This window comes from Phyllostomus hastatus, unplaced genomic scaffold (genome assembly GCF_019186645.2).
Source record: "Phyllostomus hastatus isolate PE091 unplaced genomic scaffold, TTU_PhHast_1.1 phas_contig_29, whole genome shotgun sequence".
In the NCBI taxonomy this organism is placed as follows: domain Eukaryota; kingdom Metazoa; phylum Chordata; class Mammalia; order Chiroptera; family Phyllostomidae; genus Phyllostomus; species Phyllostomus hastatus.
The window spans coordinates 867,406-939,494 of record NW_025333835.1 but is presented as its reverse complement, the minus strand read 5'-3'; the positions used below and the strand labels follow the sequence as shown (position 1 = coordinate 939,494).

Genomic DNA, 72,089 nt, shown 5'->3' with positions numbered 1-72,089 from the left:
TAGGCCACACTGCTAAAACAAGGAGTCAAAGCAGCTCTGCTTAGTACACAGAAGCAAATACAGGGAGGCTGCCAAAATGAGGAGAAAAAGAAATGTGGCCCAAATGAAAGAATGGAACAAACCTCCAGAAAAAGAACTAAGCAAAGTGAAGATGAGCAATCAATCAGATGAAGAGTTCAAAACATTGGTTATTTGGATGTTCAAGGAATTCACTGGGTACTTCAACAGCCAAAAGATAGAGAGAGAGAGAGACTCAGGCAGAAATGAAGGTTACACTGTGGATGATACTGGCCAGCAGTATCCATCTTGGCTGTGGATGTTCAGGTGTTTTGTCCATTTTTAATTGTATTGTTTGTTTTTTTAAATAGGACTTATGACCATCCCTCTTTTGCAGATGAAGTCCAGAAAGGTTCAGTGATTTTCCCATCTCACACAGTCAATAAGAGATGGAATCTGGATTTGAAACAAGACCTATCTGATGGCACAGACTGTGCTTGGATGCCTCACCCATGGCCTCCTTGTCTGGTTAAGAATCAGTCTGCAGAATATGCACCTTACTAGGGCAAGCCCTCTGACTGGAAACTTAAGAGAAAAATCAGAATAAAGCTGAAAATGTTAGGATCCATAGTTTAGAATATGCCCAGCACAGACATTGCCCTCCCCTGATAACCTAGGCTCACTTCTTTGAGATCTCAGCTCTCCTTCTGGCAATAGGGTTTGACAACTGAAACTTGATTAGGACAAAGATGCCATAGATCAGAGGTTAGCTGGTAGGGGAAGTGAATGGAGAGTAAACTCATGATATCAGAGTGTCATGTTACACCCTCACAGTGTTCTTTTTTTAAAAAATTTTTAAATTTGATGCCATTATTTAAATCTCAGGAGACTTCACATAAAATACAGATTTCTGTCTTCTTGACAAGCCATGTGGGACCTACATTCCTGAACATTCCCAGGAGTTGGGTGGTTGTACTCCATAACTCACTGGACCTCCCAGGCTCCTCTTGGAATCTGTGGCCTTAACTGCTACTTAAAGTCATGTCCTCATCATGGAGTTGAGGCCTGCAAGATTTCTGATGAAGAAATAGCAGACTTGAGTTTCACTCTGTTATGATGAAAAGGCCAAAATTGGCACTTTAAAAATTATTGTCTTCTAATACTAAAACTGTATTTACAGACAGTTATGCTTCCGAGAGCATCAGGCTGTGCAAACATCACTTCTAGAATGCTCCCAACAGAACTTTGGGTAAGTGAGAAGGTGACTTGGATGGAAGATTATGCAATTTAAAGAAACAGGCATAAAGGTAAAGTGGTGTGCTCCAGGCAGGGCAGGTATCAGCCAGAGGGATATGATGTGAGTTCAAAAAACAAATATTTGCTGACCCTACATGAACCAGACAGTGAAGCAGGTACATTAGCAAGCCAGTCTTTGCCCTGTGGAGTATCTGCCTCCTGGATATTTTGCTTAATTCCTTATTCCTTAGCTGCAAAAGAGAAGAAGGTAAAGATAGCTGGTTCTTAGTGAGCCAGCAAGACAAGGTCCACCTTGGTCACTTCTTGCATATCCACCCATGTCTAGTGCTCTCCCTTTTTACAAAAAGCTCTGAGCCTTGGCAATCCTTCTTCTATTGCATCTTGTCCAGCAGGCAAGGGCCTCTCTAATCCTCTGGTCTTAGCCCAGAGACCCCTCCACTCTGTAAATCAATTACTGTATCATTTTATAATACTTTTCTTCCCCCAACCCCTTTTCCACTGTACTGGTCTCTCCATGAGAGTAGAGAGCATGTTTACAGCCAGAAAATATAAACACAATCAATTTTTGTATATTAACCTTGTATCCTGCAACCCTGACAAACTATGTATAAGTTCTGGGAGGTTTCTGTTTTTATTTTTGGTGGATTCCATAGTTTTTCTACATAGATGATCATGTCATCTCTCACAGAGAGTTTTATTTCTTCCTTTCCAACCAGTATGCCTTTTTTTATTGTCTTACTGAACTTGTTAGGACTTCTAGTATGATGTTGAATTGGAATAGTGAAAACCTATAGGCTTACTTTGTTATTGATCAGGGGAAAGCATACAGATTTAACACTAAGTGTAGTTTAAATGTGTAATTTTAGCTGTAGGTTTTGATTTGATTTTAGTTTTGTAGATGCCATTTTTCTAGTGAAGAAAGTTCTAATATAGAACACAGTCATAAAGACCCAACAAAGATGTTTTAGATTAAATCTAATATATGATTAGAGAATTAAAAAACAGGTTAAACTAAGAATAGAAAGGAACTTAAGTAGACAGAATATTCCACAGTCTATGTAACCCACATATGGCAATATATTTCATCATAGGTGAAAAAGCAATTCATGAAGACTCAATGAGAAGGTGGAAAAAGATAAATTCAAACAGAAAATGAGAGATGCTGGAACAGGTGCACACACATGCAAAAAGAGAAAAAGAACCTTAATCTCTACTCCACGTGCTATACAAAAATTAACTCAGGAAGTCAAGGAGACTGCACTACTGAATCTCACGGGTCTCCTACCACAGAAGTTCACATCAAAAAGACAGGGCAATTTAAGAAGCAGAAGCAAACAAGAATAGTTTCTCCAAAAATGGCAAGAGAAAGAAACAACCTGCAATCAAAAGGAAAGGAAGAATCCCAGAATAAGTGCTAAATGAAAGAGAGGCAAGTACAAATAGATATTAAGTTCAAAACAATGCATATAAGGAAGCTCAATGAGCTCAGTGGGAATTACCAAAAATTATAGGGAAACTAAAAGGAACTTACTGCAAACTACATCAGCATGAAGAAGGACATAGAAGCTATCAACAAGAGCCAGGAGGAAATTAGGAATACAATTTTTGAATTGAAGAACACAGTAGAAGAAATTAAAAGCAGGCTAGATGAAGTGGAGAATCGTATCAGCAAGCTGGAGGACAAGCTGGAAAAAAATTCCCAGAAAGAGCAAGAAAAGGAAAAAAAACTAAAAAAGAATGAAGAGGCATTAAAGCAACTGAAGGACAACATGAAACATAATAATATCCATACAATAGGGATACCAGAAGAAGGAGAAGAACAAGGGATAGAAAACCCATTTGAAAAAGTAATGATGGGAAACTTCCCTCTTCCCTAATTTGATGAGAGAAAAAGTCACACAAGTCCAGGAAGCACAAAGGGCCCCAATCAAGAAGAAGCCCAAGAGGCTCACTCCAACATACATCATAATGAAAATGACAAAGTTCAAAGACAAACAGGAAATCTTAAAGCCAGCAAGGGAGAAAAGGGAAGTAACATACAAGGGAGCTCTGATAAGGCTACCAACTGACTTCTTAACAGAAACACTATAAGCCAGAAGGGAATGGTGAGAAATATTCCAAATTATGGAAAGCAAAGGCCTGCAACCAAGACTACTCTACCTAGCAAGGCTCCCAATTAACATGGAAGGCCAAACAAGGAGTTTCCCAGACAAGAGTAGGTTAAAAGAATACATCTCCACCAAACCAGCATTGCAAGATGTGCTAAAGGGACTGCTTTAAGAAGATGAAGGCACCCTGGCTGGTGTAGCTCAGTGGATGGAGCGCAGGCCTGGAAACCAAAGGGTCACTAGTTCAATTCCCAGACAGGGCACAACATGTGCCTGGATTGTAGGCCAGGTCCCTAGTAGGGGCCGCACAAGAGGCAACAACACATTGATGTTTCTCTTCCTCTCTATTTCTCTCCCTTACCCTCTCTCCAAAAATAAAATCTTTTTAAAAAAATGAAGAAAAGGAGAGAGAGAGAGAGAGAGAGAGAGAGAGAGAGAGGAACACAAAGGGGAAAAATGAATAAGTACTTATCAATAAAAACCTTAAATGTAAATGGATTAAATTCTCCAATCAAAAGACATAATCATAGGGTAGTTGAATGGATAAGAAAATATGACCCCACATATGCTGTCTACAGGAGACCCACCTCAGAATAAAAGACCTACACAGACAGAAGTGAACAACAAAGGCCATAAAAAGAGACGCAAAAAGACACTTCATAATACTCAAGGGAAGAATACATCAAGAAGACATAAACATTGTAAACATATGTAGGAGCACCTAAATATATAAGGAAAATCTTGGAGGACTTCAAGAAAGATATAAACAGCAACACATTTATACTAGGAGATTTTAATATCCCATTGTCAGAAATACATAGATCTTCCAAACAAAATATCAACAAGGATATTGTAGCACTAGATCAAAATGGATTTAACCTTTTACATAGATATACATAGAACCTTTCATCCCAAAGAAGGAAAATACATATTCTTTTCAAATGCTTGTGGAACATTTTCAAAAATAGACGACATGAGAGGATGCAAAACAAGTCTCAACAAATTCAAGAAAAGTGAAATAATATCAAGCATTTTCTGGGATCACAAGGGCTTGAAACTGGAAACTAACCTCAAGGAAAAAAGTCCAAAACATTCATATTCATGGAGACTGAATAGCATGCTATCAAACAATGAATGAGTTAATAATGACATTAGGGAAGAAATCAATAAGTTTCTGAAAACAAATGAAAATTAACACATAACAACTGAAAACTTATGGTACACAGCAAAGTCAGTCCTGAGGGAAAAGATCATAGCAATAGAGGCCTACCTAAAAAAGGCAGAAGCATTTCAAATAAACAATCTAACCCTACATTTACAAAAACTAGAGAAATAACAACAAACAAAGCCCAGAAAGGAAGTAGAAGAAGGAAATAATCAAGATCAGCAGAATTAAATGACTCAGAGACCAATAAATCCAGGAGGTGGTTTGAAAAGATAAACAAAATTGACAAGCATTTAACCAGGCTCATTGAAAAAGAGAGAGATATATATAGAGAGAGGACCCCCCAAAATAAAATAAAAAATGAAACAGGAGAAATTATAACTGATACCACAGAAATACAAAGGATTTTAAGAAATTACTATGAAAAACTAAATGCCAAAAAATTTGAAAACCTGGGTGGAATGAAAAAATTTCTAGGAACATATAACCTTCCAAAACTGAATGAAGAAATAGAAAGCCCAAAAAGACCAATAATAGCTAGTGAAATTGAAGCAGTAATTTAAAAACTCCTGGCACACAAAAGCCCTGGATTGGACAGTTTCACAGGAGAATTTCACAAAATTTTTAAGGAAAAGCTAACCCCTATCCTTCTCAAACTCTTCCAAAATATTTAAGAGAGAAGACTCCCAAACTCTTTTATGAGGCCAGTATTATCCTAATTCCAAAACCAGATAAAGACACAACAAAGAAGGAAAACCACAGTCCAATATCGCTGATGAACATAGATGCTAAGATCCTAAAAAAAATATTGGCAAACCTCATCCAGCAGTACATTAAAAACATCATACATCATGATCAAGTAGGATTCATCCCAGGGATGCAAGGATGGTACAATATTACAAATCAATAAACAATACATCATATAAATGAAAGGAAAGAGAAAAAAATCACATGATCACATCAAGATGTGGAAAAAGCATTTGATAAGGTACAGCACCCATATGTGATAAAAATACTCAGCAAAGTTGGAGTAGAGGGAGCATACCTCAACATAATAAAGGCCATATATGAGAGACCTACAGCCAACATCATACTTAATGGACAAAAACTTAGAGCTTTCCTACTAATATCAGGAACAAGACAAGGATGCCCACTTTCACCACATCTATTCAACATAGTATTGGAAGTTGTAGCCACAGCAATCAGACAATAAAAAGAAATAAAAGACATCCAAATTAGAAAGGATGAAGTAAAGCTGTCACTGTTTGCAGATGACATGATAGTGCACAGAGAAAATCCTATAGATTCCACCAAAAAAAAAAACCCCAAAACTACTCAATCTAATAAATGAATTCAGCAAAATGGTGGGATACAAAGTCAACATTAAAAAATTGTTGTACACCAACAATATCAGAAAAATAAATCAAGAAAAAATCCTATTTACTGTAGCAACAAGAAAAATAAAGTGCCAAGGAATAAACTTAACAAAGGAGGTAAAAGACCTCTACGCAGAAAACTACACAACATTGAAGAAAGAAATTAAGAAAGACACAAATAAATTGAATAATACACTGTTTTCATGGATTGGAAGAGTTAACATCAACAATATGTCCTTACTACCCGAAGCAATTTACAGATTCAGTGAAATTTCTATTAAAATACCAATAACATATTTCACAAATACAGCACAAACATTTCAAAAATTTATATGGAACCATAAATGACCCTGAATAGTCTCAGCAATTTTGAGAAAGAAGAAAAAAGTAAGAGGGATCACCTTACCTGATATCAAGCTATATTCCAAGGCCACAGTAATAAAAAAGTCTGGTGCTTGCATAAGAGCAGACATACAGATCAATGGAACAGAATGGAGAAGCTGGGAAAAAACCTATGTCTCTATGGTCAATTAATCTCCAAAAGGGGGCAGAAGCATAAGATGGAGTAAAAATAGCCTCTTCAACAAATGGTTTTGGGAGATCTGGACATGCAAACAAAAAAAGAGAAACTCAATCACCAACTTGCACCATACACAAAAATAAACTCAAGGTGGATAAAAGATTTAAATATAAGTCATGACACCATTCAAGTCCTAGAGGAGAACATAGGCAGGAAAATCTCAGATATTCCACACAATATTTTTACTGATATGTCCCCTAGAGCAAGGGACATAAAGAAAAGAATTAACAAATGGGACTTCATCAAAATAAAAAGCTTCTGCATGGCTAAAGAAAACATCAGCAAAATGAAAAGGGAATCAACCATATGGGAAAATATATTTGCCAATGATAACTTGGACAAGGGTTTGATCTCCAAAATATATAAAGAACTCACATGATTCCACTCCAAGAAGACAAACAACCCATTTAAAAAATGGACAAAGGACCTGAACAGACACTTCTCCAAGGAGGACATACTGAAGGCCCACAGACACATCAAAAAATGCTCAACATCACTAGTCATCAGAGAGATGCAGTTTGAAACCACAATGAGATACTACTTCACACCAGTCAGAATGGCCATTATAAACAAATCAAAACACAATAAGTGCTGATGAGGTTGTGGGTAAAAGGGAACCCTAGTGCACTGTTGGTGGGAATGCAGACTGGTGCAGCCACTGTGGAAAACAGTATGGAATTTCCTCAGTAAACTAAAAATGAACTGCCTTTTGAGCTGCCAATTCCAACTGCTGCATTTATACCCTAACAATCCTGAAACACTAATTCAAAAGAACCTGCACCCCAGTATCACAGCAGCACAATTTACAATAGCCAAGTGCTGGAAGCAACCTAAGTACTCATCAGTAAGTGAGAGGACCAAAAAACTATGGTACATTTACACAATGGAATACTACACAGCAGAGACAAAGAGGGAGCTCCTACCCTTTTCAAGAAAGGGTAGAAAAGAAAGAAAGAAAGAGGATGGAACAGGAGAGTTATATGCTAAGTGAAATAAGCCAGGCAGTGAAAGACAATTACCATATGATTTAACCTATAAGTGGAAACTAATCCAAAAACAAATAAGCAAGCAAAATATAACCAGAGACATTGAAATAAAAAACAAACTGACAATAACCAGAGGGAAGTAGGATGGGAATAATGGGGGAAAGAAGGAGAAGGGTCATCAATACACATGAATAAAGGACCCAAAGGTGGGTAAGATGGAGTGTGGGAGGTGAAAATAGGTGGGGCAGGAGAAAGTGGTCGGGAGAAACTGTACTTAATCGAACAATGATAAAAATAAAGAAAGAGAGTGGGGAGGGAGGGAGGAAAAGAAGGAAAGGGAAGGAAGGAAGGAAGGAAGGAAGGAAGGAAGGAAGGAAGGAAGGAAGGAAGGAAGGAAGGAAGGAAGGAAGGAAGGAAGGAGAAAGAGAGAAAGAAAGAAAGAAAGAAAGAAAGAAAGAAAGAAAGAAAGAAAGAAAGAAAGAAAGAAAGAAAGAAAGAAAGAAAGAAAGAAAGAAAGAAAGAAGGAAGGAAGGAAGGAAGGAAGGAAGGAGGGAGGGAGGGAGGGAGGGAGGGAGGGAGGGAGGGAGGGAGGGAGGAAGGAAGGAAGGAAGGGAAGGAAGGAAGGAAGGAAGGAAGGAAGGAAGGAAGGAAGGAAGGAAGGAAGGAAGGAAGGAAGAAAGAAAGAAAGAAAGAAAGAAAGAAAGAAAGAAAGAAAGAAAGAAAGAAAGAAAGAAAGAAAGAAAGAAAGAAAGAAAGAAAGAAAGAAAAAGAAACAAAGTTAGTTAGTTACTGGTTGTAGAACTGAGAAAGAGCTTTCCAGCCAGATGGAGGAGTGCATGCAACAGACCTGAAATTAGAAGAACTAAAATTCCTTCTAGGCAGAAAAGAAGGGTAGTGTGACTGGAGTTACAGAGCGAGGGGAAGGTAGACACCAGATGAGGTGAAAAAGGAAAAGCCTGAATTTAAGTCAGTGAAGGATTTTAAGTTGGAGACTGCTGGCATCTGATTTGTTCTGGACATATCACACTCGATGTTGTGTGCAAAGTGGACTGAGAAAGGGGCAAGAGAGGATGTTAGCAGAATAGTCAGATGTCCCGAGGACAGGTGCTGAAGAGTCAGGGGTTGGTAGAGATGGGGAGAAGAGGCTGAAATGCAGTTTGACTTAGGAAGTAAACTTGACATGCCTGGCTGCTAGGAATTAAGGGGGGCTGAGAAGGGCAAGGCTGCAAGAATAGCAGTTTTAGAGTTTGCAACTTCCTCTGGGTGGACCAATGCATTTCTTCTCCTTCATGGTGGTTCCTGGAAGCAAATATGCCAAAATTACCAAGTCACTATGTTGTACTCCTATCTCATTCTCTTTAGTATGCAACTGCTTTTCCACAAAAACTTCAGGTGGTTTTCAGCATGTCACTGTATTTGTAGGGAAAGAGAATCAGATGATATAAAATGCATATCAAATTTCTGTTAATAAGAGCATTACTATTTGACAACTTAAAAAAATGATGGGGGCAATATCAGTTACCCATAAAGGAGAAGAGGCCTGTTATTTATGGAAACACAGAATATCATGCCCTGTGTCAGCTTCTTTTATATAATTTATTATAAATGATACTACATATATACATTCAACAAGACAATAACCCTATGAAGAGGGTAGTATTGTTTCCTATTACAGATGAGGGATATGAGACCTCAATAGTTTAAGTGACTTGCCTAAGGTCTTGGCTATCAAGTGGCAGATTCAGGGTGCAGCACCAGGTCTGCTTGACCCTATGATACCATCTTTCCATTTTGCTCTAACATCTCATCTCCTCTGAACTAGAACATTCTCTGTTGCCTGATGCTTCCTTTCCTTTCATCTAGAGCACAGGTGCCAAACACAAGGCCCGTGGGCCAAATCTGGCCCACCATCATGTTTTATCCAGCCTGACACCTTGTTTCTACCCAGCGGCAGCGCCAAGGCCTTGCTTGACTGTTAAGGAGTAGTTACATTTATACAGTCCTAAAATTACATTTGGCCTTTTGAAGGCAACTACGAGGCTGATGTGGCCCCTGGTGAAAATGAGTTTGACACCACTGATCTAGAATGCCTTTGTGGCTGACTACACTCACCTGGTCTATCCAGATTTCTAGGGCCAGTGCAAGTGGCCTCTTCTCTGTATATCCTGCTTACCTTCCTAAACAAATAAGAAATGTAAGAAGCACCTCTCAGAAAACTTGTTTTATGTCTCATTATATGCTTATTTTTATACTTATTGTATTCCCAATAATAAAATGAAGACCCCTTAAAAGCCATAGACTTTTTATGGGTATGGAGATATTCTATAGTTTATAAATTTGAATACATATACTAAATTGGTTGAACAGGTCAAAAGTTGGTAAATGAGGCTAACAGAAATGTATATGTGGAATTAAATAATGGGATAGTTGATTATTCACATTTTTATTAATTTTTTCTTACTCTAAAATAAATGCCAAGTTTATGAAATGCATGCTAGTATGATGAAATTCATGTGCTTCTTTTCAGGCACATATTAAAATCATGTATACCAATATGTAGAAAGCATTCTGAAAAAAATAGAAGAATGGAACTGTATTCATATGTAAGTTTGAAATGAATCTTTCAATTAAAAAATCAATTTAAGACATTTCATAGTCATCTTCTTGCATAACATTTTTCAAACCCTTTTTTCTCTTTTATAAAACTTATACTTACCATATGAAAAACTTAAAGACTCATGCAATGTTACAGTTAGAAGGGGACTTAAAAATTGTCCAGTCCAATTCTTTTATTTTGCAGTTAAAATAGAGGTTTAGTGATCTCAGCTCAAAGTCACACAGCTAGACAGTGCCATAGATAAAACTAGAACACTCTTCTTCCAAAATTAAACTCCAAATTCTAGGGAAGAGAGCTGGTGGCTTACCTTAATATTCATTCAGGACTGCAGTAACAGAACTCCAATTTTACTTAAGGGCTACACACACCTTAAAGAGACATTTGCCAGACTCCCTTGCAGCCAGGTGTGGCCATATAGACCATGATTCAGCCAATGAGATACGGGGGTGTGTAGACTTCTAGGAATTCTCCTTAAAAGGGAGATGGTACTCCATAATCCTTTTTCTTCTTCCTTCTTGTTACCTAGAATGTATATATGATGGCTCTAGTTCTACAGCCACGTGAGACCTTGAGGATAAGGACCACACCCTGGGCCTAGAATGAGCCTGAACTGCTGATAACCTCAGGGAGTCACCTTGAGACAGCCTATTTTTTATCTTCTTTTATGAAAAATAAATAAATAAATAAATTTATATATTACTTAAATCATCATTATTTTGAGTTTTTCAATTACATTCAGCCAAGCATAACTACTCATTTCACTCCCCATTGACACTCCCATATATCCATTCCTCTCCTATCTCAGGGAATGGCAATTTCATTCCACCAAGTGCTCAGGCCAAAAACCTTGGAGGTAATATTAATGACTTGTTCTCTTTCAAACCCCACAACAGTCCCCTACAATTCTCATCGAGTCTTCCCTCAGAATGGCCCCAGACCTGTCTACTCCTCACCATTTTCACTGCTGTCACTTTCATCCCAGCCACAGCAATAGCCACCTAACTAGTCTCCTGCTTTCGCTCTTACCCACCACTTGTTCTTCCCAGTCTAGTTCTGTAGAACAGCCAGATTTCAGTTTGTAAAACACATGTGGGCCCATACTCCTGCTTTGCTTAGAATTTCCCAATGGCTTGCCCTGACTTAGAGGAAAAGCAGAGTCCTTATATTAGCTGACCAGTCCTGAGGTGATCTGGTCTCTCCTACATCTCTGCCCTCACCCACCAGTCTTGCCCCCACCCACTGTGCCCAGTCACCTCAACCATTTTGCTACCCACTGACCTGATCAGACATGCCTGCTCTGGTCTCGGGGTCCTGATTTTTGGAACTCTTCCCCAAGTATCCACATATTGTCTCCCTTACCTCATTTAGGCCTCTGGCCATATATCACTTTATCAGGAAAGTCTTTTCTGACTACCCTCTCTAAAATAGAATTCCACCCTATGATCTACTTCTCCTTCAGAATACTTACCACCACACATTTACATAGATCCACCATCTCTCCCCACTTAGAGCTGTATTCTGAGCTACTTGCCATCCCCGTGAACACTTGTTAAATATTTGTTAACAAAAATGAACCAGCTTTGTCTTATTAGTTAATTAAGAAGATCTAGAAGGGTAATAAAGGTTTCTGTTCTGATAATAATAATTATTATTATAGTCAATAGCACCACACAAGATTCAAAAATTCAAAAGAAGAATGATGCAGTACGCCAATCCAATTTGTAAAAATCAAACATCCATGCCATTTCATGGCAGCCCAGAAGATACAAAGACTTTTCTTACTGTCCTCACATGACCTCTTCAGTGAGAACCAACGGGGGCTGCGAAGTAGGGAGAGTTGTCAATCGACCATTCATTGCCTAGTGATGAACACAACTGTCCTCTCATAACTCTCCAGCTTTATGGAACATTCTGGTTATTTAAAACATGAATAAATAAAACTGTACTAAAACAGAGTTATATTTTCATTTGTAGACAGTCTCTTTTCAAAGGAAGTTTTTAGTTGGGCAAGTAAATTTAAATAAGAAATCTTTTGAGTAAACCTTATAATAAATAGGTCTTAAGCTTGACACAATTTTAAAAATAATATATAGCTAATATTTGTTTACATGTGGAAAAGGAGTAAATTCTGAGAGAACATCATAGTTTCCATTTTCAAAAAAGACCAAGAAGTCAGTTCACCTTTTTCAAGCAAATAATAGGTTGAAATTTGCAAAAGGAAAAACAGCAAGCTATTTCTAAGATTTTGCTTTAAAAATATATCCTTTCTACATTCCAAGTGATTGTTGTTTCAAGCTTCTGAAATATTTTTTCTTTGGGAAAAAAATACAGCTCTGAAAAAATTTAAGAGCTTGGCTCTGAAGATAGATCTCCCTGACTCTGAATCCCATCTCCACTAGCTGTGTGTCATTAGGCAACTCATCTCCTTCTTGCCTCAGGCTCCTCGTCTAGGAAACAGGTAAACTTCACAGCAACCCTGGAAGTCAGATAGCTATTAAAGATAATGTGTGCAGAGTGTGGAGCACAGAGTCCAGCCCCTTGTAGGTACTCAGTAGATGCTGCTATTATCTCTTCATGATGCACAGCAGTGATGTACAGATGCCCATGAAAACCATCAATACTTTTAAACATAATCTATAAAAAAATAAATAAAAAATAAATTAATTTAAAAAATAAATAAAAAATAACTAAATAAAAAATAACTGATTTTTAAAAGAACATTTGGAAAATACAAAAAGGTACGAATAAAAAAAATCTTCTGCTAGCATTGTAAATAAAACTTCTCCCAAACAAAAGAGAAGTCTTGTAAACTGTGGACATTTTTTCCTCTAACACCTTTGAAATAGTGACCTCTGCTGGCTGATGAAAAACAAGAGTTTTTCAACCAACTCTGGGTGTTTGAGCAAGGGTTGAATCAGCCTGGCTTGGTCCTTGTGCCTGAAACAAAAACCAAGTAGGTGCTGCACAGCAAGGAACAAAAATCATTACAAGGGTTACCGTCACATAACTAGGATGATTTCCATTTGCTTACCCACCAGGAAGATTTTTTTCAAAGTACCATAATAGTATGCAAATTTTACAGCTGAAAAATGATGAAGTGGGTATTAAAAATCAATCTTCCTTGCAAGCCACAGACTTTCCAGCATAAAGATCCAAATGCAAAAGTGGTGACAAATATAGAGAAAACAGAGTGGAAAAGTCAGAATGAATCATTAAAAATATTATAACAGAGGAGGCAAAAATCTTTGGGAGCACATGTCTGATTCTGGTGGGGTAAACATCCAGCTTTGAAGAAGGCTTTTAAAAGCCCAGAAGTATGCCCCAGAAATCCAATAGGAAGCAGTCACTACCCTTTACTTCAGGCAGAAATATGCATAATGCCCAAGAGTCTATTGGCTGGGGTATTTATTTTTATTTATTTTTTAAAGATTTTATTTATTTATTTTTAGAGAGGGGAAGGGAGGAAGAGAAACATCAATCTGTGGTTGCCTCTCAGGCACCCCCTACTGGGGACCTGGCCCACAACCCAGGCATGTGTTCTAGATTGGGAATCTAACTGATGACCCTTTGGTTTGCAGGCTGGCACTCAGTCTGCTGAGCCACACCGGCCAGGGCTTTTGGTTGGGGTATTTAGACATGAAATACATTTGTGCCACTTAAGGTGTGAAGTAACACCAAGGTTGCAAACTGGCAGCCATAGGGCCATATAGTTTGGTTTGGCACTAGCTATATTTTTTCTCTGGTGTGAAGTTTTAACTCTCCCAGGAAAACCTCACTTTTCTTCAAAACAGAAACAAACAAACAAAAATATCCAAAGCAAAACAAACAAACAAAAAACAACCAAAACCAGAATTACAAAAAATAAAAAAATAAGAGGAGACTAAAATTAGCCTTAGAATCTTATCTCCCATCAATTGGTCCCACTAACTGGTCACACAGATGACCTTTCTCAGATCCCAAATGACATGAGGCCTCAATGGCAGAAATATTCTCTCTCCCCAACTGGCTCTAACTGGCACCAGATGACCTTGCCTAGGTACAAAGCCCCAAATGGGCTGAGATATGTTCTCATCCCAGCCAGATTCCACTTGGCACCAATGACACAAAGAACCAATGGCAGAGGCACTCTCTTGCCTACCAGTGTGTCCACTGGTCTCCTGGCAGACACATGACCTCTTGCTAACCAGTCTCATACCATCCTGCTCTAACTGGCACCAGATGACCTTTCTTAGGTCCAAATGGCACAAAGCCCCAGAGAACAGAAACATGTTCTCATACCAATCAGTATTGCGAATGACCTTTACAAAATCCAAATGGCATGGAGTCCCAAACAGCAGAGACAGAGGATTCCCAGTGTAAACAAAACAGTTAAGTCCCCCAAGTTCCCAAAAGATCAGAAAGCAAGAAACAAAACAAAAAGTAAAGAATAATTCTACCTAAGCACCGAGGTTTCTTTCCTTTCAAAAAAAATCACACCCTTCTATGACCTATACAACCTTCACAAAACTTCTTTTTTTTTTTAGCTTTCTGGGTATACCTTACAACTTTCTATATACCTTCTGCAACCTTCATAGACCTACATACTCACTTAGGGATAACCATAACTCAGTTTCAATCCTTGTCCTTTTTAACAATGGAATGGACCACAATCAAACTCAGTACCTGGCAGCTAAAAATCCCTAAAACTGCAAACACATAAATAAAGTAAAGGAACGTTGTCACTTTGCATCAAGGCCTACTCTCTTCAAATGTCCTTCCAGAGTGCAGGTCCTGCTTTCCTTTTTAGCATCAACCATAGCAGCATGGTCCAAATTCTCCTCAGGTGGTGCCTGTTTTATTCCTGTGTGGTGAATCCAAGGCTTAATTCCTGCAAGCTTCAGAGAAGAATGTATTGTTAGTAGGACATCATAGGGACCAGTCCATTGTTCAGACAGCTGCTGATCAGGGCTTTGCATCTTCCAAGTCTTTAGTAAGACTTGGTGCCCAGTTGGAATGAGGGTAAGGGCTCATCGTGTGGGTAGGTGGACCTGCAATGACTAAACTTGTGCAGAATGGTTAATGTTTGCCCTAAGTGTTGTACATATTGCTTATTTTCCACTCATGCTTAAAATCTACAGAGTAGAGCATTCCAAGAACTGAGATTTGCAAGGGTCTCCCATAAACTACTTCAAAAGGGCTTAACTTAAGCCCAGTTCTGGGTACCACCCTAATCTGGAGCAAAGAAATGGAAAATACCTGGTCCTATTTCAAATACATTTTCTGGTATATTTTTGGTCTTCTTTATTGTGTGACTCACTTTCTCAGTCTTTCCCATAGATTGAGGTCTCCAAGATGCATGTGTTTCCATCTTATTTGTAGTGCCTGTCCAACCTTCTGGGAGATCTCTAAAGTGAATGATGGTCCTTTGTTACTTGAATACTGTGAGGAAGTCCAAACCTAGTAATTATTTTTTTAAGCAGGAATTTCACTATTTCAGTTGCCTTCTCAGTTTTAGTGGAGTATACCTCCAAACATCTGGAAAAAGTGTACACAAAAACTAATAAAAATTTGAAATTCCCTCTGATTTTAGGCATTTGCACAAAGTCTACTTGCCAGTCCTCAAGTGGGCATAGCTCTTTATATTGTACTCCCTTTTTTAGTAGAGTGCGTTCTATCTTAGGATTGTTTTTGGCACATATTTGATAGGCCTGGGTAATCCTCTGAATAGTCTTTTGCCAATGGAGGCCTTTCAAATGGGGCCTATTGAGGTCCATCAAAGCATCCTTTCCATAGTGGTTCCCTTCATGTAGGTGTTTGAGGATGGGATACACTAGAGCCTTGGGGAGTAAGATCATATCATGGGTGTTGATCTTCCACATAGAAGTGGGATCAGTGTTAGTGAATCCCCATTCACAGGCCTAGTCCTCATCTTGTTCCATGTAATGAGGTTTAAATTTTTACATGTCCAAGCAGGGAATCAAAACCCCTAAGCATGACAGCCCTCTGGCTGCTTGTCTTGCTGCTTCATCAGGAGTTTGGTTTCCCTGCTTTGCTTGGAAACTGTCTCTTCAGTGTCCTGGGCAGTGTATTATGGCAACCTGACCAGGTAAATTCACTGTCCTCTCTCCTTCCATGTTGCTCCATTGGCATGAACTACCATGAAGGCATATTTGGAGTCTATACAGCTATTAACTTTATTTCCCTGGGACAGCACTGAGGCTCTCCTGAGGACTATCAATTTAGCCTTCTGTGCTGAGGTTCCTGGCACAAGGGCTTCTATTACCTTGTTTGTGGTAACTACTGCATACCTAACTCATTGTTGGTTGTTGTCCATTAAGATGCTCCTGTCTGTGTACAGTTCCCAGTCTGGTGCTACCACCAGTGGGTCCAGTAGACCTGGCCTGCTAGAATAAACTCAGTGGACATTCAAGTCATGGTGGACATCCCTTTTTTGTGTGACCCAACTTCTTTGAGACTAGGCTATGGGTCTCGAGATGTTTTCCAGAGTGTGGATTAGTAAACCCAGTCCAATCCCCTGATTTTCATGAACGTACAATTTGAAAGGCTTCTGTAAATTGGGCAATCCTAGCACAGGAGCTGAAACCAGCTTTTCCTTCAAGGTATTAAGTGCCACCTGACAATTCCTTGTCCATTGGAAAGGTTCAGAGTCCAGTCCTTTCAAAGAATGGTATAGTAGTTTTGCTAAGAGTCCAAAGTTTGAAATCCAAATTCATTAGAACCCTACAATTTCTAAGAACCCATGAAGCTGCCTTCAGTTTTCTGGGATTTTCAATGTAGTAATGGCCTGTTTTCTATCCACCATTGTTGGGGACCACTTTGTCTGGTAGTGGAAACTGTAGCCCTGCATGATCAAGGTGTTGCCTGTAAGTCTCAACTGGAACACTGGGAATACAGGTGGCAGGCAAGACCCGATATAAACACTGAGGGTTCCCATAGGAAATCAGGCCTGAAGAATACATTCTGTCCTTTGAAGCTTGCTTTGCTTTGTGTAGCCCTGTTGATACAAACCAGATGTTTAAGTTCAAAGCATAAGGGAGTGAACTTCTAATCCCATGAACCACTTCTTAATGACTGTCTGGCATCAGCATATCTAAAGGACCTTGGATTTGGGACCTGCATTGGTGGAGAGGCTATGAGCCACCATTGCAGAAGGCACATCTAGATAGACGGGAGTTGGCCCCTTTCATCCCTCAGACAGTAGCACCATCACTTTTGGTTATGCTGCCAGTGTGTCTGAGATAAGGGGAAGGGGGATATCTCCCACAGCCACCTCTATGGCAGCCATTTTGCTTTTAGTTCATCTTCTTTCCTCCCTTTACCTCCAGGTATACTAAGAAGTCACCCTCAGCACAATAGCTAGCAGTCAGGACTTGAGTGAATGCTTTGGTCTCAGCCAGGCTCTGAAGAAAAGAGGCATTTTCCCCCTCCAGCCTGAATTCTCAGGTATCCCTACATGAGAGGGGGCCTTGTGAAGGTGTCTGGGGTCAACCCCTAAGTCATGTAGGAGCCTCATAGGGAACTCCAACCACTATAATGCAACTTTCAGCTCGTCCAGGGAAGTGCAATATAAGAATTGGTCAACCAGCACTCTGAGCCCTCCCAGCTGATTTAGACAACTGGGAAAGAAACCAAGACATGTATGAAAGGCAGGGATGATCAAGGGGTGATAACCTTGTGAGCCATCCTCATAAGCAGCACACTTTGATCCACTACATCTATCTCATTCTCTAGCAATTAGCCAGAAGAGGCTTATAGAACTAGTTAGGCAGAAGCAAGGGCAAGGGAAGATGAAATCAAAAGTAAAAATATCCCAGCTGCCAGAATGGACTAGGGACTTTCTAAGTTGCAGGAGATATATTCTCAACTGCTTCAGCAGCTTCTTAAGGCTGTGGGACGTCAGGTTAAAAAAAATGGAATTTAATTAACTTATTACAGACAGTGAAGAGCTACTGTCCATTGTTCCCAGATAAAGGCTCTTTAGATTTAGAAGTATGGGAAAAAGTGGGGCAAAAACTGAAGTGGTATCAGAAGAATGGGACCCCTATAAGACATCAGAATTTATTAACCTGGAGTCTTGTTAGAATGGCTCTCACCCTTATTCATACTAGAAACCCTCACAATCAGGAAAGTTTAGACACAAAAGAAGGGACGTATAGGACAGCAGTGGGTGTGGTTGCCAATATGAATAATAAAACCCACTGCCACAAACAGAGGAGAAAGTCTCCCTCACCAGTCCTCCTTAGGCCCCACCATGGGACAACTCCCACGGGAACCCCGTCCTCCCCTTTTCCCTCTCACGAAAGGGAATTCTGGCTGGGTCATCCCTGAGGTAAGGGATAGCAGTCCCCAGGCTTTGGAAGGCTACCGGTGTGCTTAGTTTCGAGAAAGGGGTTTCTACTATCTTTCTGCTTTCTCTCTGCTATCCTTCTACTATTTTTCTATCTCTCTCCTCAAGAAACTGCCACACCCCATGGGCATAGGTCAAGCATTTAAAAGACACTAGGGTGCTTGCTGCTAGAAGACACCTGTGAAAGGATAAGGTAGGACATGGACTGGGATAGAACACTAGGTTTTCCTGCCAGCCAGAAGAAAAAGTCCATGCAATGATAAAGGCACACTGTAAAGCAATCACAGTCCCACCCCCATGGTGTTTTCCCCACTTAGGCTTAGTTTTCGAGAGGAGAAAGCAAAATTTTAGCCTTTAATGGAAGTGCTAGCTTTTCTAAGTTTTTTTCTCTCCTAATTAGGCCTTTCCTTCACTCAGATTTGCTTAATTTATAAGTTTCCCCCTCTTCATTTCATGAATACTCCTTAGGTCAAACGTTTAGCAATCTAATCAGGCTTGAGTTTTAAAAGACTTATTATGCTTATTTTGGAATGTTATGTGTATAAGTTGCAAAAAGATTATGTATGTTGTAAAAAGTTCAGGTAAGTCATAGATGGTCTGTACATTTGAAGGAGGATTGTGAAGGAGAAGGATAAGACGGAATAAAAGAAAAAGATAAATGTCATGTTCATGTGTGGCATGGGAAGAAAGGACATTAGAGTGAATAACTATAGGAAGTAGAAGTAGAAAAAAATAAGAAAGAAAAATAAGCATCTAAGTCTTTCAAACACTGCAAATTCTGGACCTAGAAGCTACCAGGTCCAGAGAACAATAGGGTAATTAACTCATTTCTCAAACCCATTACACCTTACAGAAACAGCAGGGGGCCTGTCTTTCCAAGCAGAGGAAAAAAAGTGACACTTTTAAAACTCAGGCTGTTTTTCAGTTGTCACTTGATACGTGAGCCTGATACCTCAGCTATTTTTTCTCCAGATTCCTGAGCAGAGAAAAGGGGGGAAAGGTCACTCTAAGGGTGGAACAAGCTGTTTCTTAGGTCTCTCCCAGGGAATAGGCCACTATTTAACCCCTCAGCTCCTCACTCAGGTTTCATTCTTAAGAGGAGAGAAATCTTTCTACTATCTTTCTGCCATCTAACAGAGATAGGAACAGGGCTATTGAAGAAACAAAAACTTGAAATATTATTGCCCTTGGAAATGTGTTAAGTTCTTGGCTAATACTTCACCAAATATAGTTGGGGAGTTCTTAAATCCTTGTGGCAGCACCGTCCAGCAGTAATTAGAGCAGAGCTTTTGTTTCTGGGCCCTGACATTCAAAAGTAAACAATAGTTGAGCCTATTTGTCTACTGGGATGCAAAGAAAGGCATCCTTCAAGTCTAGGACTGAAAACCATTTACTATCTCCAGGTACATAGTCAACAGAATATAGGGGCTGGGTACCATAGGATGAATGTCCTGAATAATGTCATTTATGGCTCTAATGTTCTATATAAATTGATATTTGTCTGAGTGAGGCTTTTTGACTGACAAAATGGAAGTGTTATAGGGAGACTGGCATAACCAAGTTAGTCCCAATTTTAAGAATTTCTGCAATACTCACTGAGTCCCCTCTAAAACCTCCTTTTTGAGGGGGTACTGTTTCTTTTGTGGGACCCACACTCTGTCTTTTAGGTTAACTTTTATGAATTGGATGTTAACTGCTTTACCTGGGGTCCCATAAGCCCAGACGGTTTGGTTGACCTGTTCATAGATCTCAGGTGGGAAGAGTTCACCTTGGGACCTTCTGGGAAAATGAGGAGTGCCTGGAGCTGGAGAGCATGTGCCAGTGGGACCTCTATACATAGTTGCTGCCTTTAAGGAGAAAAAGTTATTTGGGCATGCAATTCGCAAAGTAAATCTCAGCCCAGTAAAGGAATAGGGCAGTGGGGCAATTAGAGAAAACTATGTGTGATCTTTTGATCCCCAAACTGGCATTCTAGGGGTTGAAGGAATGCCTGTTTTTATAATTAACTAGTCACTTCAGTAACCATTACTGTATCTGAACTTTCCTTGGTTACTCTTGTATTTAGCACTACTATGTAGCTCCCTTATCTACAAATAAATCACTTGACTTGTTCCCTACTATCAACTGTACTGTACCAAGGGCTCCTGTAAGGAAAGAATGATAGCTCAAGAAATGTCTAAGGAAGCTCCTGGGCCTCCTCATTCATCATCAGTCTCTCCTCACCTTTTTAGCTTTTCCCAGTGAGGGTTTCCATCCTTACTTTGCTTTTTGAATTTTGGACACTCCTTTCCCCAATGGCCCTCCTCCTTGCAATAGGCACATTGATTGGCACCTAGTGGGCCTCTCTCTCTTTAGTGTCCTGCCTCTTCCTCTGGTTTGCCACCCTGTTTCTAAGAGCACCATGGCCTGCTTTATCTTCCTTGGTTCCCAGGCATCTTAGACTTTAGAGGTGATGTCTACAGGCTGGGGCATTCCCAATGCCCCATCTAAGCTCTAGAGTTTCTTTCTGATATCTGGGGCACTTTGCCCAATGCAAATCATGTTCACCATTTGCACATTCTCTGATGCTTGAGGATCAGCATCACTGTGCTTTCTATAGGCCTGACAGATCCTCTCTAAAAATTCAGAAGGGTCCTCATCCAGCTTTTACTGAAAGGCCTGTATCATATTTAGGCTTTTTTTTTCCCCTTAGGCTGGGCTTCCTGAATTACTCTGCCTATGGGATACTGCATAAAAGGAAACTGCCTTGCCCTAGATAGAAAGGCTTCCTGGCCAAACTGGGTGCCCTGATGGGGTTTTGAGGGGGAGACCCATCCTTTGTCATACAGGGGTGGGGCCATTGCCTTTTTAGGCTCTATTTCAGGGGTAGTTTGGCTTGGGGATGATGACAGAGGGAGTCCTCCTGCTATGAACCTTGAGTCCCTTGAATTCAGGGCATTAATGAGACCCATTTCCTTACTCTCCTTTTCTTCCCATGTACTTTCAGGAAGAGGTTTCAAGGTCCTTTGGCCTTCTCAGCACCATTAAGTAGACTTCTGTCTCTGGAGAAATCCTATTATGCAATGACATACCATATTTTGTCATGTATAATGTACACCCATGGTTTTGTGTAGTTATGCATGGCATTATTATACTCATGGTACATAGTCATTATATACGTGTGTAATGCACATCATTATTTTTCACTCAAAAATTTGGGCAAAAAACTGTGCATTATAAATGGCAAAATGTGGTAAATGCCTTGACATATGGATTTCATCCCATTTATACAAGTGTTGGGAATACTGGTCCAGTTGCACAATAGTACAGTAATCTAGGGAACCACTCATGGACCACCTCTCCCCACCACCCAAAACCTACATAGGTCACACAACATTACAGTAATAAACTAATACTTTCTTGGGCATTCACTAATGGCTATATGTACCCTAGTCTGCTAAACTTCTATCCACTGGGTCCCCTCCAGGAACCAACCCAGAATGGATCCTGCTGGGCCAGATACACAACAGGCCCAACCCTATGACCAAAAGAAACCAGGCTACCTGGGAACATACAGAGTACACTATTATAACAAATTCCCATAAGCAAGTTTTCTGCCAACCAATCTCATGATCAGTGAATTCAAACCATGGCCAGTTCTCACCAAGACCCTGGTTCACAGCCCTAAAACTCAGGTGGTCTTTCTTCCTTTCCAGAGTGTATTCCCTGGCTGGACCCATTTCCTTTCCATCTGCCAGGTGTGTTTAAGCAGCTGACACCCCCAGCAGGTGTGCAGAGGAACTCCCAGCAACTGGGAAGGCCCACAGTCCCACTCCCTGGGCTGGGATTGAGGGGATCAACCTGCCACAAGCAGCTAGGGCTCCACACTGGGTACCACTACTGTAGCTGAACAGCCAGTGGGATCCCACTGCCTGCTGCAGCAGGCAATAACTCTAGAGAGAGTCCAGTGGAAAGGAAATGGAATCTTTATTTACATATATATGTATCCTGTATGTGTATGTGTGTGCACATATATACACACACACACATATAGATTTCATGGTGTCCACCCTACCACCCCTGCCACTGGAGAAGCAAGCAGGCTGCTGCTGGCTTGTAGCCACTGCAGCAGTTTCCTGCAGCTTTGGGTGCAAAGGAGGGGCATGGGAGTAGCCTGGAGAGACCTGTCTCTTGAGACCTGCTGACCCTAATCACCTCTCCCTGCCCTTCCACCCCCTTCTTACCAGTCTTGTTCTTTGCTCCCAGCACTGGTAGTGCTCCTGCTCAGGCCTGCAGTGCTCAGGGAGGAGCACAGGGCCTGACCCTCCCCAGCCGCACTGGGGCCACAGCTGACTGGCCAGCACTGGTGTGGGTCATGGGATGGTGGCAGCCACCATGGCTTCCCAACTGAGAAGGGGCAAGGAGCTTTCTAGAGGTGTGCAGGAGGCATGGGTCATGGGCAGGTGGCAGTTGCCACCTCTTCCCACGTAAGGAAAGGGCGTGGTGCTTGTCGGGCCACACTTCCCCACTGCCCTCCTACCCAAAACCTCTTGCACTGCTGGAGGGGCAGGTCCTGAGCGCTGTAGCATGGGGCACTTGAAACCCCTCTGGCTGGGACCTGGCTCAGGAAACTCAGCCCGGAGCTGGGGACCCAGCGGTCAGGGGACAGGGGAGCAAAAGTGCTATTTGCATACACTCCGACTTTTAAACACCCCCCCCAATCCCCTGGCACAGTGAAAGTGGATGACAGGGTGCGTTCCTCCCACCCAATCACCTTCCAGGTTTTTAGCGCCAGCGTGGCGCACCTTTTTCTTGAGTTTTATGCATGTGTCATCCCAGCTGCTGTGTCAACACATGCAGGAGCCATCTTTGGTGCCTCTCCACACGTCCCCATTTCCGGGAGGGAGTTCCTCCCATTACATGGTATTTTAAAGATTTAGTTCGGGTTTCAGAACTTTTACTTTGATGTATATCAGTGTGCATTCTTTTTACTTGTCTGTTTAGGATTATAGAGATTTATCAATCTGCATCTTGATGTTTCATCAATTGTAGAAAGTCCTCTGCTGTTAAATCTTCAAAATTGCTTATGCCCAATTTGTGTATAAGAATGCCTATTATTTTCCTAGTTATAGTGACAAAAATAGAAAACAATTAAAAACCCAAATAGCAGTGTTATGCTAAATTTATGCTAGCCTTAAGGATATAGTAAGTACTCCATAAGCCAAAAAAATATCATTAATTAAGAACAGCCATAGCATTAGTTAAGAACAGACATTAGTTAAGAATAAACAGATATTTGCTTATATAGAAATGTGTTTATGATATATTTTTATGTTTAAGAAAAGGCTAAATAGGTATGCAGACAGATGACCCCACTTTCGTTATGTATTCATATTTGTAAGCAGAAAAGTGAAGAGTCAGATCAGGGCCTTTTTGCTTTCATAGGCTTCTTTTGCCCTAAAAAATGTTAATACTTATATGTTACAACTATATTGGTACAAAGACAAATATATTAATGTTATATATTAAAACACTTTTGCCCACATTTTTTCTTTCCTTCTGATTTTATTTATTATTTATTTTTATTGAAGTATAATTGACTTACAATATCATATTAGTTTCAGTTATACAACATAGTGATTTGATATTTACATATATAACAGTGATCACCACAATAAGACTAGTTAGTTACCTTCTGTTAACACACAAAGTATTTTTTACTGTAATTAAAATATTCTTATGAACCTCTGAAGTCTTGTGGGCACTATGCCCCCTGTGCTTAGTGGAAAATTCAGCCCCAACATGAAAACCTCCTGTAATTGTGAAAACCTCCTGTAATTGCAACTGCATTCTTCTAACAGGTTTCCTGTGCACATGTCTGTGATTGCAGAGCAGAGGACAAGAAGAACATTTAGTTTCTCACCCTGTGATGAAAACCAGACTTTCTGTCCATCATCCAGAATGCTTGATGTTGCTGAGAGATATGAGTTAAACCTGCCTTTATTCCCCAGGAGATTCAGGCCAGACTTTTCCTGGATGAATGGTCCCCAAATTCTGCAATCCTGATGCTGGCTAAGAAACAACAATCAGAAGCATTCATCAGAATTTGAGTGTGTATGTTAAATACATATATAATAATGTGACAAATACATTTTGAGTAATTATGGAAATAAAAAAAGACAAGTAAATGTGGAAATCATCAAATATAAAAAGATAAGTAAATGTGTAGAAATGAAAAGGAATATGGGTTAGGGACAGTTTGTTGCAGCCTCTCAGCACTGAATTCATGCCAACAGATTGTGTTACTAAGGGACATTACTGGCCCTGACACTATAGCAGCTGAGGCAGGAGGATGGGCAGTGTAGGGGAGTGCATTGGTAGAGACTGCTGTCTCACTAGGCTCCCAGCCCTGAAAAGTAGGAACTAAAAGAAAAACAGAAAAACTCTCTTGCTGCTTTGGAATGAAATGAGTCCATGAAAAAAGGCAAAATAAGTCACAGACAGTTCTGGGGATATGACATCGCAGATGGGAAGAATAAGACAGGTGATGCAGAGAGCCTTCACCATAATATTCAGGCAGAAGAACACATGGGGGAAAAAACACTCCAGGCAAATGACATACTTTCTAGGTTTATTGATTCCACTGTATAAGAAATATGTAAAGGGAGAAAAGCCTACCAATAACTTCATTTCCTTCCTTGTATACACAGGGTTTCATTTTCTAAAATCAGTTGGGACCAGCCAAACTTCACACAGAGAGGAAACTTCAGGAGTAGGTGATGCGTGGGTCACCAGCCAGCAGTGATCACGGAACGCTGCGGATGGCTCGTCGATACGCAAGAAAAAACATGCACAGAGACAGACTAGTTTCTGTGGAGAAGTAGAGACAGAATGGCCACACCCTCTAGTGGGGAGCATGCCGATTTACTGTCCAAACCTGCTTTTACTGGACTCATTTTGCATAATAATTCAAGTACACTACTCATTATGAGGAAGTAAGGAACTATAGAAAACAAGGAACTCTGCCAGTCTATTTTGAGTCAGGGTCAAAGAGCTCTAAGACTTTGAGGAACAAACTAACTTCCTCCTTGGACCCCTCTCATTCAACTGAGAGCATTCTAAACAAAGAAGATTTCACAGTAATTTACATATTCTTTCTTAGGCCTGATCACCCGGGGAATCCGCCCTTTTCAGCACAGAGCTGCACCACCCTGTCATTATTTCAAGCTTAGGTGGAGCAAGGGAACTAAGGCAGCCAAGAGATAAGGAGATTTCCTTCCAGACAATGAGGACTCAGGCTACCTCGAAGCTGAGGAGTGAGGGTCCATCACCCCCTTTTGCTGCAGCCCCCCAAGTCCTTCTTTTGGGGGGCCTCCCAAGTGATCCTGCCTGTCTTAGATCGTTCCCCACTTGGGGAATCTTACCCGTCTTTGGCTAACCGACCAAGCTTTGGGGCTCAATTATGAATGAAGCAGCAGAAGCAGCATTCCTACCAGGGAGATAAGCTTTTGTCTCTTTGTTACAGAACAAACAAGGGGGGCCTGGGACGATATACTATTATTGAAAGAAGGCCTGGGTCCGTTATGTCCGCTGCCCTAGGAAAGACGTCTCTCAATGCCAGAGATTCGTGAAAAGGAAAGGAAATGTTTATTTAATGCTATACTACCTTAAAGTAGTGACCTAATGTCTTTGTCAAAAATCCTAAAGTCCCTTAAAACACCCACAAACAGACACAGTCCTTCCTTCCTTCCCCCTTTGCCCAATCCAGAGTACCGTATCTCAGGAAAGGAAATAGAAGTCCATGGCTCAGGCAGTCCTCTGGTTCTTAGTTAGTCCTCCATCTCGACTGGGAGACCTCCCTGGGTCCCCAGCACCCTTGGCTGAGTCGCCAGGATCTCTGCTAAAACCAGGTGGTGGTTCCCCTTCTAAAGCTGTGGGAGTCTCCACTCTGTCAAGGCCACGTGGTTCTCTCTCCTAAAGCAGCATGGTTCTCCCTCTCAATGGCCGAGGTCCTCCCCATTCTGCTAAAGCCGCATGGTTCTCCCCTCTCAGGGCTGCGAATGGCTCTCCTTCCTAAAGCAGCATGGTTCTCTCCCAATGGCCGCCAAGTCTGGGTTTTAAATCCCCGCGGTCAATCTTCCTCTGCAGCCTCATTTCCGACTCCTCCCACACTCGGCTTCACATGCCAGAACTCGTATCCTTCCAGCTTTACTGGGCTGCCATCATGAGTCTAGGCAGGTGTGGCCCCATGTCCTGGAGCCAATCTTCTCCGAGCTCCCACGCAGGCCCTGTAGCTTGGGGGATCTTCCCCCAGTCACATCTTGGTGGGGAAGTTACTTCCATTCTCCTGGCTCAGAGATGATCACAGCTATTTAACATATCTAAGCGACCAGCCAAAGGCTATAGATATGTTAAATGACCACGCCAGAGGGTAGCTGCAAGGCTGTTGCTATGCAAAACAGATCTCAATGGCCCTGCTCCATTTGTCCCTTCCCCCAACCCACACCCTGGGGGGGTGGGGGTTGGAGACATCTTAAAATCTCCTGGACACCTTAAGTTCTGGACCCCATTTCAAATGCCCATTTGGGGTCCCTCCTCTTGGCTGCACCCTGTAACATCCTCGCTGGTTTATGGTTCCAAGGGCATTCCCTTAGCCTTAGCCTAGGTGAGGGTTACAGCTTCTGATACCAGGCAGGGCAGTCCCCAACAAGTAGGAACATAAAAATCAGAGGAAATATCTTAGAAGCATCTGCAAACCCCTAAGTCTCTGCGAAGTGTGTGACAGGAAGAACAGAGGTAGAAACTGAAGCCTAAGCAACTTTATCTATCTATCATCTATCTATCTATCTATCTATCTATCTATCTATCATCATTTATCTGTCTTCATCATCATCGATCTATCTATGAGGTGTATGTGTGTGTACATGTATGCTCACTCATGTGCTACTGTTCTGAACTGGAGAAGCAACTGTAATGCCCCCACCCCTGGCTTATTTAATCCAAGTGTCTTTCTCTCTTTTGGAGAGATCTAGAACCTCTTTTGCCTTGGGGGTCTGCATTTGAGATCCTGTGTCCAGGTGAAAAACACAAGTTGGAAAATATATTTGGGGATTGTTCTCTCCAGCCCTGGATGCTATGATTTCATCCACATCTGTGGATAGCAACGCCCCAGGGACCACCTTCCCTTGGGCAAATTTGGTCCTAACCCTGTCAAAAAGCTATCTGCATGAATGTCATTTGTGATTGGTGCAAATGAATTGCATTGGAAGATGCAATGTTAAGTGAAAGCATCAGAAATTGCGTATGCCAGTTAGAGCTCAGCCATACACATTCCAGCATCACACCCTCCAAAGTTCATGATAGAGAGGAGCAACCTCACCTATCTAGGGTATAGTGCAGCCATAGAATGTTCTGTATGTGGCCCACACAAGTTTGCATGCAATCACATATGCAAAAGCACCCGGAAGACCATGTATCTCTGCATAAGCAAGCAATAATCATGCTGAATTCAGAAAATTTCAAATAAGCCGCTCAAGATCAATGCAGAAATAAAGATGCATTATTGTTACAGGGTGCAGCCAAGAGGGGGGACCCCAAATGGGCATTTGAAATGGGGTCCAGAACTTAAGGTGTCCAGGAGATTTTAAGATGTCTCCATCCCCCCCCACCCAGGATGTGGGTTGGGGGAAGGGACAAATGGAGCAGGGCCATTGAGAGCTGTTTTGCATAGCAACAGCCTTGCAGCTAAGCTCTGGCATGGTCATTTAACATATCTATAGCTTTTGGCTGGTTGCATGGATATGTTAAATAGCTGCGATCATCTCTGAGCCAGGAGAATGGAAGTAACTTCCCCACCAAGATGTGACTGGGGGCAGATCCCCCAAGCTACAGGGCCTGCGTGGGAGCTTGGAGAAGATTGGCTCCAGGACATGGGGCCACACCTGCCCAGACTCATGATGGCAGCCCCGTAAAGCTGGAAGGATACGAGTTCTGGCACGTGAAGCCGAGTGTGGGAGGAGTCGGAAATGAGGCTGCAGAGGAAGATTGACCTCGGGGATTTAAAACCCAGACTTGGCGGCCATTGGGAGAGAACCATGCTGCTTTAGGAAGGAGAGCCATTCGCAGCCCTGAGAGGGAGAACCGTGCTGCTTTAGGAAGGAGAACCATGCGTCTTTAGCAGAGTGGAGACTCCACATCCCAGAGAGGGGAGAGAACCATGCTGCCTTGAGAAGGAGAGCCATGCACAGCCCTGAGAAGGAGAACCACGCGGCTTTGGACAGAGTGGGGACTCTCCCTTCCCGCAGCCCTGAGGAGGGGGAACCACAAGGCCTGGACAGAGCGGGGACCCCCACAGCTTTAGAAGGGGAACCACCACCTGGTTTTAGCAGAGATCCTGGCAACTCAGCCAAGGGTGCTGGGAACCCAGGGAGGTCTCCCAGTCGAGATGGAGGGCTAACTAAGAACCAGAGGACTGCCTGAGCCATGGACTTCTATTTCCTTTCCTGAGATACGGTACTCTGGACTGGGCAAAGGGGGAAGGAAGGAAGGACTGTGTCTGTTTGTGGGTGTTTTAAGGGACTTTAGGATTTTTGATAAAGACATTAGGTCACTACTTTAAGTTTGTATAACATTAAATAAACATTTCCTTTCCTTTTCACGAATCTCTGGCATTGAGAGACGTCTTTCCTCTGGCGGCAGACATGATGGACCTGGGGGCCTTTTAAATAATAGTATATCATCCCAGGCCCCCTTGTTGTCTGTTCTGTAACATTATCATCATCATCATCGACAACAACCAGTTTATTACTTTCACTTTAGAAGAAAATTCTTGTAAAGAAGGTTTTCTTCTCACTGCCTCCAGTTTCAGCACTTCTGGTTTTTCTTTAACCCACATCAATCAGAAATCAATCCACACCGCTCCATTTCACCACTAACTTCCTTGATAAATCTAGAGGTCCATTCTCAGGCTTCTTTCTACTTATCTACAAACAACCTTTAACATTGGGGATTGCTCTTCTTATTGAAAAAGCTTGTCTTCACTTAACTTCCAAGATACTACACCCTCTCAGGTTTCCTTTCCTGTCTCTTTTCTTTTTCAGTCACCTTTCTAGTTCTTCTTTAATGCTCCAACATATAATATGAGTGCCCTGGCTATAAGTCTAAGAGCCATTTCTCTATCCTAACTTTCATGGGTTTACAGTTTCTCCTAACCAATATATAGCTAACCTATATATCTATACTAGATGTAGGTTATCCATAGCCTGTACCACAACCTTGAATTGCTGACTAGACTAATATTCAGAATGCTATCTATTCTATTCCACTGATTGATGTGTCTGTTTTCATGCCCAGACTGTACTGTTTTGGTTACTATACCTTTCTAATATTGTTTGAAATCAGGGAGTGTGCGTTCAGCTTTGTTCTTCTTTCTCAACATTGCTTTGGCTATCTGGCATCTTTTTGTGGTTCCATATACATTATAGAATTGTTTTTTTTTAATTTCTGTGAAAAATGCTGTTGGAATTTTGATAGTAATTGCTTTGAATCTGCATATGACTTTCAATAGTATGGACATCTTAACAATACTAATTCTTCCAATCTATGAGCATGGACTATCTTCCTATTTACTTGTATCTTCTTCCATTTCTTTTATCCATGTCTTATAGTTTTCAGTGTACATGCCTTTCACCTCCATGATTAAACTTATTCATAAGTGTTTTGTGAAACTGTAAATGGGATCATTTCCTTAATTTCTCTGTCTTATAGTTTGTTATTAATGTATAGAAATGCAACAGATATATTTGCATATTGATGTTATATCTTGCAACTATACTGAATTTATTAGTTCTTTTTTGGTGGAGTCTTTAGAGTTTTTATATATATCATGTAATCTATAAAAAAGGAGAGTTTTACTTTTTTCTTTCAAATTTAGATGCACCTTATTTTTTCTTGCCTCATTGCTCTGGCTAGGACTTCCAATATTATGTCAAATAAAAGTGTTAAGAGTAGGCATTGTTGCCTTGTTTCTGATTACAGAGCAAAAGTGCTCATCTTCTCACCATTGCAAATAATGTTATCCAAAGACTTGTCATATATAGCCTTTATTATTTTGAATCATGTTCCCTCTGTGTCTGTTTTGTTGAGAGTATTATTTTATCATAAATGACTGTTGAATTTTGTCAAATGCTTTTTCTACAGCTGAGATGATTATATGATTTTCATCCTTCATTTTGTTAATATGGTGTACTACCTTGATTGATTTGTGAATGTTGAACAATCCATGCATCCTCAGAATAAATCCCAGTTGATTATGATATGTGATCTTTTTAATGAACTTTTGAATTTGGTTTGCTAATATGTTCTTGAGGATTTTTGCATCTATGTTCATCAGGGATATTGGTATGTAATATTTCTTTGGTATGTAATATTAGTATATAACATTGGTATGTAATATTGGTATGTTCATCAGGGATATTTGTATTGGATATTTCTTTTCTTCTGGTATTGTCAAGTTTTGGTATCAGGGTAATGCTGGCCCTCTAAATGAGTTTAGAAGTGTTCCTTTCTCTTCTATTCTTTGCAATAGTTTGAGAAAAATTGGTATTATTCTTTTAATATTTGGTAGAATTCACCAGTGAAGCTGTCTGGTCTTGGACTTTTATTTATGGGATGTTTTTGATTACTGATTCAATCTCCTTTCTAGTAGTTGGCTTGTTCAGATTTTCTATTTTTTTCATGATGCCATCCTGGAAGGATGTATGTTTCTAGGAATTTATTCATTTCTTCTAGATTGTCCAATTTGTTGATATGATTATTTATAGTATTTCTTATTATTTTTTTGCATTTTTGTGGTATCAGCTGTAATTTCTCCTGTTTTATTTCTGATATTGGGCCTAGATAAAGATTTGTCAATTTTGTTTATATTTTCAAATGCCAGCTCTTAGCTTGTTTTTTTTTCTTAGTCTTTTTAGTCTCTGTTTTTTTATTTCTTCTCTGATCTTTGTTATTTCATTCCTTCTGCTAACTTTGGCTGTGTTTCTTCTTCTCTTTCTAGTTCCTTGAGGTATAAAGTTAGGTTGTTCATTTGCAATTTTCTTGTTCCTTGACATAGGCATTTGTCTCCATAAACTTCCCTCTTAGAACTGCTCTTGCTGTGTCCACAGTTTTGGTGTGTTGTTTTCCCATTTTTATTTGTTTCAAGGTATTATTTTGTTTATCTTTTGATTTCTTCTTTGACCCATTTGTTGTTCAACTTAAAGTAGCAACTTTTTAAATCTCTGCATATTCATAAAGTTTTCAGTTTTCTTATTGTAGCTGATTTCTAGTATCATACCATTGTGGGTGGAAAAATTCTTGATATAATTCCAATCTTGTTAAATATACTAAGAATTGTTTTGTGGCCTACCTTATGCTCTATCTTGGAGAATGTTCAATGTGCACTTGAGACAAATGTGTATTCTGCTGTTTTGGATAAAATGATCTTTACCAAAGTTTTTGGTAAAGATCAATGTTTTCTTATTGGTTTTCTATCTGGATGGTCCATCTTTTGAAGTAAGTGGGGTATTAATGTCTACTACTATTGTATTACTGTCTATGTCTCCCTTTGGGTATGTTAATGTTTGCTTTATACATTTAAGTGCTCCTACAGTGGGTGCATATATATTTACAAATTTTGTATCCTCTTGTTGAATTGACCCCTTTGTCATGACCTTATTTTTCTCTTCTTACACCCTTTGTTTTAAAATCTACTTTGTCTGATACAGTTATAGCTGTTTCAGCTTTCTTTCTGTCTATCTGCATAGAATATCTTTTTTCATACTCTCACTTTCATTTTGTGCACATTCTTACACCTGAAGGGAGTCTCTTTTAGGCAACATAAATGGGTCTTAGGTTTTTTGTTTGTTTGCTTTTATCAATTTATCCACGTAATGGCTTTTGATTGGAGAATTGAGTCTATTTACATTTAGAGTAATTATTGATAGGCATGTACTTATTTCCCCTTTGTTGTGGTCAACACAACATAGGGGAACTTATTTCCCCTTTGTTTCTGGCTGTTGTGTAATTCTTCTGTTCCTTCCTTGTCTCTTCCTTTATGGTTTGACAAGCTTTTTTAGTGATATACTTAGATACTTTTCTCATTATCTTTTATATATCTTCTATAGGTTTTGCTTTTTGGTTACCAGGAGGCTTACATACAACAAATTATATTTATAACTGCCAATTTTAAGTTATCATTTAAGTTTGAGTGCATTCTAAAACTTTACAGTTTTACACTCTCCAAGTTTTATGTTTTGATGTCATATATTTTTATCTTGTCTTTTCTTTAACAATTGTATGATTATTTTTACTATGTTTGTTGTTTAACCATCATACTAGCTTTATAATTGATTAATCTATTACCTTTACTATATATGTTTAATTTTCCAGTGAGATTTGCACTTTTATATGTGTTCTTGTTATTAATTTTTTTCACCTTTATTTTCACCTTAAAGAAGACTCTTTAACATTTCTTCTAAGTCCAATTCAGTGGTGATAAATGCCTTTAGCTTTTGCTTGTCTGAAAAATTCTTGATCTCTTCTTCAATTTTGAATAATAACTTTGTTAAGTAAAGTATTCTTGGTTGGAGATTACTTCTTTCAGCATAAAGTTGCATTTTTTACCTTTGAAAATTGATTGCAGTTCCTACTCTTCCGTTCTATTAACTATGCTAACACCTGGAACCAATATATTGTGATGATCCACTTCAACACCTACAACATTGGTTTCCTCCATTACATATGCTGTTGTGAGAACATGAGACTATGTGGGAAAATTCCTCTCTCTTCTCACCCTAAAGCAAAGGAGAATAGCTGGAAGGAATCTCAATATTCCCAACACCCAAAACATGTATGATATGGGTCATGCTTATAGATCCCTATGACTTTGGAGCACAGATTTCTAGGGAGGTAAAATTATTATTCTATATGATTTTGTAATGATAGATATATGTCATTATACATTTGTCAAACCTCATGCAATGTACAACACAAAGAATGAACTTGAATGTAAACTATGAACTTTTGTTACTAAACAAATATTGATTTATAAATTATAATAAATGTACCACACTGAAGTTGACAGATTATAGTAAATAATGTTATAGGAATGTGTAATATGTTATAGGTATATATATTTATACATTTATGTATATTTGTATATGTATACCTCTAACATGGTGTTAATAATAAGAGAAACTGTGCTGTGGGGCAGTGGTGGGAATCTCTATACTTTCCACTCATTTTTTCCTATAAATCTAAGACTGTTCTAAAATATAAAGTCTTTATTTATTTAAAGTATTTATTTCAACTGCAATTTCCAATCTGGTAGCCACTAGCTATGTGCCACTATTGAGCACTTAATATTCAGTCCATCCAAATTGACATGTACTGTAAGTGTAAATACACCAGTGTCAAGATTTTGTATAAAAAATGAGTGTCTAACACCTTAATAATAATTTTTCTATTGAGTACATGCTGAGGTGATCCTTTGCACATATCAGGTTGAATAAAATACATTACTAAGATAAAAATAAAGGGCTTACATGGCTATTGACTTGGGATTTACAAGATGCTCCTGCTGTATGCATACAAGTGAAATGATAGCTGTGGCAGGTGGTTCTATGTTCTGCAACTTCCACATAATCTTATAGCCCCTCACACTCAAACTCACCTCTTCTGACTTGGAGCAAGGCCATTGTTATGGGTTGAATTGTGTCCCCCCAAAAGATTGTTGAAGTTATAACTTGTGATATCTGTAAATGTGTAGCCTTAGAAACATGGACTTTGAAGATGTAATCAAGTTCGGTCATCAGGGTGAACTCTTATCCAATATGACTAGTGTCCTTATGAGAACGCAAAAACATATTACAGCACAGGCAGAAATTGGAGTGACTCAACTCCAAGCCAAGAAACAGCAAGGATTGACTGTGACCACCAGAAACTGGACAAGTTAGAAACTGCTGAAACTTTGATATCAGATTTCTAGGCTTCAGAACTTCCAGAGAGTAAATTTTTTTTCATTTAAGTATCAAGTTTATGGTATTTTGTTTCAGCTACCTTAGGAAAGTAATACAAGTACAAACAGAAGAGCTCATGTACCACAGGAAACAAACAGAAAACAGAGGCACAACAGGGACTTCATTCTCTTTTCTCCTGGAAAGAAAATAGCTGCTGAATTTTAGATAATTTTATGCTAATAGAAGAGGATGTGGAATGAAAGGTCAGGACTCCATACATTAATATGAGACTGTGGAGAAAATTGTACAAATGTAGACTAATGCATTTAGTTTGAGAGTTGATAAGTTTCCGAATTTGAGAAGAGGGATTTAGGTCGTTAGTTATTCTGGATCTTGTGTAAGTTCGGAGTTTTAAAAACTCCTCTGAGCATTCATCTAGGTCCTAGTTATTAGAATGCAGTTTTCTGGAGGCTGGTTTAGATACAGACACAAAATGCCTGACCAGAGACCTAGGTCCTGGAAGGAGGAAAAAAATTCTTCAACTTAAAGAGCTAAATTCCAATGCAAATGAAGAAAATTAATAATGATAAAGAAAGCCCAAACATCAACAGTTGGGGATGAAATTACTAAGGAAGAAAGAGAGAACTAGGACCACCTCAAAATAAATTTACACTAAGTATAATTAAGCTCTTTGAAAAAGTAAAGGAAAGAATAGTGTAGGTAAAAGGAACACACAATTATGTAAGAAGAATGGTATATGCAAATGAAGAGATAGATAATAAAAATTAGAATTGAAATAAATTATATAAATGAAATACAGAATCAGAAGTAGGAGCCAGACTTGACATAGTTATTAGAGAATTACCAAACTGAGATGTAGTAAGGAGTGTACTACAAACACAGAACAGAGTGAGAAAGAACAAAATAAAAAAAAAGGTTGTCTTGAGTGGTCCAACTTTCAACTAAGGGAGTTCCAGAAGAAAAAAATAGACTGCATGAAAAATAACCAAGATCAAAAGAAATGATAGCAATGAAATTCCCAAAATTGAAGTTCTCTTTTCCTGTTTTAAAATTGCTTTTTAAAAAAATTTTCTGATTTATTGTTGTTCAAGTACAGTTGTCTGCCTTTTCCCTCCACCACGCCCTTGCTCTCTCTCAGGTCCTCGGGACCTTACCATCTCAAGGCAATCTCCTTACTGCCTGCTTTTCAATATCCTCTACAATTTTGGCTTCCAAACTTCATATAAGCTGGGATTCCATTGATCGTTTACTCTGTTCTTCAGAAAGATTGGCTAGGGATCCCAGTTCAGTGTAGGAGCAAGTGGGTTCAGCTCCCACCTACTTTGCTGCCATCTTCAGTCCTCATTCTTAATATCATGCCCCAATAAATGCAATAAAAGTTTTTTAATTAGCACAAAAAAGAAAGATTATAGACATTTAATAAAATGCCCAGTCAATAAATTGAAGTTTTCAGCCCTCAAACAAGGTGAATCAAAAATAAAAATAAAAAATCCAATAGTGTATTAACTTTTCTACTCATTTACCATATTGAGAATGTAAATATAAATTTGATCTAAATTTACACACTCTCAAGCAACAATGTACAGCCTTTCTTCATTTTCCATGCTGAGAGATATATATGTTTAAGGATCAAAACAGTTCAAATATACAGGCTTTAAAAACCACCTTAGGGCATTCACTAAGTTTTAGCTAAGGTACATCTGGAACACTAAGAAGTTATGTACAATTACATGAGGTAAATTTTTGAAAAATAATACTTTAGTGGAACAAAATATACCAGAGGAACTGCAGTTTACAAGTTTAAGGTATGAACCAATTTGTTTTCAGTCAGTTTGAGTTCATATTCTAAGATCTAAAACTTAGTTAGGTTTTTGTAAACCAAGAGCTTTCTGTCATTTCCATATTTATGTTACGAAGTAACAGTGACTCAGGTGAAATGTTTTTATCACAATTGCTCTATCAATTGCCTAGAACCTTAACAGCATCATGGAAGTTTGGGAAATGTTTGTGTATAATGTCATTACCTTCGATGACTTAAAATTGCTCCATACAATGGTACATGTGAACCCTTAAAGTCTTACCTTTAAGAAAACAAACAAGTTGAAAAAATGGATTAAAGGAAGCAAGTGCAGCATCCTCCTTTAGAGCTATCGACACAGGAATTCTCTCAATTAAATCTTGCAGAGAAATTGTTTTTCTTTCTTAAAATATGATGATGACCCCCCTGGCTGGTGTAGCTCAGTGGATTGAGTGTGGGCTGCGAACCAAAGCATCGCAGGTTCGATTCACAGTCAGGGCACATGCCTGGGTTGCAGGCCAGGTCCCCAGTGGGGGCCACATGACAGGCAACCACACATTGATGTTTCGCTCTCTCTCTCTTTTTCCCTCTCTTCCCCTCTCTAAAACTAACTAACTAACTAACTAACTAAATAAATAAATAAATAAATAAAATCTTTAAAAAGAGTCTTTAAAAAATATGATGATGACAACATTCCTTAGTACAGATCTGGAATTTTTTTCATTATCACTATCTTGTGAATCATTATGTCCTCCATCTACCTCTGGTGAATCTACATCCTCATCACCATCCATCTCAGAGAAATAATAAACATTAGACATGTCTTCATCTGGATTATCTTCATAGTCCTTCCAATTAAAGTCCATACTAAGCCAATTAAGCATTGTCCTTTCTTTTTATTACCTTGGCCATGACTGACCAGATTCTCCTTTTTGTAAACAACATAAAATTGATCTGTACATTTTTTTAATGCTTGAAGTCATTTGGATAAATTTCAGTTGAATGTTTAAACTTATCACTTCCTTCAAGACAACTGAATGTAAGTCTGGATTTTTCAAAATTTACATTAACATCTTTACTGTCTACAACACAAAATTCAATGAAGATATAGTCCTTTTGATTGTACCACTTTGCACAAAGGACTGTATCCATGAATGAGGCAGGGTGGTGGGGGGTGGGTGAATGGGTGGGCAGTGAACTCTTCCTTAGTGGTGGCTGACATTTTCTTCTAGTGGAGCCTCTTCTCTCTTCCCTCAGGCAATGGCAGCAGTGGTGGGCTGGACCTGAGTCCCCAAAATGCATCTTTCAGAGAGAGGTGCTCCTCTAGTTGAAGACAAGAGGAAAGTGTAGGAAAAGGTGGTGAGAAAAGAGGGTGAGGACAGAATGAAAGTGTGGGTGTGCAAATGAGTCTGGTGACAGTGTACATACACCTTTTCAAGGTGTATTCAATGCAGCATGTATGTTAAAATGAAGTTTTATTTTATGTAAAAAATCATTAAATGGGCACAATTACATTTTATCACTCATATTAAGATCTTTTATACATGTCACTTGGTAGTGTATTCCATGCTCCAAAATGTGCTGACCACATTCTTTCAGTGAAGTAACCCTGATATTGTTAATATATACAAATATTATCCCTAGAAACATGTTTTATGCATGTACCTTTACAAAATATTTTAAACGTAAATTCAAAATATTTTAATACAAAATATTTTAAGTGCATATCAATATGGTGAATACATCTACTTAAATAACATTGTTCTTATTGGCATATACAACTAGCATTATTAGAAACATCTGTTTTGTATATGTTGCTTTGCAGAGTGTGTTAAATGAAGCATATGTGATGAACACATTCTTTCATCAAAATAACACTACCTGGACACAAGGAAATTATATCATTCCTAGAAACATTTGTTATAAATGTCACATTGCAGAGTGAAAGCCACCCACCAAATGTGGTGAATGCATTCTTTCAATAAAATAACATGGTGCTTATTCACACATACAATTAGCATTTTGAAGAGCATCTTTTTATACACCTATCTTTACAAAGTTCATATGCATATGCTGCTAAAATCATCTTTCACTGAAATAACATTATATTTGTTCATATATAAAATTTGTATCATTAGAAATATCTTCTATATGTAATCACTTACAAAGTGCATGAAGTGCAGCAGACACAGTGAACACACTGTTTAATTGAAATAATACCACCTGAATATAACAAAATTTTATCACTCTCAGAAACTTTTAAACATGTGGCTCTACATGTGTATTAAATGCAGGATAGTGTGGTGAATGCATATTTTAATAGACATAATTCTTTATATATACCTATACAACTAGCATTCTAATAATATTTTTCTCATAGTATTCTCATATTTAGTTGTTTGAAAATTCAACTTTATTATTTTTCTATTTTTAAAAGTATATGCTAATCATACAAATGTAAATAATATAGAATTATACAAAGAAACATACAAAATATACACAAAATATATAATAAAGAAATATACAAAGTGCAAAGCCATATTATTCTGCAATTGAATCCCTAGCAAATAATCACAGGTAACAGATTGTTTTATAACTAATTTACATATTTTTCCTATAAACACATGCATAAACATTTATAAAATTTTAACATAAATGAATCATACAATTAATACTATGCTACAAACATACTTTTTAAAATATGACATATATTGCCCCCAAGAATGAATGTACCTGTTGACAAGTACTCCTGCTGGCTACCTGGGCTCAACTTTATAGACAGAGCCTAGCAGCCTTTGCAAATAAACAAGGACTCTTATGTAAACCATACTTTAAGAAGCCTGCAGTAAACTGTCTGCTTGCTTTCACTGAATGGCCTGTCTGCACTGTTACTCCCAGCCAGTCCTCATAAAGGAGTTCCTAGAATCTTAGTTCAACCAATAGGAATGAGACTTTTCTTGTCTGATCAGAGCTGTGTAACTATATCCCCACTGGCATCTTCATCCACCAATCAGAGGAGCTCCATTCCAATCAATCAGACAGTGGTTTTTGGACCAATCAAACTGCAGGGTTTTGGAGTCCTCATTTAAGGGAAAACAGACCAATGAAGGACCAGGGGTGGGGATTTCTGCCAATATAAGTCAGCTCCTCTGTGGCTCCAGGGGTGCACTTTCCCTTTCCATGGGAGACTGATGGCTATGTTTCTGCAGTTGGAGCTGGAACACCAAAGACATCCCACCAGACCAGAGAAGAGCAGACCAGAGCAGACCTGTGCCAGAGAGGGGTCTCTCTTGAGGGTCACATCACCCAAGTGCCACATACAGCATGCTGTTCCACAGCCATGCTATATAATAATTGAGCTGTAAATTGAGCTGTCTCATAAATGTGCTGTTCTGAAGCAGAGGTATATCACAAAAATTGCACTGAATAAGGTTTTCCTCTTCAGTGCACCCCTAAATTAGGGATTTCTGTTGTCATTGAACTGTTGCCAACAAAACAAATGTTAGCACATGTTTTACAGTCATCTCTAATTCTCAGCCATATATTTCCATTTTTAAGGAATTGCCATAAGAGCATATACAACTAGAAATGTTGAACTGGTTAAGAAAACAAAAAGGGAACATAAGTATCAATATTTCTCTTCTCTATTTTACCTTTTTCTGAGGCATGGATATGTCATATTGGCATGGAAAATTGCTTTCCAATAATTTTGCTCCTTGAGGATGACTTATGGAGCCTGGATTGTGCTGGGGCCTGTGGAAAGGGCTACTCCTCTAAGTGCAGGTTTAGGAAGTGATACTGCATGCTTGCTGAATTGGGACAGAATTATAGACAAGCTGAAAACTGTCTTTGCACAACAGATTGGGAACACTAGTTTTTATTTAGTGGTAAGCACAGACCATATTCTATAGTTTCCAAACTTATACTTATGGCAATGTCTAATAACTTTTAATAGTATGGCTTTTAAAATATTTTATTAAATGCAGTACACTTGGTAAACACATTCTTTTATTGAAATACCGATACCTGGATCCAGTGGAATTGTATCATTCATGGAAGTATTTTTACACATATGACATTACATAGTTTATTACATGCTGAATACACTCTTTCAATGAAATAATATTGCTCATTTACAGATAAAACTAGCATTTTCAGAAAACTAGTTTATATGTGTGAACCTAGAGAGTGTAATAAATCAAGGCATTTAAATCACATTGTTCACTGAAATATCAACTGAAATATAATTAACATCTATTATTTTAGAACAGCATACAAGATGTGGTGGGTAGAGTGACCCTCAGTCAACCAGCTGGAAGAAAGGACCCAGCAAAGAAAGACCCAACAATCAAAACCAAAATACATGCAGAGAGCCAACATAAATGGCATACCAAGAGCAGCAATTTCAGGAGATCAAGGAGACAGCACCACGGAATCTGACAGGTCTCCTACCACAGAAGTTCACATCACAAAAACAGGGAGTCAAAACAGGTCAACTTAAGAAGCAGAAGAAAAAAAGAAGAGTCTCACAATGATGGGAAGACAAAGAAACAAACCCTAAATGAAATCAAAGGAGGAAGCCTCAGAAAGAATGCTAAATGAATACAGGCAAGTCAACTATCAAATAATGAGTTCAAAATAATGGTTATGAGGAAGCTTAATGAGCTCATTGAGAATTACCAAAAGCTATAGGGAAACTACAATGATCTTACTGTAAATTATGTCAACATGAAAATGGAAATCAAAACTATCAACAACAGACAAGACAAGAGGAAATGAACAATACAATTTCTGAACTGATGAATACAGTAGAAGGAATCAAAAGCAGGTTAGATGAGGCAGAGGATTGAATAAATGAACTGGAGGACAAGGTAGAAAATATCTCCCAGAAAGAGCAAAAAAAAAAAATAGGCTCAGAAAGAAAGAAGAGGGGTTAAGGGAACTACAGGACAACATGAAACAACAATATCCAAATATAGGAATATCAGAAAAAGAAGAAAAGAGCAAGGGATAGAAAACCTATTTGAAAAAGCAATGATGGAAAACCTCCCTAATTTGATGGAGAAAATGTCACACAAATCCAGGAAAAACAGAGTCCCAATCAAGAAGAACCCAAAGAGGCTGATTCCAAGACACATTATACTTAAAGTGGCAAAATTCCAAGACAAAGACAGACTCTTAAAGGCAGCAGGGGAGAAACAGAAAGTAACATACAAGGGAGCCGCCACAGGGCTAGGAGCTGACTTCTCAATGGAAATGCTACAAAGTAGAAGGGAATGGCAAGAAATATTCCAAGTAATGAAAAAAAATGGCCAGCAGCCAAGTATACTCTGCCCGTAAAGATCTCAATTGAAATGGAAGGTGAAGTAAGGAGTTGTCCTGACAAAAGAAGGCTCATAGAATACACCTCAACCAAAACAACATTGCAAGATATGCTAAAGGGATGCTTTAAGAAAAGGAAGAAAAAGAGTGAGAGAGGGAAGAATATGGGTACAAATGAAGAAAAATGGCAATGAATAAGTCCTATCAATATAACCTTAAATGTAAATAGATCAAATGCTCCAATCAAAAGAGACAGAATAGCTGAATGGATGAGTAATCATGACCACACATATGCTACCTACATGAGAACCATCTCAGAACAAAGACCTACACAGACTGAAGTGAAGGGTTACAAAGAAAATATTCCAAGCAAATGGACAGGAAAAAAACCTGGAATAGCAATACTCATATCATATTAAATACACTTCAAAAGAGGCCCTAAGAAGAGACCCAGAGGTTATTTCATAACTCAAGGAAAGAATCCATCAAGAACACATGAACATTATAAACATATATGCACCCAACATAGGAACATCCAAATACATACAGAAAATCTTGGAGGACTTCAAGAAACATATTGAGAGCAACACAATTATAGTATGGGATTTTAACACCCTACTGCAAAAAATGGATAGATCTTCCAAACAAAATGTCAACAAAGATAGTGCAGCACTGAACAATGTCCTAGATCAAATAGACTTAACTGCTATATAGAGAGAGCCTTTCATCCCAAAGAAGCAAAATACATATTCTTTTCAAATGCACATGGAATATTTTCAAAGATAGACCACATGGTAGGACACAAACAAGCCTCAACAAATACAAGGAAATTGAAATCATATCAAGAATTTTCTCTGACCACGAGGGACTGAAACTAGAAACCAATGCCAAGGAAAAAACTCCAAGACACTCAAACTACTGGATACTGAATAGTACACTATTAAACAGTGAATAGGTCAAGAATGAGGTCAAGGAAGAAAACAAAGAGTTTCTGGAAACAAATGAAAAGGAACTCACAGCAGTCTAAAACATATGGGACACAGCAAAGGCAGTCCTCAGAGGAAGTTCATAGTGATACAGGACTACCTAAAAAAAATAGAAGCAATTCAAATAAACAACATAACCCTACATCTACAAGAAATGGAGGAACAATGATAAAGATAGTCCAGAGGAAGTAGAAGGAAGGAAATAACCAAGATCAGAGCAGAATCAAATGACATAGAGACTGAAAGCACAATTCTAAGGATCAATAAATCTAGGAGATTGTTTTTCAAAATGATAAACAAAATTGATGAGGCTTTAAACAGACTCATCAAGAAAGAAAAGAGAGAGGACCCAAATAAACAAAATCAGAAATGAAAGAAGAGAAATAAAAACTGATACCACAGAAATACAAAGGATTGTAAGAAATTGCAAGAAACAACTATATGCCCCCAAAATTTGAAACCTAGGTGAAATGGACAAATTTCTACAAAAATATAATTGTCCAAAACTGAGTAAAGAAGAAGAAGAAAGCCCAAACAGACCAATAACAGCTGGCGAAGTCAAATGACTAATCAAAAAGCTTCTGGCACACAAAAGCCATGGACTAGTTTGTTTCATAGGAGAAATTTACAAAACTTTAAAGGAATAGCTAACCCCTATCCTTCTCAGACTATTCCAAAAAGTCCAAGAAGAGGGAAGTCTCCCAAACTCTTTATGAAGCCAGCATTATAGTAATTCCGAAAGAAGATAAAGACATGACAAAGAAAGAAAACTATAGGCCAATATCACTGATAAACATAGATGAGAAAATCCTCAAAAAGGAACTGGCAAACCGCATCCAGCAGTACATTAAAAAGATGATACACCATGATCAAGTGGGATTCATGCCAGTTGTTCAAGGATGGTACAGCATTAGGAAATCAATAAATGTAATACATCATGTAAAAAAAGACAGAGAGAGATTTCCAGGTAAGAAGGAGGCATAGTTGTCTCCTTGCATAACCAAAAAGACAACAACAAATTTAAAAACAAAAAATGGCCAGAACTGCCAGAAAATGGAACTGTACAGAAGTCCGACAAGCAAGGGGTTAAAAAAACATTCATCTAGATTGGTAGGAGGGGCTGAGATGGTCAGCTTGGGCAGAGAATACATGTGGCAAGGCAGAGTCTGGAGGACCTAGGCTGGTGAGGTGGTGGCTGGCAGACTGGGTGGCCTGACATTTGTGTGCAGATAAACTGGGAGGAAAAACTGAGAAGGGAGACAGACCAAGCAACCCAGGGTTCCATGGCAGGGAAATAAAGACTCAAAGTCTCTGACTGAAAAAAACCTATGGGGGTTCTGGTGGCAGGAGAAACTCCCAGCCTCACAAGAGAGTTTGTTGGAGGGACCCACAAGGTACGAAAAGATACACAAACCCACCCACTCAGGAATCAGCACGAGAAGAATCAATTTGCCTGTGGGTAGCAGTGGATGTTACTGAAAGCCAACAGAAATCTGGCTTTGTCCCCTCTGTGTCCCCTCCCTGACATACAGTGCCACAAAGCAGCAATGTGGGTTGCCCCAGCCTGGTGAATACATAAGGCTTTGCCCCTTACTATGTAACAGGCATGCTGAGATAAAAAAAAGTATGGCCCAAATGAAAGCACAGATCAAACCTCCAGAAAAAAATACAACTAAGCAATCAAGAGACAGACAACCTAACAGATGCAACACTGGTAATCAGGATGCTCACAGAATTGGTTGAGCATGGTCACAAAATAGAGAAAAAAGTGAAGGCTATGAAAAGTGAACTAAATGAAAATGTACAAGGACCCAACAGTGAAGGGAAGGAAACCAGGACTCCAATCAATAGTTTGGACCACAAGGAAGAAAGAAACATTCAACCAGAACAGAATGAAAAAACAAGAATTCAAAAAAAATGAAGACAGGCTTAGGAACCTCCAGAACATCATTAAACATTCCAACATCCAAATCATAGGGGTGCCAGAAGGAGAAGAGGAAGAGCAAGAAATTGAAAACATATTTGAACAAATAATGAAGGAGAACTTCTCTAATCTGGAAAAGGAAATAGACTTCCAGGAAGTCCAGGAAGCTCAGAGAGTCCCAAAGAAGTTGGACCCAAGGAAGCACACACAAAGGCACATCATAAGTATATCACCCAAAATTAAAAGATAAGGAGAGAATCTTAAAAGCAGCGAGAGAAAAGGAGACAGTTACCTACAGGGAGCTCCCATAAGACTATCAGCTGATTTCTCAAAAGAAAGTTTGCAAGCAAGAATAGGCTGGAAAGAAGTTTTCAAAATCATGAGAAACAAGATCCTACATCCAAGATTACTCTATCCAGCAAAGCCATAATTTGTAATGGAAGGACAGATAAAGTGCTTCCCAAATAAGGTCAAGTTAAAGGAGTTCATCATCACCAAGCCCTTATGATATGAAATGTTAAAGGGACTTATCTAAGAAAAAGAAGATGATCGAAGATATGAACAGTAAAATGACAACAAACTCACAACTATCAACAACTGAACCTAAAAAGGACAAAAACAAAAACAAACTAAGCAAATAACTAGAACAGGAATGGAATCACAGAAATGGAAACCACATGGAAGGTTATCAACAGGTAGGGGGCAGAGGGAGAATGGGGGAAAAGGTACAGGGAATAAGAAGCATAAATGGTAGGTAAAAAACAGACAGGAGGAGGTTAAGAATAGTATGGGAAATGGAGAAGCCAAAGACTTATATGTACAACCCATGGACATGAACTAAGGTGGGGGAATGGTGGTGGGAGGGGGTGTACAGGGCAGAGGGGAATAAAGCAGGGGAAAGAAGTGGGTCAACTGTAATAGCATAATCAATAAAATATACTTAAAAATATATTGTACTACTTCATATGAAATAAAAGAATCTTACAACACTGAAAAATACATACATATATACATACATATATACCATTTCCATAACAACATCTAGACCAGTGTTTGACCTAATGTCTTGTCTTGGCACTGTGGCCTAGTTGGTTTGTCATATAATTGGCCATCATGCACTCCTGCAGATTTATGCAGGGAGGCTAGTGCCCTCTGCATTGAGGTTGGGAGAGTCTTACATAGACAGAAATGTCAGGTAAATTTATTAGTGATGTGTGTTTCTGTCAAGGGCAAAACATCTCTTTCTGCAGATGAGTGCCCGATCCCTGACTCTGCAGCCTCCACAGCACACCCCAGCTCTCAGCTCCATGTCTACAAAGGGAGAGCAGAGAGCTCCTGCATGGATGAACAGGGAGAGAGAGTGCTGGGGAGCCAGGCCTGGAGAGGTATGTCCCCTGCTCCAGCTCATGGGCCCCCTTCAGGAGGACTCAAAAGGGGTCCACAGAGCCTCCTGACATTGCTTCAGCCCCAGGGACACACAAACTAAGCAGAGTGATGCAGGGAGAGTGAGCAGGTTCCCTTGGGTGGCTGGCCACCTCTGTCATGGTGGCTGGGCCTGGCACCCATCACTCTCAATCAGGGACATGGCCTGGACATAGGTGACCACTTGCCTCCTAGAGTCCTATCAGGGCTTTCCCAGGGCCACAGTCATCTCCAATGGCCAGCCTTCCTCTCCCAAACTAGGAGCCATATCTCAAGAGAACTGTATGTTGTTCTGAACACCAAGGTGGCATTAAGTAAAGATGGGAAGACTGGAGGAAAATAATTGACTGTGGTCATTACATTTTCTGGTGGCTGTGCTCAACACTAAGATACATGCCTGAACAGCACAGCCCAGGTTGGAGACACCATCAGTTCAGCTGGTGGGGTACCATCCCCTGTCTGATGTACAGCTGCTGCTGTTCTCCTGGGGGCTTTTTGACACCCCCTCCCCTCAGAGCTTCGAGCTTTGGAATAGGGAGCAGTGTGAAGGCAGGAACCTCATTGGCAAAGTTTGCAGCCCCATCATCAATCCATGTGGGACCCAGAACAGGTGCTGGTTGGCATCTGTGGGATGCACTGCTTCCAGCTTCCCCAGGGCCTTAGACATGTCCTCTCATGTACTCACAGATTTTTCTGCTTAAGATCCTTACTTCCCACAGGCCAAATCCAATCTTTTCAGTTCTTTATAGTCTCACTTCTAATTTCTGACTGATGGTCCTAGGTCTGAGTTTTATGTGAAACATTCTTGAGTCCCTGTGAGATAAAAGGCATGCCTCTAGCTCCTTTTGGATGGAGTGTCACTTTTCTCCCCTCATCTACTTTCATAAAGCTCTGCTTCCTGGCCTGGCTGGTTTACCACATGGGTGCAAGGTAGGGGCCAAACTCATCCTTCTGGGACCTCCTCCTGCTTAGTCCATCCTCCAGCCTGAGGGTGGTGTAAGAGGTGCCCCAAGTTTGTCCTTTGTCCTCTGCCACTACTCATGAGTGGGCAATGGCTCCACATAGACTTGCAGTTCTTGCTGCACTTCACTGACTCCAGAGATGCACTGGCAGAAAAGGGGGTAGTCCCTCTAGACATATGAAGGCCCTATGCAAGGAGAATGTGCTCCCTCTTGTCTGACTCTCCTCTCCTGAACTTTCCCATCATCCCCTCTAAACTCTCACTCTAAAATCCTCCTCTGGCAGCTGGGCATACCTCCAACTTTGCTCTCATTTGGTTGATATTTTGGAACATCCTCTAGGCTCCAGGCCATTACCAGACTATAGATAGCACCAGAACTGCAGATGGCACCTAACACTCTGCATTGTAAATTTCTGGTGACAACCAGAATGGAAGCCTGGAGTTGGTGCTGCCCTGGTTCCTATCAGAAACTCCAGGCCCAATAGGTAAACAGGTTGATCTCTAAGTTTCCTTATATACAGAGAAAGGGAGGCAAGAATCTCTTCATCCAGAATTTGACAAAGCAGGTAATATACAATGGACCACATTCATAACCCATAGTAGCCAAGGCTTTCAGGCCTGAGGACAGCCCCAGCCCCAGCCAGGTCTCTGGTTTTGCCCACAGCCCAGTCACTGGACCTGGTTGTTGGGAACTGCCCTGACTGGTATCAGAGGCTGAAACCCCCGCCTAGGCTAAAGCTAAGTGAACGCCCTTGGAACCGTGAGCCAGCAAGGAGACAAAAGCTTGTCTTCCTGGCAGGAATGCTGCTTCTGCTGCTTTATTCATAACTGAACCCCAAAAAGCTTGGTCGGTTAGCCAAAGACGGGTAAGATTCCCCACGGGGGGAACGACCTAAGCCGGGCACGATCACTTTGGGAGGCCCCCCAAAAGAAGGACTTGGGGGGGCTGCAGCAAAAGGGGGGTGATGGACCCTTGCTCCTCGGATTTGACATAGCCTGAGTTCTCAGCGTCTGGGAAAAAAAAACCTCCTTGTCTCCCAGTTGCCTTAGTTCCCTTGCTCCACCTAAGCCTGAAACAATGACAGGGTGGTGCAGCTCGGTACTGAGAAGTGCGGATTCCCCAGGGTGATCAGGCCTAAGAAAGAACATGTAAATTACTGTGAAACCTCCTTTGTTTAGAATGCTCTCAGTTGAATGAGAAGGGTCTTAGGAGGAAGTTATTTTGTTCCTCAATCTTACAGCTCTTTGACCCCCAACTCAATAGACCGGCAGAGTTCTTTGTTTTCTATGGTTCCTTACTTCCCCCTAATGAGTACTGTACTTTACCTGAATTATTATGCAAAATGAGCCCAATAAAAGCAGGTATGGACGGTAAATCGGTGCGCTCCTCACTAGAAGGGGTGGCCATTTCGTCCCTACTTCTCCACAGAAACTAGTTTGTCTCTGTGCATGTTTTTTCTCGCGTGTTTATCGTCGAGCCATCCACAGCATTCTGTGGTCACTGCTGGCCGGTGACCCACGCGCAACACCTGGTCTCTGCAAATAGTAGCCATGCCCATCAGGCTTGGGGCCACTCACAGCCTGGTCCCCACACATAGCTCCTGTGGACTTAAAATAGAAAGGTGATGTGAAATATCTAGATATTTGGTTTGCCGGCTGGGAACACAGGCCCTAGCATTTTGTAGTGTGTGAAAGACAGTCCTGTCAGTTCTTCCTTTACCTTGCTCTGAAATCTGCTGAGCTAGGGCAGTGAGCAGACCCAGGGAGACATCCATCATTTTCTCCCAGTTCACAGTGACTCCTGATAACACATCTCTGGAATGGGTCACTGCCTGCTTTGCCCACCAGCACCTTCTTCACCCAACAGTTAAGGGAAGGAGGTTTCAGGGAAAGGTGTTATCAGACACCCCTTTTGGCTTCTTCTTTTCAGGGCAGAGAAATGAACTGCAGTGAGAGTCAGGTACTCTACAACTAAAATTTTCCCCACCTGAACATGAGGGGAAAATATGATGCTCAGTTCTTAATATACTGCAGGAATGGAGGAGGAAGCATTGGTGTGGACAATTGAAAAGTGCTGGACATCCAAGCCCCAGTGAGAATTCTGAGGAGAATGAGTGAAGGAGTCTGTTTTAAAACAAGTGTGTTATTATTCAGGTATGGCAAGACCAATGGATCAGGAGATGATTGCCATTGAAAAGTTAATTTGTTTCTCCCAGTTCTCAAGAGAAGGAGGCATACCATGCCATGGGAGCAAGAGTTACACGGAGAGGCAACAGGATCAATCAGGAGGCAGAGAGAGTGAGAGAGGAATGTGGGCAAGAACCTTTATTATGTTTGCACAAGAAAAATGGGTGAGGTATGTAAACTGGTTTAGGAGTCCCTAGTTAGAATAATTCAGCAGGCTCTGAGGTGTAGGTGCTGGCCCTATTTGTCTGGCACCTGGCCCTGAGGTGATTAGTGGCTCTGAGTATTGAAAGCCATAAAGTATGTGGGGGGTGGGGGATGGGGTGGTGGGGTGGTGGTGGATAATCCTCTGGATTATTTGTTTTGCTCCTGAAAGGAGCACTCACAGAGGGGTTGCTATCTCTAGGAATTAGCTAAATTTGGAAGTCACACTCTCTTGCAGGTTAACAAGATGTCAACCTTAGAAGTACAAGATCAGAAGTACAGAATAAAAAGACATGATTAATACATCATTTCTATTTGTTCTCCAGTTTCTTTATTTCTTTTTTTTTTTGATTTCACATAAGTGAGATCACACAGTACTTATGTATCTGACTTATTTTACTCACCATAATGCTCTCAAAATTTATCCATGTTGTTGCAAAAAGGCAAGATTTTCTTATTTTACATGGCTTAATAATATTTTTGTATATATACCATGTTATCTTTACCCAATCATTCACTGACAGACATTTAGGTTATTTTCATAGCTTGGCTATTGTGATTTATTCTGTTTTTCATTTTTTGTTTTGTTTTTTGATGCTTTGACTGTACGTATAATCTTTATAAGCTTGAATTTTTAAAACATTTTTTATTGTTGTTCAAGTACAGTTTTTTGCCTTTCCCCCACCCCTCCCCACCACCCTAAACTTTCCCTAAAATATTTTCTAATATAAATTTTTGAATTAAAAAATTAATTTAGAAATAAAATAATTCAGTTCTACAGTTCCACCTTTGCTAGGTTTTCCCTTTCATCTCCCAGATGTCTGCAAGGCTACAGACAATGCTGCTCAAAGCTGATTCCAACAACCAGCAGCATCAGTATCACCTGGGAGTTTATGAGAAGTGCAGATTCCCAGGTCTCCCTCTTTCCCCAGACCTGCCAATCAGAATTTCTGGGTGGGAACAGATTTGTTTTAAAGAAGCTTCCTGGAGATTCTCAAGCTTGAGGACTCGCTGGCTTGAGAGAACTGCCTCACAACCACAGTCTCACTGTCCTTCCTTTGTGATGATGATCCAGAGAAATTAAAAAATGCAAGAATTTTGAAGACAGATCAGTATCACCACTTGCTGCACATTAAGATTTCCTGGGAGTATGAAAGATCACCAATGTTTGGTCTCCATCTGGAGAGATTCAGATTTAATTGGTCTGGGGTGCAGCGAAGATGTGGAGAATTTTTTTTTTATTCCTCTGGTAATTCTAATTTGCAACCCTAGTTGAGAAGTGAGCAAGAGAACAAAGGATTTGGCTGAAAAAAAAAATAATAATAAATTGGTGGTCTTGCTCACCCCCTGCTGGCAGGAGGCTATATAAATCATTTCCCAGCCATTTAGGAGACTTCAGAAAGGTGAAAAGAGGTGCCGGTTTCCAATGTGTTCACAGCATACATCTGAAGTCCTGTTGATGTCTGCACAAGAAATGCCCTTCCAAGAGAAATGCCTGATTAAGTCCCTAATTCTATTTCAAAGACCACACCACCTGTAATTTATGTAACAGACTCTCAAAGAGCATTTATTATGTGCCATTCACTGATCTAAACACTTCACAAACAGTCCGTTCTTACAGTTGTCCTTTGAAGTCAGTACTGTTGTTACTTTTAATTTGCTAATGGGGAAACTGAAGCACAGGGAGGCTAGTAGTTTGCCTCAGCTATTAAGGGGAGGAGCCTGAGTTTAAGCCACAACAGCCGGCTCCAGATCTGTGGTTTTAAACACATCATTGTCTTGCTGCCTTTAACTGATTTTTCTGGCCTGTTTCCTGAAATACCCCGGCATTTAGAATCTATTATGTGCCAGACACAACATCCCCATTTTACCCAAGAGAAAAATGAGTCTCAAGAAGTCCCATACATGGTTTTGGATGGATCCTAGACCTCACAATTTCCTGGATCCAAGTCAGTCACTGAAATATTTCAGAGATCTACATTCATATCCTGCTCTTGCCTCCATCCCTGCTGTGTGGCTTTGGGTGACTTACTTCATTCACATATTTGAGCCTCTATTTGCCCATCAGAAAAACAAACACAATACCCATCCCTAAGTCATGAAGTTACAATGAGATTTATCCATTCCAAACCATTATCTAATATCCTCTTGTTATAGAACAGGTGGTGGGGGGGGCGATTATTATACCACCAGGGATACCAAAAACTGTTACAGAACACACCCACACACACAGGGCCAAGGGGGGCAGGATACACAATTATCAAAAGGATCCCCCACTAGGTTCGTTTGTCCACTGCCTTAGGAAAGACATCTCTCAATGCCAGAGATTTGTGAAAAGGAAAGGAAATGCTTATTTAAAAGCTATACAGACTTAAAGTTGTGACCTAATGTCTTCATTAAAATATCAAAGTCCTTTTGGATACCCACAGACATCCATCCTCTGCTTCCTTCTCTCTCTGACCTTATTTGGGGTACCATATCTCAGGAAAAGAAGCAAACATCTGTGATTCATTCTCCTGACACCATCAGCTGTGTCACCGTCCAGGCAAGATCTCCAATTAATCCAAAGCCATGTGGCAGCTTCTCATGGCCTACTGGCAAGAGTTCTTTGTACCCATTTTACAGGCAAAGTCTCTCCTGCTTCCCAGGCCATGGCCAAAGGGAGCACCCCAAAGCCATGTAGTCCTCTTCCACCAAAGCTGCAGGGGTCTCCACTCTGGCCAAAACCACATGGTTCTTTTTGGCAAAGCTGCGAGGAGTGGGGGCGGGGGTCTCCACTCTAACAAAGCCAAGTGGCGGTCCTCTGCTAAAGCTGCATGGTGATTCTCTTTCACATGGCTGTGGGAGTCCCCATTCTGACCAAAGCCACGTGGTTCTGTTTTCACCAAAGCTGCGGGGGTCTACACTTGGGTGAAACCAAGTGGATCTCTCCTCTATTGCCACAGCTGTGTGGTCCCCTCTTTAATGACTGCCAAGTCTGAGTATAAATCCCCACACCAATCTTCCTCTGCAGCCCCATTTCTGACTTCTACCATAACCGGCTACACTTGCCAGCACTCCCATATCCTTCCAGCTTTACTGGGTTGCCACAGTGAGTCTGGGCAGGTGTGGCCCCATGGCATGGAGCCAATAATCTCCAACCTCTCATGCAGGCACTGTAACCTGGGGGACCTGCCTCCCAGTTACATCTTGGGTAGAAGTCACTCTCTTCTCCCTGGCTAAAGCATGGCCACAGCTATTTAACATATCTATGTTAAACATTATAGATATGTTAAATGACCATGCCAGAGGTTATTTAGCTGCAAAGCTGTTGCTATACAAAACAGCCCTGAATGTTCCTACTCCATGTGTCCCTTTCTTCCCCCAATTCACACCTGTGGGGGAAGTGGTGAGGACATCCTAATATTTTCTGGCCACCTTGAGTTCTGGCCTCCATTCCAAATTCCTATTTGGGGCCCCCTTCTTGGCTGCACCCTTATCACTCTGACTTGCCACAATGATTCTTTAAAGAGAAAAAAATATTTATTAATGTTTTATTTTTGGCTGTAACCTAAATTCACCAAAATACTTTTTCACAGGGTCAAAGGTTTCTCCTGCGTATGTGTTGAATAAGGTGGAGTTCTGGGAGACACCCTTTCTGCACAGAGTTGAATCACATCAGTACAAATGGCTGGGCCCTGAGCACAGTCTATTCAATTCTTTATGGAATAGTCCCTCTGAATTATATGTGGCTTTCTAATATGCTGATGCTTAAAACTCCATTACAGCTTCACAATCATTAGTATGGCTATAATAAAAAAAACCCCACAAAATAACAACTGTTGACAAGGATATGGAGAAAGGGGAAGCCTCTACATTGCTAGTGGGAATGTAAAATGGCATAGCTGCTGTGGAAAACAGTGTGATCATTCCTCAAAAAGTTAAAAATAGAATTACCATATAATCAAGCAATCCCACTTCTAGGTATATAAAAGCAGATTCCAAAGAGACATTCATACACCCATGTTCACAGCAGCATTATTCACAATAAACATCCGCAAAGTGGAAGCAACTCAAGTGTTCATCAACAGATACATGGATGATTGTTACAGAACACAGGGGGCAAAGGGCAATATACTATAACTGAAAGGACCCCCTACTGGGCTCAATTGTCTGTCGCCTTATAGGAAAGACATCTCTCAATGCCAGAGATTTGTGAAAAGGAAAGGAAATGCTTATTTAAAAGCTATACAGACTTTAAGGAGTGACCTAACGTCTTCATTAAAATATCAAAGTCCTTCAGGATACCCATAGACACCCACAGTGCTTCCTTCTTCCCCTGCCCTAATTATTCAGGGTACCATAACTCAGGAAAAGAAGCAAACATCTGTGATTCATTCTCCTGACACTGTCAGCTGTGTCACCATCCAGGCAGGATCTCCAATTAATCCAAAGCCATGTGGCAGCTTCTCATGACCTACTGGCAAGAGTTCTTTCACCCTTCTTCCAGGCAAAGTCTCTCCTGCTTCCCAAGCCACGTGGTCAAAGGGAGCATCCCAAAGCCATGTGGTCCTCTTCTACCAGAGCTGCAGGGGTCCCCACTCTGGCAAAGCTGCGTGGATCTCCCTGCAAAGCTGCGGGGATGCAGGGGGGTCACCACTCTGCCAAAGCTGAGTGGCAATTTTCTGCTAAAGCCACATGGTGGTTTCCCCTACTGAAGCTGCAGGGGTCCCTACTCTGCCAGAAGCACGTGGCTCTCTCCGACATGGCCACAGCCATGTGGTCCTCTCCACAATGCTACAGCCATGTGGCTCTCTCTGCACTGGCTGTGGTCCTCTCTTCAATGGCTGCCGAGTCTGGGTTTAAATCCCCATGCCAATCCTCCTCTGCAGCCACATTTCTGACTCCTCCCGCAATCAGCTACACTTGCCAGCACTCCCATATCCTTCCAGCTTTACTGGGTTGCCATAGTAAGTGTGGGCAGGTGTGGCCCCATGGCATGGAGCCAATAATCTCCAACCTCTCATGCAGGCACTGTAACTTGGGGGATCTGTCCCCCAGTTACATCTTGGGTGGAAGTCACTCCCTTCTCCCTGGCTCAAAGCATGGCCACAGCTATTTAACACATCTATGCATATGCAACGAGTTAAAGGCTACAGATATGTTAAATGACCATGCCAGAGGTTAGCTGCAAAGCTGTTGCTATACAAAACAGCTCTCAATGGCCCTGCTCCATGTGTCCCTTCCCCCAACTCACACCTGTGTCCGGGAAGGGGTGAGGACATCCTAATATTTCCTAGACACCTTGAGTTCTGGACCCCATTCCAAATTCTTATTTGGGGCCACCCTCTTGGCTGTACCCTGATGCATTATCACGATGTAGTCCATCCATATACTGGAATGTTAACCAGCCTTTAGAATTAAGGAAAGTCTAACACCTGATATAACACAGATGAGCCTTGAGAATGGAACTTGAGGGCATTATACAAAGTGAAATAAATCACGCAAAAACAAATACTGTATTTTCTCACTTATGTATGAAATTTTGAAAAGCTCAAATAATAGAAACAGAGTAGAGTGGTGGTTACCAGGGCCTGGGCATGGGGGAAATAGGGAGATTTGGGTCGAAGGGTACAAACTTTCTGTTAGTTATAAGATGAGTAAGTTCTGGGGATCTAATGACAGCAAGGTGATTATAATTGATAATACTGTATTATATACTTGGATGTTACTAAGAGTAGACTTGAAATGTCCTTACCACAAAAAAAGAAATTGTAATTATATGAGCTGATGGAGGTGATAGCTAACTCTAAGGTGGTTATTATTTTGTAATGATAATGTGTGTCAAATCAACACATTATGTATGTATGTGCATCATATCTCAATAAAGCCTAGAGGGAAATGTACTTGGACCCTCAGGAAATAGCTGAGTAAAGAGTATTTCCAAAACATGCATTAGACCACACACAAAATTAATTAATTAGTCAACTAATTAAAAAACTTAACCTCACTCTATGACCAGGGTAATAAATCACCATACAACCAGTAAATTAATTTTTTCACTTTGATATCCTCATGACACATTCAGGACTAGAGTAGAAATCAGAAAGACTTCCAGGAGGAGGAGGTATCCCATTGAGATTTGAAGAGGCAAATTCCTGCTGTGCAGGAATGGGTAAGTAAGGTTTTTCCAGGCAGCAGGGAGAGCAGAAGAGTCAAAGAACCTATTGCAGCAGTGTCTGACTCTCCTTGCTCCCCATGCTAGGTTGGCTCCTGTGTCCTTTTGGAAACCAGAAAGCCATTCTAGCTGACCACCATCTGATTGATTTTCCAATGAGGTTTGTGATCAGCTCTCAATACCGCACTATAAATAACTTTGAGACAAGGCAGCAAGCAAAAGATTCCTGAGTCTTACTAATTCTGGAGTAGGAAGCTGGGTCAGAAATCCCTCTTCCTCCAAATCTGGCACTTTGGTATAAATGCAGCATGGATGAGTACCCTAGGAGCTTTCTGAGGCAGGGAGGGGCACCACACCCACCACTGCATTGTAAAATCTTCTTAAAGGGACAGCAGGAAGGTTGATGACATACACTAGCACCCTCTACTCTCTGCCAATGCTTGGCCCTGACTCAGCCTCAGCTATTTCTCCCCATTACCACACATCCCAGAGAAAAGTGGTCAGCTTTGCCCAGCAACCCACCCAGCCACATGTAGCCATAGATGCAAATCATAATCCTTCAGAGCCCCAGTGCTCCCCAGAGGCTGCATAGCACAGTCTGAAACACAGCTCAATCCTGGTGAAAAAGACCCTGTAGCAGGATGCCTTCAGCATGGTGGGTGGCAGATTGCCACCAAAGACTGGTGCAGTGGTCATTGACATGAGCACAGGCACCTGTAAGGTGGGCTTCCTGGGGCAGACCTGGCTCACCTACACCATGGCCACCATTGTTGGTTTCCAGTCCAAGAAATCAGCTACCACAGGGTTCTTTCAGAACTAATCCTGGAGCAGGAGGTAAGGAAAGACATGGGGGTCAACTGGGACAAGGCCAAGTTCATCTGGCACCACCTGCTGGACCAAGACCTATACATGGCCACCCCAGACCACCTGCTGCTGTTCTTCCACCAACCTTTGGCCTCACTACCAATTTTTGAATCTGGTGAAGGTGGCCTTCAAGTTACTGTGTTCCCTTACCATGTACGTGGCTTCCCAGCAGGTGCTGCTTGTTTGTGCACATGGGCAGGTTGGCAGGCTGGTAGCAGTCATAGGGTCACCTGCATGGTGTTTATCTTCTAGAGCTACCAACTTCCCCCAAGAGTATGGACCCGGTGGGCATCCATTTAACCACTTTCCTAGCAAAATGCTGCTGGGCTCCAGCTTGCCATGGGGCAGCAGGACCTGGAGGAACATCTAGCACTGCTGTTGTTACATGGCTCTTGACTTCCAGAAGGAGCAGAGCCAGACCAAACTGGAATGCCGGAAGAGCCTGAAGCTGCCCCAGTGACAGTTGGTCTCTGAGCAAAGAGCAATTACAATGCCCAGAGCTGCTGTTCAACCCCCCAGAGATCCCAGGGCTGTCACCTGTGGGTGTTTCCACCATGGCCAGTCTTCCCTAGGTTCTCCCTAAGGTGCAGGTGGATGTGGCCCAGAATGTGCTGTTTTGCAGGGGCTTCTCACTCTTCCTAGGGTTACACGGCCACTTCTGGGTCAAGCTGCTGCACAGTCTGCCCTCTGAAGAGCACATGGTAGTGATGACTCAGCCCACCTGGAATTTCTCTGTGTGGATCAGGGCTCCATACTGGCCTCATTGCCCCTCCAGTCCTGCTCCTATAGAGCATTGGGTATAGCAAATGCTACTGATGAGGGGTGAAGGTGGGAGGACAGTAAAACTTCTGCTAACTAGTTGGCTCCATTCTGCCTTCTCCCAGGGTATTGTCTGGTCTAGTCCTGGACCCAAAGAGACATAGGTCCACTAACGCTGTCAAACCTAACTCCAGTGATCTGTAACTGCATCCCCCAAGGCACTCTTAGCTTGGGATTCCACCCAAGTCCCCAAAACATGCACAGATTTGAACCCCCTATTTTCACCCCCATGATCTGTTGCTTTTGATATAGTTCTCCAAGATTTCCCTGGGCTCTAAACCCCCTAATTCAGCCTATCTCCTTCAAGGATCCCCAGCCCATCCCTGTAACCTGTTCCTCTCCAAGGAACTTGTAAAGGATGCCTCAGCCCCTTCCCAGAATCTTTCCATAAGTGTTCCGGCCCTTGGGTCCATTCTCATAATCTGTCCTCTATTTTTCCCAAGCATACCCCCTAGAGCTACTTTTCAACAAATCATTTGTTCTGAGCACCAGAAACCCACCCCTTTGTTGGTTTTCTCTGTTTGATTACTCACAGTTCTCTGACACCCTGATGTTCTGAGCACCTCCAGGCCCCCCAAATGCCAACCCGTCAAATTCATCATAAAACTCCATGTTCTGCTCACGAGATTCTCCCTTACAATGATTCACTGAAATATCCCCCAGGATTCACAACCCATTCCTCAAGATCCACCCTTCCTACAAGATTTGTTCTCCCAGCATGATACTTTCCCCCAGATTCCTTTCAATCCAGGTGCTCCCACAATCCATCCTCAATTCATAGCTCCAAATAACACCATGTTCTGTGACCCTAAACTCCCAGGATGGCCCATACTGCTCTTAGCCCACATCCTTGACCTGAATTTGCCCTGGATATACTACTCCCACATGGCCCGTTTTACAGTGCATCTCCTGCCCCCATGCCTCAACCCCTCCTGAAAGCTCTGACCCCAAGGTCCATTCTGACCAGCAATTATAGTCTCCCAGGGTCTCCCCATGATGAACCCCCAATACACCCCATCCTGGGGTTTTCAGACTCCCTGGAACTTACCTTCTAAACCAGCCCCTGGATTCTATCCTGTTAGCTGAGTCACCAGTGAGCAGTGATGTTCCCCAAGGCTGCCCAGCCCCCCATGACCTGAGGAAGATACCCCAGGTGGGGGCTCCACCTAGAAATTGGCTCTTTCCTCCCCAAACTCCCACATAGGTCCCCAGGGACCAATTGTCCTGGGCTGTGTTTCCCCATCTCCCTCTTTCCTGCTAGTAGTTCATGCCAAGTTCACTCCATCTCCCCAGACCTTGCTCAACTTCTTCCTGCCACACCACCCTAGGGACTTTCTCTGGGATATTCCCTGAAGGTGCCCTGTGAGGCCTCATCTACACTACCCTGTCCCTACAGAGACCTGGAGTAGGAATTTGACCTCTCATGATAGGAGACTGGACATTATCCCCACAGGGTGTCTTTGGTCTCTCTTGGCTAACCTGAACCCCAGTTGGAGGCAGGACCCTTTACCTTCACACCACTGTCCAGCCCAGCTCAATGAACACCAGGCTCAGCAGGCTGAACACATCCTCCCAGTTTATCAACAAAATAAGCACAAAACTGCCAGAGGTCATTCATGCTCACACTGGGTTCTCTCTTCCCCCAGTCCAAGGAATTATTCCTTCTTTCTTTCACTGAACAAGTCAATATGTATTAAGCATCTCTCTCTCATTCTCTTGTTCTTTATGCAGGAATTTTCAGGAGTGGAAACACATATATTTACAGAGCACTGAGTTCATGCTACCTGACCCCTTCATCTACCATTGGACACTGAAGGTAGGTGAGGGCTTTGGCTATTTCCACCCACCCTGTCCCACTTTGTCCTGGAATTGAAGAGGAGCTCTAGTCCCACTCCTGGGGGGATGGTCCCTTAGGCAGTCCAAGACTTCACATCACAGGCATTCAGTGTTGGACCCACCTTGCATCACCTCCCCACAAGGCAGGCAGCTTCAATCTATAGAATGATCAAGAACCTCCAGCCCCACTCCAAATTAGAGGTAGTGAGGGGAAACTTCTCATTCTTCCCACTAGGGGCAGCACCTCCAACCCAAAGGAGCTGAAGGTGAAGCTGACTGGCAACATCCAATTTAGAACCACAATGACTGAAGCTAACCAGTCACCCCAGACCTCAAGTGAGACCCACCCCACCCCACACACCACAGTCTCAGGGCACTGCCAGCCACACACACACACACACACACACACACACACACAGAAGGGATGTGGGACAGGCTGAGTCTCCAGTGGTATAGAAAGCAAGGGCTGCTGAGTTAACACTTAAACCAGACTAAGGTTCCCCCTTCCCCCTACTCCAAACCCTCCCTGGGGCATCAATTTCTCAACAACCCTGTGGGCATGTACCATACACCCCCACCGCCATTTGCACAATCACAGTTATGGGGAGCTCACTACTTCAAATCTGTTAGAAATCTTACCTCCCCACAGAATTCTTAGGTAAACCTCTGTACTCCTCACTTTGATCACTGGCATGCACCCCTGGAGTCTGCTTTCTCCATGTGGATCAGGGACTCCAATCTGACATCACTATTTGCCTTCCTGTCCTTCTGCATCTGTGGAAGCAGTAAGAGGAGCAAGGGCCCCATATCTGTACCACTAAAGAATGGTTTCAGATGTGTGTGCACCAAGGTGACAAGGGGTGGACTTGTGCTGGAAATTTTATGTGTCAACTTGGCTAGGTGCCCAGGTCAACATCTGTCTAAATATTGTTTTGAAGGTATTTTAGTCTACTACTATTAATCTCATCTAAATATCAGTAGACTTTGTAGACTAGTAGTAGTCTAGTAGTAGACTATTAATCTCATCTAAATATCAGTAGACTTTGAGGGAAACAAGTTACACCTCATAATGTGGGTGGACTTCATCTAATCATTTGAAAACCCTAACAGAACAAGTATTGATCTCCCTCAATGAAGGAGGACCCTTGCCAGCAGACTATCTTTGGACCCAAACTGTACTTCTTCCTGGGTCTCCAACGTGCAGATTTTAGATTTGTCAGCCTCCACAATCATGTAGACAATTTCTTAAAATAAATCTCTTTCTCTACATATGCATCTTACCATTTTTATTTCTCTAGAGAACCCTGACCTATATATGTGCCAACCCCCATACCTATCTCTGGACCTTTGCACCCACTATTCCCTCTACTTAGAATGCTCCTTCTGAACTCCCATCTTATCAAGAGTTGCACCCTTTCTCAGTATGACACAAAGCTCAAAGGCCATAATAGGAATGATTAAAACAGTTGACTCCATGTAAAAATTTTTAAAAAAATCTTCAAGGTAAATACCACCCTGAAAAAAGTCAAGAAAAATGACAATTTTAAAAATAAATAGATAAGAAAAGATGGCAGCTTTACTCCAGGCAGCGTGATTCTGGGCTTCTGTGAAGAGGAGGGAACTCGTGGATCGGTGGAGGAACAGAGCAAGTGGCCTAGGTTACCGAAACATTTTTGAAAACAGGACATCAAAAATTATAGCGATCATTGAAAAACCAGATGGTAAGGAGACTGCTTCAGGACAAAAGGGACCCAGGGATCAGCTCGGGGACCAGGGGGGTTGCAGTCCCCAGGCCTGGTGCTCCCAGGTCTGCCTCAGGGCACCGGGGAGAGCGGAGTCGCTGCTCCCTCCCCAGATGACGGGGGTTGAGCAACACCAGGGGAGACCTTGTTGCTTGAAGACACAGAGAGGGAAGTTGGACTTGGAGATAATCGCCCAGGGGCTGTGAGCACCCACCCATAGCCCTCGGAGAAGTAAGTGCCTCCAGCAAGCATGACCAGGGGCAGTCTGGAAGAGCTCCTGCACTCCCAGCCCGGTGAGAGTGCAGATCGGTGGAAAACCCAGACCTCGCAGCCCCGATCCAGGAAAGGGTGCTGGGGTTCTCAGGTTTCTGGAGCCTGCGGTGCTGAACTGTGGAAGCGCACGCCCCCTTGGGAATCCTGGCTCTCGTGCTGTGAACCTGAAAGGGACACAATGCTTAGTGCGTTCCTAGAGCCCGAAACTCAAAAATTTGTGGACGGGTGTGCCCTTTTACGATCCCCAGAGATGGCACCATGAATCCAAAAAAGTCTCGAGTGCTTCCTGAGATAATAGTGTCCGCCTCGGTGGAATTTGAGGGAAGGGCACGTCTCCTTGCAATCCCGGGAGCTGGCATTGTGAAACTGAAAAAATGCAAGAGGCCTGCAGGGCCCCTGAGCCCAGGAGAGCATGGCGGTGAGATCCGGAGAGAGAGCTCGGGAGCTCTCAGGGTCCTGTAGGAAAAAGTCAGATTGGCCCTTGGGATAGTACCTGAGAGACTTACCAAGATTTGGCTGGGAAGAGTGATAAGCATTTCAAATGTCCCTCAGCCTGCTGAAGCCAGCAAGACCAGAAAAACTGGTCTGGCCAGTTAGAAACCAACAAGAGGTTGTTTTGTTTTGTTTTGTTTTTTTGGCTGTTGTTGATTGATTGATTTTATCTTGTGTTTTAAGTGACTTTTTATTTTTCAATTATTATTATTTTTATATCTCTCAATCCCTTATGTTTCTCTTCCATTCATCCTAGTATTATTCCTTCCACTTCAAATTTATCTCTCCTGCACTCCATCTTCTGCGCATGCCCTCTTTTTTTTTGATCTTGCAAGTTACTGCAAATTTGTATTATCTTTTTCTCAGTTTTTCAACATTTTTTATTTTATTAGTATTTGGTATTCTTTTTCTTTCTGTATAATGTTCATTGCTTGGCTGGTTATACTGTCATTTGATAGGTTCCCCCTGTTATCTCAGTCACAATGTGTTGATAATTTACTATCCTTCATCTGTGTTCCATTAAAACACCTCTCAAGGTTCTATACTCCTTATTCTTGTTATCTAGATCTCATTGATTCTGCCACAAGACTGTTGTTTTAATATTACCATAAATAAGACCTAGTTCATACAATTGTAAATACTACACACCACCCCTACCTGATCTCAGCCCACTTGGCAACTTCCTGAACTATACTATCATGGAGATTGTCTCTATTCTATTACACGCTATTCCTATTTACTAATCTTTATTCCAACCCAACCTCAGAATCTGACCTCCCACAGCCTCACAGCTTTCTAGATCCAACTAACAATCCTTTTATCCCCAATAAGAGTCTTACCTTCTTTCCATCCTTTCTAAAACGTGGATAGTGGGGTGGAGGATCACGGTTAACACTATAAGGAGCCAAAGGATAACCCATCTCTTCTCTACTGGCTGCTAATGTAAATATCACAGTATACTGTCTTGCTGTCTTAAACCATTTTGCCTTACTCCTCCAACTGATCACAAAAAAGAGTAGGGGAAAGTTGTGAACACCAGGATACACAAAGGAGACTGCACCCTGAATCTCACAGGTATTCTACTACAGAAGTTCACACCATAATCACAGGAAACCAGAACAGATCAATTTAAGAAACAGAGGCTAACAAGAAGAATCCCACGAACAATGAGAAAACAAAGAAACAATCCCCAATTGAAGAGAAAGGAGGAAGCCTCAGAAAAAATGCTAAATGAAATGGAGGCAACTCAATGATCAGATATTGAGTTCAAAACAATATTTATCAGGAAGTTCAATGAACTCACAATGAGCTATCAGGAACTAGAGGGAAGCTACAACGATCTCACTGCAAACTATATAAACATGAAAAAGGAAATAGAAACTCTCAACAAGGGCCAAGAGGAAATGAAGAATGCCATTTCTGAACTGAGGAACACAGTAGAAGGAATGAAAAGCAGGATCGATGAAGCAGAAGATCAGATTAGCAGGCTAGAGGACAGAGTAGAAAACAACATCCAGAAAGAGAAAGAAAAGGAAAAGAGGCTCAAAAAGAATGAAGAAGGATTAAGAGAAATGCAAGACAATGTGAAATGTAATAATATTCATATAATACGGATACCAGACGGAGAAGAAGAAGAGCAAGGGATTGAAAACCTAGTTGAAAAAGTAATGAAGGAAAACTTCCCTAATTTGATGAGAGAAAAAGTCACACAAATCCAGGAACCACAGAGAGTCGCAATCAAGAGGAACCCAAAGAGGCCCACCTCAAGACACATCATAATTAAAATGGCAAAATTTCAAGACAGAGAATCTTAAAGGTAGCAAGGGAGAAACAGGAAGTAACATACAAGGGAGCCCCAATAAGGTTAACAGCTGACTTCTCAATGGAAACACTTCAAGCCAGAAGAGAATGGCAAGAAATACTCCAAGTAATGAGAACCAGAGGCCTGCAACCAAGGTTACTTTACCCAGCAAGGCTCTCAATCAAGAGAGAAGGCCAAATAAGAAGCTCACCAGACAAAAGAAGTCTAAAAGAATACACCTCCACCAAACCAGCTCTACAAGAGATGCTAAAGGGACTGCTTTAAGGAAGGAAGAAAAAGAAGGAGAGAGAGGAAAACACGTACATAAAACACAATGAATAAGTACCTAACAATAATAACCTTAAATGTAAATGGATTAAATGCTCCAATCAAAAAGACATAGAATAGCTGAAATGATAAGAAAAAATGACCCACACATATACTGCCTACAAGAGACGCACCTCAGGATAAAAGACCTGCACAGGCTGAAAGTGAAGGGCTAGAAACAAATCTTCCAAGCAAATAGACAGGAAAAAAAAAGCCGATGTAGCAATACTCATATCTGACAAAATAGATTTCCAAAAAAGGGTCATAAAGAGAGACCCAGAAGGTCACTTCATAATACTCAAGGGAAGAATCCACCAAGAAGACATAAATATTGTAAATATATATGCACCCAACATAGGAGCACCCAAATACATAAAGAAAATCTTAGAGGACTTCAAGAAAGATATGGACAGCAACAAAATTACAGTGGGAGATTTTAACACCCCACTGTAAAAAAATGGACAGATCTTCCAAACAAAATATCAACAAAGATATTGTGGCATTGAACAATACCCTAGATGAAATGGGCTTTACTGATATATACAGAGCCCTCCATCCCAAAGAAGCTAAATACACATTCTTTTCAAATGTACATGGAACATTTTCAAAGATAGACCACATGATAGGATACAAAACAAGCCTCAAGAAATTCAAGAAAATTGAAATCATACCAAGCATTTTCCCACATCACAAGAGACTGCAGCCAGAAACCAACCCCAAGGAAAAAAAACCCCAAAACACTCAAAATCATGGAGATTAAATAGAATGCTATTAAATAATGAATGGGTCAAGAATGATATTAGGGAAGAAATCAAAAGTTTTCTGGAAACAAATGAAACTGAACTCACAACAACCCAAAAGTTGTGGGACACAGCCAAGGTAGTCCTTAGAGGGAAGTTCATAGTGATACAGGCCCACCTAAAAAACTTAGAAACATTCCAAACAACCTAAACCTATGTCTACAAGAACTCAGGGTACAACAACAAAGAAAGCCCAGAGCAAGCAGAAGGAAGGAAATAACCAAGATCAGAGCAGAATTAAATGACATAGAGACTAAAAGCACAATTCTAAGGGTCAATGAATCCAAGAGTTGGCTCTTTGAAAAGATAAACAAAATTGACAAGCCTTTAAGCAGACTCGTCAAGAAAAAAATAGAGAAAACCCAAATAAACACAATCAGAAATGAAAGAGGAGAGATTACAACTGATACCACAGAAATACAAAGCATTGTAAGAAATTACTATGAAGAACTGTATGCCAAGAAATTTGAAAACTAGATGAAATGGACAAATTACTAGAAAAATATAATCTTCCAAAACTCAATGAAAAAGAAGCAGAAAGCCTGAACAAACCAATAACAGCAAAAGAAATTGAAGCAGTAATAAAAAAACTCCCAACACACAAAAGCCCTGGACCACATGGTTTCACAGGAGAATTCTACAAAGCATTTAAGGAAGAGCTAACCCCTATCCTTCACAGACTATTCCAAAAAATCCAAAAAGATGGAAGACACCCAAACTCTTTTTATGAGGCCAACATCATCCTAATTCCGAAACCAGATAAAGACACAACAAAGAAAGGAAACTTGAGGCCAATATTGCTGATGAATATTGTTGCTAAAATCCTCAACAAAATACTGGCAAACCGCATCCAACAGTACATTAAAAAAAGATCATACACCATGACCAAGTGGGATTCATTCCAGGGATGCAGGATGGTACAATATTCGCAAATCAGTAAATGTAATACATCACATAAACAAAAGCAAAGACAAAAACCACATGATCATATCAATTGATGCAGAAAAAGCATTTGATAAGGTACGGCACCCATTTATGATAAAAACACTCAGCAAAGTGGGAATAGAGGGAGCATTCCTCAACATAATGAAGGCCATATATGAGAGACCTACAGCCAACATTATACTCAATGGGCAAAAATTAAAATCTTTTTCACTAATATCAGGAACAAGACGAGGATGTCCACTTTCACCACTTCTATTCAATATAATACTGGAAGTTTTAGCCACAGCAATCAGACAAGAAAAAGAAATAAAAGGAATCCAAATCGGAAAGGAGGAAACAAAACTGTCACTGTTTGCAGATGACATGATAATGTACGTAGAAAATCCTATAGACTCCACAAAAAAACTGACCTAATAAATGAATTTGGCGAAACAGCAGGATAGAAAGTCAATATCCAGAAATTAAAGGCATTTCTGTACACCAACAATGAAACAGCAGAAGCAGAAATCAAGGAAAAAATCCCATTTGAAATAGCAAAAAGAAAAATAAAATATCTAGGAATAAACCTAACCAAAGAGGTAAAAGACTTGTATTTAGAAAACTACATAACACTCAGGAAAGAAATCAAGGAACACACAAATGGAAACATATACCATGTTCATGGATTGGAAGAATTAATATCATCAAAATGTCCATTCTATCCAAAGCAATTTACACATTCAATTGCAGTCCTATTAAAGTACCAATGACATATTTCACAGAAATAGAACAAACACTTCAAAAATTTATCTGGAATCATAAATGACCCCGAATAGCTGCTGCAATTTTGAGAAAGAAAAGTAAAGTAGGAGGGATCACAATACCTGACACTAAACTATACTACAAGGCCACTGTAATCAAAACAGCCTGGTAGTGGCATAAAAACAGGCATATAGACCACTGGAACAGAACAGAGAGCCCAGAAATAAACCCAAGTCTCTGTGGTCAATTAATATTTGACAAAGGACGCAGCAACATAAAATGGAGTAAAAATAGCCTCTTCAACAAATGGTATTTGGAGACCTGGAGAGCCACGTGCAAAAAAAATCAAACTTGAGCACCAACTTACACCATATACAAAAATAAATTCAAGGTGGATAAAAGACTTAAATATAAAATGTGACACCATTAAAGTCCTAGAGGAGAACGTAGGTAGAAAAATCGCAGATATTTCACGCAGAAACTTTTTTACTGACATGTCCCCTGGAGCAAGGGATGTAAAGGAAAGAATAAACAAATGGGATCTCATCAAAATTAAAAGGTTCTGCACAGCTAAAGAAAACAGTATCAAAATTAAAAGAGAACCAACTATATGGGAAAACGTATTTGCCAATGATACCTCAGGCAAGGGTTTAATGTCCAAAATATACAAAGAACTTACATGACTCCACTCTAAGAAGACAAGGAATCCAATTAAAAAATGGGCAAAGGACTTGAACAGACATTTCTCCAAGGAGGACATACAGAAAATCCAAAGACACATGAAATGATGTTCAATATCGCTAGCTATCAGAGAGATGCAAATTAAAACCGCAATGAGATACCACTTCACACCAGTCAGAATGGTCATCATAAACAAAGCAACAAACAAGTGTTGGAGGGGTTGTGGAGAAAAGGGGTCCCTAGTGCACTGTTGGTGGGACTGCAGGCTGGCACAACCACTATGGAAAGCAGTATGGAACTTCCTCAGAAAACTAAAAATGGATCTGCCTTTTGACCCAGCAATTCCACTGCTGGGACTTTATCGTAAGAACACTAAAACACCAATCCAAAAGAACCTATGCATCCCAATGCTGCTATGTTCATAGCAGCACAATTTACAATTGCTGGATGCTGGAAGCAACCTAGATGCCCATCAGTAAATGAATGGATCAAAAAACTATGGTACATTTACACAATGGAATTCTATGCAGCAGAAAGAAAGAAGGAGCTCCTACCTTTTGCAACAGCATGGATGGAGCTGGAAAGCATTATGCTAAGCAAAACAAGCCAGGCAGTGAAAGACAAATACCATATGATCTCACCTTTAACAGGAACCTAAACAACAAAACAAAGAAACAAGCAAAATATAACCAAAGATGCTGAAATAGAGGACAGGCTTACAGTGACCACAGGAGAGAGAAGAGGGGATTTCAGGGGACAATGGGAAGGGTTTACAGGAACAAATTTAAAGGACACATGGACAAAAAGTGGGGGGAGGGTGGTAATGGGAGGGAAGAGGGGAGGGTTGGGTGGGTGGGCTGGATTGGGAGTAAAAGGGGGAAAACTGTACTAGAAAAATGATTAAAATAAACTGAAAAAGAGAAGTATCATATGTCATAGCTCATATGCTAACTTTGATTTTCAACCCAAAATTGTTGTGTATAAATAAAATATCTTTGATAAATTCAAAAATAAATAAATAAGTAGACAATATTTTTAAAAGACAAATGACAATCAGAAGAAATTATAACTCATAACACAAAGGGATAGTGCTCTTAATGCAAGGTGGGGTGAAAGCAGGTTTATGGTTATTTGCATGGAAAATAATACAATAATTAATAAATAATAATAGGAGAATAAACTCTGTGTTTTGCATACTTACAACTGTAAACTTACTTTTGCTCACTCCTGTATATACAGAACTCTTGGAAACAATCAATAAAAAAAATACTTCAACAGGTCCTGGCTGGTGTAGCTTAGTGGATTGAGGGCAAGCCTGCAAACCAAAGTATTGCCAGTTCAATTCCCAGTCAGGGTACATGCCTGGGTTGCAGGCCATGTCCCTAGTCGGGGGTGCATTAGGGGCAACCACAAGTGATGTTCCACTCTCCCTTTTTCTCTCTCCCTTTCCCTCTCTCTAAAAATAAATAAATACATTCATACACACATGCATACATACCACATCAGCCTATGGAAAAGTTAGCAAAGAATATAAACCCTGAGCTCATAGAGAAAAACAAATGGTTCTTAGTCACAAGAGAAGATTCTCAACCTGATAAGGGAAATTAACACTTAAACTATACTGCAATACCATTTTTACCCTCATCAGATTGACAAAGATCAAAGCGTTTGATTAACACCCTATAGGAGAGGCTTGGGGGCAGGAGCAAGGGGATGGGGAGACTGACACTCTCTTATCTTGATTATGAAAAAGGAAATTGATATAACCCCTATGCAGGACAATTTGCAATATCTACTTAAATGACAAATGCACACACCTTCTGACACAACTATCACACTTCCAGAAATTGCTCCTTCAGATATAATCACTCACATGAGAAAAGACATAACATAACAAAGCGTTTCCAAAGATATGTACCAATCAAGACATGAGAACTACTTAAAAAAATTTAATTGACACATTAAACAAATACTATGCAACTGTGAAAAAATAATAAGCTGTTCTCACTTACATGGAGTAATACCAAGATAAGTTTAAGTAAAAAAAGAAAATCTGGATCATATGTTACCATCTTATAAAAAACAGAAATAAAAAATATGTAAATTTTAGATAGATCTCACAAGAGTTCTGAGCAGCAGCTGCTTCTAGAACAGTTTCTCAAGGTTTATTTCATTATTAAGACCTAAGAAGAAATCATTTTTAGACATTTTCCCTAACCATTCTCAATGAAATTATGATACAACAGACATACAGAATGTCTATCTATATATTATATTTATATATGTGCTTTATACAGATGACTTTATTTTATTCGGACTCAGAAATCATTTTTACCCCCTTGAGGGTGATATCGCTTCCACTGATGCCCTTGGGAGGGAACCAGAGCCCAGGCTAATGAGGTGGGAAGAATATTTCTCACTGCCTGGTCTTTGAACTATTAAAATGTTGAACAATATAATAATATTTTTAATTACAGATATTAAAGTACCTCTGGTGTCCACCCAGGCAGAACTGCTCTCTTTCCTCTTATCCTAGCTTTGCCCTTGGAATTTCTACTTCATTCAGTGACAATGGATGGTTTCTCTGCTGCTATCCCAGTCTCACCAGGGCTGTATCCCTATATGATGCGTGTGGACACAGATGCACATGAAATGCCAACATCTTTCTCTATATGGTGGGAGCCAAGGAGACGTCCCACCTCCCTTCACATGCCCTTAAAAGAGGCTGCCTTTTCTGTGGGCACCAAACCCAACTTTATCCTATTCCCAGCCCAGGGATATTTCTGCAGATGAGGTCAGGTAGCACATGGGGTAGTGGCTACTGAGACCCAATAGGCAAATCTGTCCTTTAGAGTGGCCTGTGCACCTCTGTGGCCTGGGACTCAATGTAAGGGTGTGGGAACAATAAGGATGTGGCATTTCAGGAATGTGAGAGGTGGACTCCAGGTTCTTGGAAGCAAGACTGACTGGGGTCTCTTGTGTCCTTTAGGTCAGTGGGTGCCCAGAAGAATCTCACCAATGGTTGGTACATGGAACAGGATCCCAGTACAGGTAAGGTGACTTTTTTGCCTTTTCTTCAAGGAGACCAGAGTCCCATTAAATCCTCAAAGAAGAGGGTGCTTTCTCAGGAATGTCCAGGGTTGCCCCCTTGACTCTGGCCTGTGTCGGTGGCTATTCCCACGTCATACCCTTGGCACTCAGAAAATTCTGCCTCAGAAGAGCATTCAGCTGCCATGCTCTCCTCTCTTCACAGGTGTAGGCCCAGCCACAGTACAAGGAGATTCAGAGCCTAGATCCAGCACTGGCATCTCCAAGCTCCATGGCGAGGCCTCCAAATCCTTTCAGGACAGTGAGAGCAATGTTGCATGCCAAACTCTAGGCCCTACGAGATGTCCAGGGGGTGTCCCTCCACATGGGTGTATGCACGAGGATGACTACCCATAGTTTTGGATGAGGAAAGTAAAGTGGCCAGCAGCTTATTCCACCACTTTAAACCCTGTTTGAGTCTCCCCAGGGGCAGCAGATTACTTGCATGCAGAAGTCATTGTAATCTTGGAACCAGGAACAGACAGACCTGCAGCTGTACCTGGGAGATGAAGTTCTCATCCTGACCCCACATAAGGGTACAGTTCACACTCAGCAGCAAGGTTTAATATTTGAAAATATTATGTACAATAACTATGTATGGGGCCAGGTGGGTACTTGAAATATTTGGGGGACCACCCTGTAAAGTACATGATTATCTCACCACTATACTGTACACATGAAATTAATATAGAATAATATTGAATGTACACTGAAATTTTTAAAATACATTTTATTGATTATGCTGTTACAGTTGTCCCATTTTCATCCCTTTATCCCCCTCTGCCCTGCACATCCCCTCTCACCCACATTCTCCCCCACCCTTTAGTTCATATCCATGGGTCAAACATATAAGTTCTTCGGCTTCTACATTTCCTGTACTATTCTTAACCTCCCCCTGTCTATTTTCTACATACCATTGATGCTATTTATTCTCTGTACCTTTCCCCCTTCCTCCGCCTCCCACTCCCCTGTTGATAACCCCCCATGTGACCTCCATTTCTGTGGTTCTGTTCCTGTTCTAGTTGTTTGCTTAGTTTGCTTTTGTTTTTCTTTTACGTGTGGTTGTTAATATCTGTGAGTTTGTTGTCATTTTACTGCTCACACTTTTTATCTTCTTTTTCTTAGATAAGTCCCTTTAGCATTTCATATAATAAGGGCTTGGTGATGATGAACTCCTTTAACTTGACCTTCTCTGAGAAGCACTTTATCTGCCCTTCCATTCTAAATGAAAGCTTTGCTGGATAGAGCAATCTTGGATGTAGGTCCTTGCCTTTCATGACTTGGAATACTTTTTACAGCCCCTTCTTGCCTGCAAGGTCTCTTTTGAGAAATCAGCTGACAGTCTAATGGGAACTCTTTTGTAGGTAACTGTCTGCTTATCTCTTGCTGCTTCTAGGATTCTCTCCTTCATTTTTATCTTGGCCAATGTAATTATGATGTGCCTTGGTGTGTTCCTCCTTGGGTCCAACTTCTTTGGGACTCTCTGAGCTTCCTGGACTTCCTGGAGGTCTATTTCCTTTGCCAGATGGGGCAAGTTCTCCTTTACTATTTGTTTAAATAACTTTTCCACTTGTTGCTCTTCCTCTTCTCCTTCTGGTACCCCTATAATTCAGATGTTGGAATGTTTAAAGTCTCCTGGATGTTCCTAAGCCTCTCCTCATTTTTCTGAATTCTTACTTCTTCATTCTTTTCTGTTTGGTTGTTTCTTCCTTCAGCTCCACTCCATTGATCTGAGTTCCAGTTTCCTTCCCATCCGTATTGGTTCCCTGTACATTTTCCTGTATTTCACTTAGTGTAGCCTTCATTTTTTCATCTAATTTGTGACCAAATTCAACCAGTTCTGTGAGCATCCTGATCACCAGTGCTTTGAACTGGGCATCTGATAGGTTGGCTATCTCTTTGTTGCTTAGTTGTATTTTTTCTGGAAATTTGATCTGTTCTTTCATTTGGGCCAATTTTTTTGTCTTGACGTGCCTGTTATGTAGTGAGGGGCAGAGCCTCAGGTGTTCGCCCAGACAGGTCAACCCAGTTGCTGGGTTGTGACACTGTATGTAGGGGAGGGTTCCAGGAGGGAACAATGGTGCTTGCTCCACTCTCTGCTGGATTTCAGTCCCTTCTGCTGCTTCCCCCCAAGCAAAGTGGGCCTTTCTGGTGCTGATTCCCACGTGGCTGGGTTTGTGTACATTCTAAGACCCTGTGGGTCTCTACAGCTAACTCTCCTCTGAGGCTGGGAGTTTCTTCTGGAACCTCTACCCCCACAGGTGTTTTCAAGCGGTGTTTTGTGGCTTTATTTCC

The 72,089-nt window shown here is 40.8% G+C and overlaps 2 pseudogenes; one reads left to right on the top strand and one right to left on the bottom strand.

Moving 5' to 3' along the window:
* Positions 1-22,785: 22,785 nt before the first annotated feature.
* Positions 22,786-37,378, bottom strand: LOC123818668 (annotated as a pseudogene).
* Positions 37,379-55,930: 18,552 nt separating this feature from the next.
* LOC123818667 lies at positions 55,931-57,076 on the top strand (annotated as a pseudogene).
* Positions 57,077-72,089: the final 15,013 nt, after the last annotated feature.